General features: G+C 51.8%; 5 protein-coding genes across 10 annotated transcripts in view; 3 read left to right on the top strand and 2 right to left on the bottom strand.

Annotated features, from left to right (window-relative positions):
• BCAR1 (BCAR1, Cas family scaffolding protein) overlaps positions 1 to 8,210 on the top strand; it is a 42,139-nt gene extending 33,929 nt beyond the window's left edge. Inside the window, exons 4-7 of the mRNA XM_019535411.1 lie at positions 34 to 150; positions 1,790 to 2,983; positions 5,716 to 5,805; positions 7,043 to 8,210. Coding sequence (XP_019390956.1) covers positions 34 to 150; positions 1,790 to 2,983; positions 5,716 to 5,805; positions 7,043 to 7,558 — 1,917 coding nt within the window. The 3' untranslated portion in view covers positions 7,559 to 8,210. The remainder of the gene's footprint in view (positions 1 to 33; positions 151 to 1,789; positions 2,984 to 5,715; positions 5,806 to 7,042) is intronic.
• A 3,900-nt stretch (positions 8,211 to 12,110) lies between these two features.
• On the bottom strand, positions 12,111 to 19,767 carry LOC109310778 (chymotrypsinogen A-like). Its single transcript, XM_019536135.1, has 7 exons — positions 18,473 to 19,767; positions 17,326 to 17,429; positions 17,003 to 17,082; positions 16,220 to 16,298; positions 15,085 to 15,265; positions 13,422 to 13,555; positions 12,111 to 12,325 (listed from the first exon to the last, which is right to left on the bottom strand). The coding sequence occupies exons 1-7, from the start codon at positions 18,642 to 18,644 to the stop codon at positions 12,164 to 12,166; spliced, it is 912 nt and encodes a 303-aa protein (XP_019391680.1). The 5' UTR covers positions 18,645 to 19,767; the 3' UTR covers positions 12,111 to 12,163.
• Positions 19,768 to 31,580: 11,813 nt separating this feature from the next.
• On the top strand, positions 31,581 to 38,689 carry LOC109310777 (chymotrypsinogen 2-like). Its single transcript, XM_019536134.1, has 7 exons — positions 31,581 to 31,635; positions 34,826 to 34,929; positions 35,524 to 35,603; positions 35,988 to 36,066; positions 36,564 to 36,744; positions 37,156 to 37,289; positions 38,528 to 38,689. Exons 1-7 carry the CDS (start codon positions 31,581 to 31,583, stop codon positions 38,687 to 38,689), a joined length of 795 nt encoding a protein of 264 aa, XP_019391679.1.
• Positions 38,690 to 39,392: 703 nt separating this feature from the next.
• Positions 39,393 to 55,740, top strand: LDHD (lactate dehydrogenase D). Of its 6 annotated transcripts, none has more exons than XM_019535622.1 (11): positions 39,396 to 39,663; positions 46,187 to 46,299; positions 47,158 to 47,299; positions 49,005 to 49,146; positions 49,972 to 50,131; positions 50,217 to 50,416; positions 50,601 to 50,729; positions 51,305 to 51,398; positions 51,875 to 51,965; positions 53,460 to 53,571; positions 54,286 to 54,388. In XM_019535622.1, the coding sequence occupies exons 1-11, from the start codon at positions 39,592 to 39,594 to the stop codon at positions 54,300 to 54,302; spliced, it is 1,272 nt and encodes a 423-aa protein (XP_019391167.1). In that variant the 5' UTR covers positions 39,396 to 39,591; the 3' UTR covers positions 54,303 to 54,388. The 6 variants fall into 6 exon arrangements, with proteins under 6 accessions (XP_019391168.1, XP_019391165.1, XP_019391167.1 ...); XM_019535618.1 differs by having other exon boundaries at positions 39,400 to 39,663; positions 51,305 to 51,432; positions 54,286 to 54,545; XM_019535620.1 differs by lacking the exon at positions 53,460 to 53,571 and having other exon boundaries at positions 39,395 to 39,663; positions 54,286 to 55,740.
• A 5,859-nt stretch (positions 55,741 to 61,599) lies between these two features.
• Positions 61,600 to 68,716, bottom strand: part of ZNRF1 (zinc and ring finger 1) — a 94,783-nt gene continuing 87,666 nt past the window's right edge. The window contains exons 4-5 of the mRNA XM_019535617.1: positions 65,991 to 66,081; positions 61,600 to 62,690 (exon numbers count right to left, since the gene is read on the bottom strand). Of these exons, the coding sequence (XP_019391162.1) occupies positions 66,024 to 66,081 (58 nt within the window). The 3' untranslated portion in view covers positions 61,600 to 62,690; positions 65,991 to 66,023. The remainder of the gene's footprint in view (positions 62,691 to 65,990; positions 66,082 to 68,716) is intronic.

Here is a 68,716-nt window from a genome sequence, read left to right as displayed (position 1 = left end):
CCTGATCCAGCACCTTTCCTTGTCCTGCCCTAGGTGTATGACACACCTCCCATGGCGGTGAAGGGTCCCAACAGCAGAGAGCCAAGCCTGGAGATCTACGACATCCCACCCAGCGTGGAAAAGAGCCTGCCGTTCCAAACGCACCAAACTGTAAGTGATGCTAAGAAGCACACCCAAGCCAGGCATCACAGCAGAGAGCAGTGGTGTGGGGGGATTGCTTTGCTGCGCCGGGGCTGGGCAGGCAAGTGGGACTATGTTCATGTTCCTTTTACAGCCCAGTGACTCAGCTGCCCTGCAGCCCAGAGGGCAGCATGGGATACTAGCCAGCCTTTTCCCATGCCAGTGCTCTCAGCCTCCCCAGCATGGCAGTGCCTTTATAGCACTTCCAGAGGTACCTTGCATGGTGGCAGGGGCAGGGCAGAATTTTTATGCCAACTGTGCAGTTGATTCAATATCAGATACCACACACACAAATCCCTGCTCCTGGAATCAGGTCACAGAGCTTCTGAGTGGGGCGGTGCCACATTTGGGAGCTGGATAAGCACTACAAGGAAACAGTGGCTGGAGACTTTGTGTCATTCCCTAATATGCCCTTGACAGATGGAAATATCAGCTTTGGGAGAGGGGACAGGGAGATGCACTCAGCCCGCAGGGTCACAAGGAGATGGAGCTGTATATAGAGTGAGGGACTAGTCCACAGGGCAGGCAGCAGTAGAGCCAGCCTCAAGCCCTTTAAAAGCATGAGTCAGGCCCCCAGAATTGTGAGCTTGTGTTAGTAACCATGAGAGGTTTTTCTTCTGTTAATGAAAATCCAAGTGTGTTCTTTACTTTCTGGTGTGTGAGCCTTTGGCCTGCCCCTGACATGTCTCTCTGAGCTGGTTTCCCTAATCACTGTGGTAGAAAGTTCCTCTTTCTTCTTTTTAATTGAAGCTGAGATTTTTACCGATTCACCTGTCTCCAGGAGCTGGCGCTTTCAAAGTAGCATGTTTCAGGAGCCTGGTGAAAGCTCCAGAGAGCTGGCCACCACTGAGCGTCAGGTTAACAGCTGTGTCTCAGGTCAATCCTGGAGCATTGTGTCTTGGGCTTGCTGTTGGCTGTGGCAATGTGCCATGTGCACCTGCTACTCTGGGTGGCAATGTTGGTGCTAGCCTGTTTGTACCCAGAGCAAGAGGGATGCTTATTTCATGCCTGTTTTGTGTCCTGCCAGTCTGAACTGGCAGGGCAGCACTTAAATGCATTGCTGTGTTAGATGGGATAGTCCTGCCCCTCTTTTCTCCACCACAGCCTAGAGCAGCAGGGTTTATTTCTAGGGTGGAGGAGATCTCAGGAATCATGACCTATCATAAAGTTTCCCTGACTTGACCCTGCAGTGCTGGCTAGTGGGCACCCATATGCCAGTGGAGCGGTGTACAGCACAGTGGGAGCCCCTCCTGAGTACTTACCAGTACAGGGGACGCCTTTCACTGGCAATTTCTATAACCAGGACAGCAACAAAAGGCAGAGTGTTTGTTCTGTGACAAGCTGGCAGGGACACTCAGCTGGCTCATTAAAGGGCCATTATATGCCTTGAGGTGCTATATTCAGCACCTCCCACTATACTTGAAAGGTTGGAGAGGTGAGGCATGCACATGTGTGTACAGACACACACATCACTATGAGATCACCAATAAATTCATGATGTAGTCCCACAGTCCTGTGATTTGCTGTGGGACTGGGGGTATTATTCTGTGGTAGGAGAAGCATCAGGACGGGGAGCAGGCCTAAAAGATGCCATCTGTTCCCTCTGCAGGTGTATGACATTCCTCCATCTGTAAGCAAAGATGTCCCAGATGGCCCCATCAGAGAGGAGACCTACGATGTTCCCCCTGCTTTTGCCAAGCAGAAGGCCTTTGACCCAACCCGGCACCCCCTGATCCTGGCTCATGCATCATCGGCCTCACAGGAGCACTATCTGCCCGAGGACATCTATGATGTGCCCCCTCCAGCTGGGAAAGGGGCCCCTGAGGTGTCCCTCTCACAGGAAATCTATGATGTTCCACCTAGCCTGAAGAAGCTGGGGGGACCTGTGTTCCCAGTGCAGGACGTGTATGACGTACCCCGGGAGCTGCACACTGGGAATAAGGCCTCCATGGATGCTGAGGGCGAGTATATCTATGATGTCCCTCCCCAGGTGGACCGAGAAACCAAGGCAGGTGATGCCAAGAGGCTCTCAGCTTCCAGCACAGGCAGCACTAGGAGCAACATCTCCACATCCTCTCTTGACGTGATTCCAGTGAAGGAGTCAGCTGCCGTGCCCAAAGGCCCCAGCAAGGAGCTCAGCTTGGACTTGGATGTTGCCATGGAGATGCTGGCCAAGTTGCAGCATGGCATCAGTACCGCTGTCTCCCACCTCATGTCTTTTATCAGTGGCAGCTGGAGAAGTCCTGAGCAGATGGAGGCCAATGCACAGAGCATACAGGTGGCAGTGGAGAGCGTCAAAGTGGCACTCAGGGACTTGCTGGAGTTCGCACGTGGGGCTGTGGGCAATGCAGCCCAGGCCTCTGACCGCTCCCTCTACACCAAGCTTAGCAAACAGTTGCAGAAGATGGAGGATGTCAACCAGGCACTAGTGCGGCACAGCCAGGCACTGGACAGTTGTGGCTGGGCCCTCAGCACCCTAGTGGCCAGCAAACCAGGTTGCACTGATGACCTGGACCGCTTTATTATGTACTCACGTGGCATCCCTGATGACACCAAGCAGCTGGCCTCCTTCCTGCATGGCAATGCCTCCCTGCTCTTCAAACGGACAAAACAGCCAGCCACACTTGTGGATGGCAACAGCCACCTGCCCACTTACCAGACAGGGCCCTCTGACAAGGCTAGCAGCATCCAGTCACGGCCCCTGCCCTCCCCACCCAAATTCCTAGCACAGGAGTCGCCAGACGGACCATATGAGAACAGCGAGAGTGGCTGGATGGAGGATTATGACTATGTCCATCTACAGGTGGGTGTGGGCAGCAGTGAGGGACTTCCTTACTCCAGGGAGTGGGGCCACATCACAGCAAGATGGGGACCTGGCTCTGGGAGCTTCCAGCAGAGGTTTCCAGGGGAGCAGGGATTCCAGACAGACCAGGTCCCACCTCTGAGCCCCCAACAAAATGCAGGGCCCCAGCAGCCCCAAAAGTGGAACTGGAGAGGTATGTCCCTCCCCCTTCAGCTCCTGCTGAGTGCTCCACAAAGTGGGGACACAGCTTGTGGGAACTTCATAGTGTCCTGTGTAGAATCCCTGCTGGAGCCAGGCTGGGGGCTTAGGTCAGCTCCAGGGCATGTGAGTAGGACCACACATGAGAAGCACCTGCTTAGTATTTGTCCTAAAGGGAAATCCCACCTCTGTGACTTCCCATGTCCCAAGTACTGGGTGCCTGGATGAATTCCCAGCACCTTCTACATCTCTCACCTGATCTTCTGTTCTGCTGACCTCTGAAGCTGCTTCTACCATGCCAATCTCCACAATACAGAGCCTGCACACTTGGCTTCGCATCATGCTTCCTAGTTACTGGGGTGGGATCCTTCTCCTCACTCCCAGCCACATGCCCCATGCTGCTCACACCCTTTTCTTCCCCAGGCATTACAGGGCGCTGCTGGGTGCACAGAAGCAGCAGGCCTGGTATGTGCTGACTGAGGGTGTTACTGATCCCCTTAGACCGCCTTGCTTCAGGCACAGACTGGCAAGGGGCCTCCTGGCTGGGCCTGCCCACCCAATTCCATCTTCTCATGGCATCCATGGAAATCACATGGAGCCCTGTGCTCTGGACCAGGCCAGGCCCCGATACATGCTCCCCATATCCTCAGCCAGACCCTGCTACTGCTGCCCATGCTTCACTGAGCATCCCCACTCCCACTCCTCTGTGTGTTCTCCCCTCTCTAGCACCAACTATGGTTCTTCCCCAAGCAGCTCACTCCACAAGTGGTGGACCAGCTCTCTGTGACAAACCAGGAGCTTCTGCCCAAAAGCCTGGAGCCAGGGAGGTTCCAACAGGCCAGGGGCATTCTGCTCTGTGACCTCAGTTTCTGATGAAGAGGCCCCCATTTCACTGCACTGCAGCCCCAGCTTCAGTGCCTGCCAGGTCTAACTGGAACAGCAGCAGGAGGGGGCCCTCTGGGCTCTGAGCATTTCCCCAGTCTCACAGGACAACTGATGACCAGGCCAGCAGGGGCAGAAGTCATCTGCCACCCGCTAGCAGCACTGGTTTCTTTACCTTGAACACTGCCAGGGTCACTGCCAGAGCATATGTTAGCAGGTGCAGTTCCTAATTCTGCCATAAAAATGGTTGTACAAAATAATAATTTAGGTTTTTACTCTAAATTGTACAACTTATGGAGTATTTGTGAAATTATTTTAAATCTTTTCCTAGTAATTTATAACATTGCTCAGTTCTGGCCACTGCCAGGGCATGGCTGGGAGACGGTCTCCCAGCCATGCAACCAGCTTTCCAGGAGGGGACCCACTGGTGGAGCTGCTTAGTGGAGGTGGGACCAAGCTGAGGAGAGCCTGGGGCAAAAGAAAGGAATGCTGTAGATACTAATTCATGAGAAACCAACCTTTCAATTGCTTCATATCCCCCTTCTCCAGCACCCTTCCCTTGCTTAAGGGGGCTGCAGTGGTCAGAGGTGCAGCAGGTCTCTGAGGAGCTTCTCTCCATGTGCCCTTAATGACACCCTCCTTCAGGTGCCCAGGCACCAACTCTACTCTGTCTGTGGCAGCTCTTACCATCCATGAGGTGAGCCAGCCCACACTAATGTGGCTGCATTCCCCACCTGCAGCCAGAAAAACTGGTCGCATGGATGCACGGAATAGCTTCAGGGCAGCTTGAGGGAGGCACCCAACTCAGGTCATTAGGGGAATCTCTCCTTGACTGCCCCAGGGTGAGGAGGGGCTGAGCACTCATCACAGTGTCCCAGTATGGGGGGGCTCTCTATTTAATGCCAGCCACTGGCAGGGCTAGGTGCTCTGTTCCCCTCTGCACATGCCTGCTCATAGGTCACTATGGGGCACTGCTGATCACAGAGAGCTGATGGGACTGGCCAGCCCAGGTAGGACTCTAGCTAGCTTGTCTCCCCCAGCAGCATGCCTGCAGTGCCACCTCATTGTCAGCTGGCTCACTGTGCTGCAGACTTAGCACAAAAACCTGCCCTGGGCAACTAGCATGCTTTGGAGACCTGGTCTCCAGCTTGTGGTATCCCACACTACTTCTGGACAGAATAGACACTGCTGGATGGGCCCTGCCAGTGCTATATGGCTACCTCTCTGGTTTAGAGGTGGAGGGTGGTCACTTAGCTCTGTTGGTTTGAGCTGACTACAGCCCTTGGGGCTCACAGGAGCAGCCCTATCATAGGACAATATCATGGACATTATAATTCAGATTCAGAGCCAGAGAGCCTCAGGGGACTCTTTCAGAGACCCATCCTTGCTCTGTAGCCAGGACTCATGCTGGGGGCTTCTGATAGAGGAGACCCTCAGTGTGATGGGTCTGGATACAGCTGGGAGCTGTGTACCAGGCACTTTCTTAAAGGGCAAGGCCTTTCCTCTGCTATGCAGGGAAAGACAATGGTGCTGACCCTCCAGAGCTATATTCGCCCTGTGCCCACACACAGTCTTCCCCTGCTGCAGGCCTGTTTTGTGACAGGGTCCCCAGGGTTGTCCTCACTAACCACCTTTGTGTGCCTTCCTTCCAGGGCAAGGAGGAGTTTGAGAAAACCCAGAAGGAACTGCTAGAAAAGGGCAACATCATGTGGCAGGGCAAGGGGCAGCTGGAGCAGCAGCAGGTAAGGGTGGGATCCTGTGGACAAGGGCAGGGGGTTCTACCTGGCAGCAGGATCCTACAGGGAATTCCCTTGCTTTCCTTGGTGCAGTGGTCTGCAGTGACCTGCTCTGCAGCATACCAAGATGAATTCCAGAAGCAAGGGAAAGGCTTTAAGCCCATGGCATAAACAGACTCATGGTGTTGGGTGAGAAGCTCCAGTGGTACAATTCACTGCTGCACATAAGAATTGGCCTGTGTGTGTTTCTGCTCTGCCAAGTAATTGTAAAGGTGCTCCCTGTTGACTGCCAGAGATGAGCAGAAGGCCTGTTTCACCAGGAAATTGCCTTTCCTAGTTGCTAGCCTAGTCTACTCAGTGAAGGAGTAGACATTCACGCTGGCCTTTTTCTGTCTTGGTCACAATCACCAGGAACACAGGTTAGCCTGACTGGGTTCTAACTTCAGGAACACTCTCAGGGCCTTGGTGCACGTGCTGAGGGCAGCACTGGTACACAAGATAGTCCAGTTTAGCAGATAGAACAGCAATCCTGTTGCTGGAGCATGAGCAACTGTGGCTGACTTGGCAGGGCTCATGTTAATGTCTGGCAGCAAACACTTGCTGCTTTTAGGCTGCAGCAGTACCTCCAGTCTGCACAGGGATGGCTCTGAGCAAGGAGAAGCCATCTCTGTCAGTAGCTTTGCAAAGCGGAACATCACTTTTATCCATATTTTGCCATTCCCCTGTCCTTGTGCTTGGGTCTAGGCCCCTGCTCTTTACATGCTTCATTACTGTAAGATGGCTGCTGCTGACGGTTGGTCCACAGGGAATGGTAATTTTGACATGGCTCTATTCAATGCCCAGTCACACCACAGTCCAGCTAGGAGTTGGCATTGCCTTGCTTCACGGGTGTTATTAGATGCTTCACTACTGCCTCACTGTGGAGTCCCCTGCTATTAGGAAATTAATGCAAGCTGACCAGTTCCTTGAGATGTGCAGGTAAGCTGTACAGCAATGAGCCAATGGCTTTGGCAGCATGGCTGAATCTTTCATAGACTAAGGGTGTTAGGCACCCAATTTCCCTAGATTCCTTTGAAAATCCCAGCCCAAAGGCCAGGAGTGATTTGTGCCTCTGGCTCAGACAGAGACAGGCTGTTGTAGTTTCTGGAGACAGCCTTGAGGGGAGACATTGTCTCACACATTAAGTCAGTGCATTGTTCCCCATATTTACCTAACTTCACTGTTTTCTCCTGCCTCCCTGTAGCTGAAGCAGTTTGAGCGACTGGAGCAGGAAGTCACGCGCCCAATTGACAATGACCTCTCCAACTGGACCCCACCACAGCATTATGCCCAGGTGCGGGGTGGCAGTGCCCTCTGCCCCTCTGACCGGCAGCTGCTTCTCTTCTACTTGGAGCAATGTGAGGTCAGCATTACCACTTTGACCAATGCTGTTGACGCTTTCTTCACCGCTGTCAGCACCAATCAACCACCTAAGATCTTTGTGGCCCACAGCAAATTTGTCATTCTCAGTGCCCACAAGCTAGTGTTCATTGGAGACACCTTATCACGTCAGGCCAAAGCCCAGGACATCCGCCAAAAGATCACTCATTATAGCAACCTGCTATGTGACATGCTCAAGGAGATTGTGGTGACTACCAAGACTGCAGCACTCCAGTACCCATCTCCATCTGCAGCCAAGGACATGGTGGACCGGGTCAAAGACCTAGCCAATAGCACGCAGCAATTCAGGATGGTGTTGGGGCAGCTTGCAGCTATGTGACATCCTTAAAGTTACACATGCTTATTAAGAACTAGGGTGAGTGTCTGCTAAAGACTCCCTCCATGGAGGCAGCAGTGGTCGGCCACAGATGCATGTAAATGGACTTGTAAATATTTAAAAAGGCTCCAAGAAGAGGAGCACCGGGAAGGGCAGAAACACCATACAGGAGTGCTAGGCTGGATTTTGTTTTCCTTCTTCCCAATTTCTTGACAAAAAATAGATCATTTCTAGACTGTGCCAGCAATTAAATAAGGATGTTTTACTGTCAAACACTACAGCCAGGATGAAACCAGGGCCTCAGGAAGGGGAGGGGCCATCCTGCAATGAAGAGAAAGAAGCAAATCATTATTTTTCGTAATTGATTCTGACATCATTCAGCTAATGGGCTATATTAAAAAAAATAAATAGAAATTGAATCAGAGCAAAGCAATTAAGGTGAACTACAGAGTGATTGAAAGGAAGTCTGTTAGTGTCGCCTCACAATTAGAGGCGATTCTGTGATTTCCCTTGACTTTGGAGCCTGATCTAATTAATGAGTTCTTGCTCTCTCTGCTAATTGAACACATTTTAATTGTGCAGGATGAATCAATTCAACAGTATCTCGGTGGAGATGAAAAGGAAACTGAAAACTCCAATGGGGGAAAGGTATACACATACACATGCACACACATACCTATATATGTATGCATGTATGTATGTGTGTGTCTGTGCATGTGTATGCATGTGTGTGTGTGTGCACGCATCCACGCGCGCGTGTGTGTGTGTATGTATGTATTAAAAAAGTACAGTTAAACTGTCAGAAGGGGTGTCCATAGTCATCCATTGCCTCATCCAGTGCCACTATCTGTCACACTGGCAGCATTGGGGTGACAGTGGGCCAGGTGCAGAGAGGTTTGCCTACCCATTGCATTTCACATTTTGGTTTTGCTAATAATACCAGCTGTAGCAGAAATGCAAATTGAAATTGGTGCCTTGAAAAATTGTGGAGCTTCTGCTGGTTCCCAGAGCTACAGAGTCACAGTCTGTATTTATATTCATTTCCATGTACTGTGCTGACATGAGAACATAAAAGTTTGCCTAGAACTCTTCTGCTTTGTGATTGCTTTCATGCTGTGGTGTGCAGGGAGGCCTTTCTCCTGGGAGGAGACTTACTGGCCTCCAAGCATACCAAAATCCAGAGGAAATGGGATTCTCCATTCCCTCCACAAGTGGAGAAAGGTGCATTCCTTGTCCAACCAGAGCTCCTCAGGGATGGCTTGGGATAGCAGGGACCTCCATACATCTTAGTAGACATAGTCTCTGTATCTGTAGTATTTTGGTTCTCCATATAATGCCCCTTCCACTGTGATTCCTTGTCACTCACTGCCTAGGCAGGATAGAGAGGGAGACATGAGCAGTGTTGGTTTCCTAGGGGCTGCTCACTACATGGAGTCAGTACCTGCTGAGCCCCTTTCTCACAGGATGCTAAAGGGTTTGTGAGGGGGCATTAGCTAGCCAATAGCCAGAGTAAGAGCAGCATGGCAGGCTGCATACCTAACCATATTTCCACATAAGGAACTACATTTCTCTAGCACTGTGGTGCTTAGCCTTTTGACCCCATGGGCCAAATGAGTAGTTCAGAGCCAGTCCCTAGGCCAGACTGGGCCCCAAGATTAGGCCCATATGCCCAGACCCTGCCCATACAGCTTTGATTGGTCCCACATGCCAGGATTGGGGTCCTGGGATCCTGCACAGCTCCCACCTGGCTTGTGTGCTGGGATCAGGGTCCTGGCACTATGTGCCACCGCTGCCTCGTCCTGCATGATAGGATTGGGACCCCTGCATTGCTCCTGCTGAACCCTGCATGTCAGGTTTGGGATTTTTGTGTTGCCTCTGCTTATCCCTGTGTGCCAGGATCAGGACCTCAGGGCTCTGTACCGCTTCTGTCTAGCCACATGTGCTGGGATTGGGTCCCATGCTGTTGTGCTTGCTGGATCTAGCACATAGGGCTATGGTCAATGGGGCTTCCCATGAACTTGTGGGGAGCACTGCAGGCTGGATGACAAGGTGTTGGGGGCTGGATCTGGAGCATGGGTTGACCATCCCTGCCCTATCGCATTTCAGCCTATGAGGCCTTTTCCACATGCATTCCTAAACTGGCATGTAGCATTTCTGTACATCATTAAACAACAGCCACACTCCAGGCTCCATCTTAATAGAGGACAAAGGATTGCTGGGGACAATGTACTGAATATTTTGAGGTCCCTTGGGTGAAAGAGACTAGGTCAGTATCAGCTCTTGTCACCATGCTCCACTGCTGACATCACCCAAGCTTTGTCCACATCCTTGCCCCATGCTGCTCACTCCAAGCTGACCTGTGCACCCTCCTGCGTCCCAGCTTCTCAGCTTCTGGCCACAGTTTAGTCTGAATTAGGCTCTGTGGTTCTGACAGCAAAGCCCCTAGTGTGGACCCTTCATCCCATTCAGAGTTGTATTGATCTCAGTAGTTGGGGGCAGGGATCCCCTGTACTCAGGAGACAAATGTAAGGTGCTATATATCCAAATGCACACCGACAGAAAAGGGTGGGGGTGGCTTTCTGGGCACAGGACTGTCGCAAAGGAGCAGAGGGTTTTGGTGTATCATGGACTCAGCATGAGTCAAGAGGTCATGCTGCACAAAAAAACCCAGCTGATGCCATTTTGGGCTGTGTTAACAGGAGTTTTCTGTATAAAACACAGGGAGCAAGAGCAGCACTCAACTTATTAAGCAGTTGAATTATTGTGTCCAGCTCTGGGCTCCACATTTTAAGGAAGATGTAGAGAAATAGAGGATCCAAAGACAAGTAACTGAGATGGTAAAGGGATTGTAAAGTAAGCTATATGAGGGAAGAGTGTGAAAACTGGGTATGTTTAGTCTGGCAAAGAGATTAATAGGGGCCATGAGAGCAGTTGTCAGACATCTGAAAGGCTGCCATAAAGGAGAAGAAAAAGTGTCCTCCCCTACCACAGAATTCAGGATATGATGCAATGGGTTTAAACTGCAGCAGAGCAAATGTAGTTTGAAGCTCAGGAAAAACTTCCAAATCAAAAGAGCAGAAAGGCAATGGAACAAGGGGAAAGTTACCAGAGACTTCTGGGACACTGGGGTTTTGTGGCACACTGAGAGCTGAGTGTGCCTACAGCAACAAGCAGCCATTCCTGACACATTTAGAAAGTTGAATTTGTCAAGGTAATAGTGGCAATTAATTTAGCAACCAGCTCTGGACCAAGGAGTATCTTTTTGCTACATGTGCCAGCAATAAACTGCACTGGGTCACTGACCCTGTCTGTGTCTCCAGGCACTGCCAGTGTGAACACTCGATTGATCAGGCCCAGTCTCCCCTCTACTTGTGCCAGCTGCAGCCCCCAGGATGCAGGACGTGCCAGTGTGTGGTGTCTAGAGAGGCTGACTGGGGGGGTCATCATTCACAACATTTCTTCCCCCACAGAACAAGTCTCCCCGAAAGAATCTCGTGTTCTGAGCCTGAATGTGTCACGTGCTCACGCCCTGGCCTGAAGCACCTGTTTGGGCAGGCAGAAATCAAAAAAAGGCTGAAAACATTAGTTTTTTTCTGATAAAAACTATCACTGCATAGGATCCAGACAGACCCTGGGAGGGTGCCTGTCTCAGCAAGCCAGCCATCCTCCATAGAAAAGTGAAAGCAGCAATGGCAACAGCACCCAGGTGGGAGGGTGAGGAGGGAAATGATGCAGCAGAGCCCCCCATCCTCTTGCCTATGGAACCATCTCTCTAAGGTTGTGGCAGCAGCCTTGTCCCCTGAAACAGCCCCAAGTCAACAGGGCAGGGCCCTGAGGAGACACTTCCAGGATCAGTACATGCGGGGAGAGTGAGGAGCTGTGCGCCTGGGCCTCATGCTGACATGGGCAATACTGGTATTTCTAATGGCCCCTGTGTGGAGATGGTGCTCAGCCTCTGTTATTTATGGTGAGGAAAGGGTGAATTTGGCAGGTGGCTGGGCAGTGGCGGGGGGTAGGCCTGGGGTAAAGAAGACTTTAGAGCATCTGTCAGAACGACTGGAAGAAGAGACTGGGATGATGTGTCACTGAGACAAGTGGGTAGACCCAGCAGACAAGGGAAGAGGAATGAGGGAGTAGGTGAGGGAAGCAAAAAGTTGCTTTGAGTCTGATTTTGGGTGTAAACAGGCTACGTATGCTTAACATGGGGCAGAGAGGGTAGGAAATCACCCGCTACAGGGCTGCGTTTTTGTTACAGCCTTCATGGCCAAACAACTGGATAAGCCATGGACAGTACACAAGGATATTCTTCTACTACCACTGAAACGCAGTCACTCCTATGGTGGAGTTAAACGGCCACAGGAACACTGAACAACTTCAGGACGAGGGACAGAGCATCTTTTTTCTAAAGGGGCAAATGGGGCAGAAGGTTATATCTGAGCTGGGTGAGCCATGGAGCTTCCAGGCTGGTAATAGTGTGTGGGTCATGATGGATTTGCTCTAACAGCATCCACTGAGCAGTGCGTGATTCAGTAATGTGCAGCAAGAGAACAGGACCGAGACTTTGAGGCTAAACAGTACTTTTATTGGCTCAGACCCAGTAAAGCCAGCTCAGTTGCTTGCCATGGTCTGGACAATCCACTCATGGAACTCAGTCACGCGGGCGTAGACTGCGGGGGTGGTGGTGGAGCACTTGCTACTGCCCCAGGACACAATCCCCACCAGGTACCAGGCTCCATTCTTTGGGCATACGAGGGGGCCACCAGAGTCACCCTGCAGAGCAGACAGGAGAGCCACACTCAGAAACTGGGCCCAAGGGAGCTCTGCGCCACCCTAGCTGCTGACACGTCAACAGGAACCTAAGGAGCAGCTCACACACTGCAAAAGCCCTTGTGTAATGCAAGAGGAGCCACACTGGAGATTCCCATCCCAGGAAGCCTGAACGAAGCTGGCTTCTGTCCTGCCATCTCCACACCCACAACCCTGCTCCAGGGACAATTCCTGACATGACTTTTCTGCTCTGTGTCCTGCTCAGTACACCTTCCCAGCCTAGCTTTGCCTTGGTCACTGGGAGGCTTGCCTAGGGAGGGTCTGAGGCTCAGGGCCCTCTGAACAATTACCTCATGAGATCCAGCGAGGGCTCAGGGGGCCCTAGAGAGGAAGCCAGGCTTGGACTTGGGAAGTATCCATACCCCTGACACCTAGGATAGTGGTGCTCAATCTAGCCAGCCCTGCAGACTGAGTGAGTAGTACAGGGCTGGTCTGAGGGCCAGATCCTGCAGGCAAGGTCAGCTGCGGGCCTGATCCTGCAGGGGGTCAGCACTGCAACACTGCACACCAGTATAATCCAGCTCACAGGTGTCATGTCTGGAAATCTGGTGGCCAGTGAGCTTGGCAATTAATGCTGCCTCTGGTCCCCCACCACCAAATTTCCAGACCCATGGGGAGCTCCATGGGTTAGATGACATGGCTCTGCAGGCCAGATCTGTCTTGTGGACCACAGTTGAGCACTACCCCCTAAGAGATCTGCCGAGAGAACCTTGGCTCCCCCATCCCTTCCTCTCTCCTATGTTCCCCTGCTTGATGCCCCTCATAGCCTATGCCATAGCCCAGCAATGGAGAAGTCAGGAAGTCAGTCAGCTACAGATGTCCCTGTTAGCCTATTTAGCAGGCATGCAGGGCCCACTCCCTGTGATGGGCTCTACTCTCACCCAGGGGAGCAAGAGGCTGGAGGGGGCTAGTAGCCCTACTAGTTGTATTTGGCTAGGCCCTAGGATTAGCAGCAGCACAGGGTAGCCAACTAAGAAAGCCTGAGCTCCCCAAAGGGTCCCTGGGCACTTGAGGTGGGGACAGGTCCCAGGATACGCACCATGCAGGAAGAGGAGCCAGCTGCACCAGCACAGATCATCTGGTTTGTGATCTGGTTGCCCCAGTACTCTTCACACTGAAGGTTGCTCAGCAGGGGTAGTGCTGTCTGCTGTAGCTTGTTGGGGGTGAGGAAAGCTGCAAGGGGAACAGAATGAGCGAGGGTTCAGGACTGGGTGACACTGGTCAGGTATGGGTGTTACACTTGGGGTGAGGCCCCAGCAGATGGCATATGTGATAAATGGGATCTGGGCATGCTCCTGGAGCCCCCCCAGACATGTGCAGTGTCTGCACAGGCCATTTGAACTGTGTGAGATCCTGGCAGGCATCCCATCAAATTCTCAGCTGCAACCCCCTGATGAGAACCTTCCCCTCTGCACTGGAGACCAACCATTGATCCACTGGTCCCAAATGGATTTGGGAGTCCCATCTTCCTTTGCTGCTGGAAGCCTAGGTGGCCAACCTCAAAGCAGCTTGTGCCTTCCTCCTTTCTAGGATCACACCTCCCCATGTCAGCAGGCACGAAGCTGCAGATGTTTCACTCCACAGAGGGGCACACCTGTCTCTTAGGCTTGCTGATGCTGGAGGGCTCTGCCATAGCTTAGGGATACTGGCCTGATATGGCACCAACAGAAGACGCTGCTTTTATTAACAGTGCCCCAAGTTTCCTTGACTATGTGTCTTCCTCCCACCCCACACTCAGAGAGCCCATAATTTCCTGGGCAGCGTCTCTGTAAGACAGGAAGAGCTGTTATCACAGGGTCCATCTAACTACCTAGCCAGCCAAGGCTGCCCCAGCTCATCTCTTTGTTGGGCCCCTTCCCAAGGAAAGGATTTCTCCAGGGACCTACCCTGATCCCCTATCTGCAACCCCAATGCCCAGTACCCTCAACAGTTTAGTCTATGGACCTGCCTCACTCCCAGGGAAGGTCTCATAAGCCAACGTCTTTCACTGGTGCATGTAGGGTGCTGCCACCAGTATAACTAGAGCAGGGTGAATGGGACAATTTTGTCCTGAATTGGGGAGGACAAAAAAAAATTTGCTGCCACTAGCTACACAATTGCAATTGCAATCACAGTGGCAACTGGAAGTCGCTACTGCTGCTGTGCCCCAGGCACCCAGCCAGGTCCCTCCACAGCTGGGTGCTGTCGTATCTAGTCCAACCTCTTCACCAGAAAAGGGCCCAAGCCACAAAGCTACATGTTGATTCTGGCTTAGGGGATTTCACACTGAAGAGAAGGGCTGGCTACAGTGGCTGGTCCCAGATCCAGGCTTCTCCCAAGCCCTAGGGTGCTCAGCCCTCAGCTCATCATAAACCCACACTTGCCTGGTGCTGGGTGCTTTCCTCCTTGAGGTGGAACTGCTAGATTGACATCAATGGTTATAGACACCCAGTCCCCGAAATATGTAAGGGCACATTACTGTCCAGTTGTTAAGAGGAGGCCCAGGGAGGCTAGCTGAGCAGTAGTGGGAGGGCCACAACCAGGCCTTGCTCCCCCAGGCTCTTGGGTTGCTGTCTAACCACGCTGCCTTCCCTCTGTGTGTGCAAGGATGACTACAGAACCCTTCACTAGCCAAGCAGGCAGCATTTGGGGCTGTTTCAGCAGCACCTTCCTAGCTGGCATGGGATCTCCTCCCCTGCAAAGATCCAGCTGACAGCACATACCATTATACCGGGTCTTGCCCCATCCTGTGGTGACACAGAGCTCGCCACTATAGAAGTGATCCCTGGTTTCTCCCAGGCACACAGGGGAGACTGTCCTGCTGAGTTTAGCAGGAGTGGCCAGCTTGATGAGAGCGATGTCATAGTCAATGGTTTGGCGGTTCCACTTTGGGTGGGTGAAGACCTGAGGCACAGAAACAGGCCCGTGAAGAAAAAGTAGATGGGCACACAGATTGCTCCCGTCATCTCATCTCTCACCAGCAGGCTGCCCTCCAGCCCCTGGCACAGCCCAACAGGGGTGCACCTGTGGGGTAGCCCAGCCCTGCTGCACCTCCAGGCCTGGGACAGATCTGAGCACCCACACTGCACCCCGGAATCAGCTCTTTCAGCAGTCACTCTCAGCATGAGAGCCCCACGTTGTGGGTGGTGGCAGTGGAATCAGCTTTCAGCCCCAGGAAAGCCTGTGCAGGGCATACTCCAACTATAGGCTTTATGCAGTCCCACAGCATGCTGGGAGCTGAGTTGCATTGTCTGGCACCAAGTCCCACAGGAAATAGGGATAGGGAGCAGGCTGTCTGGGGAAGAAGCAGCTCAGTGCATAAGGGACACTAGGTGCTCCCTCGATACAACCAGTGACTGCTTGGTTAGGGCAGACTGTGGACAGCCCAGGGCCAGGGGGCACAAAGAGCATGTGAGGAGAGATGGTCCAAGCCCTGCCTCTGCCCGTACCCCTGCCCCTGCCCCTTTAACACCGTTGGCAACTGCACTGGCTGGCTGCAGAGGGGCACCCATGTGCTGCACCCTCTCAGAGCCCCCTGGGAGTACAGTACAGGTCACAGGGCCCTGCCCTTTCCCCAGCTCTTGCTGGTTCCACAGCCATCACCCCCAACATGGGGCTCTCATGCTGAGAGAGCACATCCAGGACTGAGGCTGCAGGTCAGCCGCCCAGGCCACAAGGGGCTGTCCCTAGAGTGGGCAAAAATGCAGGCTTATTCCACACCACACAGGGGCTCATTCCTCAAGGAGGTCTGAGGGGTCTCTGCCTCAGGCTGTTTGTTCTCCTGTTTGCCCTAGCCAGCCTGCCTGTAGCAACAATGCCAGAGCAGCAAGGCTGGTGCTGTAAAGCACTCTTACTCACCTTTTTGACTGCCAGTTTCTGTACCTGCTCCGTACTGGAGCCGCGATCATGTTCCCCAAGCACCACCACATTGGATGTCCTGAGGCCAGAGGAGAAGGTAGTTAATGTCTATGGGAGACTTTCCCAAAGCAGGGGGACATCTGACTGCAGGAGCCCAGGAGGTGGAGGCTCCCCTGTCCTCTTTTACATAAACAAGGATGCTCTTGTGAAGTGTTTGATTGGCATCAAATACAATCCAAACTGGATGACAGGGGAAATGGGACTGGATCCATGTGCACTCAGTGGTTTGCTGCCATGATGACCCCTTGTCTGCTAATCCCATCAGGACTTGATAACATGCCCTTGAGGTCAATGGAGCTGCCACATTTGGCAGTGCGTCAAGTGGGTCTGTATCTAGCACACTTGGGGCCACTTGCCAAGAAGCCTTCATCTGCACACAGTTGGAGCATCCCGCACAGGCTGTACATCCATGTAGAAGGGAACTCTTCTCATTGACATGTCTAGCAGAAAGCAGACCCTGCTGCCTGGCTAAGCTGTCATGTCTGGGGGCCAGAGGTAGTTTCTCACACTGGGAGAGGGAGCTGGAACAATCCCACAGAAGCTAAGGTGTGCTCTTGCTCAGGGTGGCTCTGTCCACAGCTTTCTGGTCTCCCAACCGGTTTCTCACCCCCTTGGAAGCATTCAGCAGGAGACAGCCAGGCTGCTGAGCCATGCTGCACCCAGTACACCATCCTTCCCCTTCCCCTATTGATAGCCCGTGAACGGGCAGCACTTCCTACTCACGTCACTCCACAGTGTGCAGCTGTCACCACCCAGTCCTCCCTGACCAGGGACCCTCCACAGAAGTGCCAGCCACTCTTCTCCTGCAATATAAAATAGGCAAGAGACTATAAGACCTTAGAGTTGCCCCCAGCATCCCCCCAAAGGCTTCAGTAACCTGCTCTGTCAATAAGGATGCTAAGAGAGAGCTTGGTGAATGAGGGGCAGGGGAATCACTGCAGGGGTGGAGCCCAGGAGGAAAGACATTGTGCTTTACTGGATTGGAGATTAGGGCACCAGTAACCAATGAGGATGGCATCAACACAGTGACTTCCACAGCTTCTCACCTGCAGGGAGGCCTGCCAAGGCCAGGATCCAGGAACTGCTTCCTCACCATTTACAATTCGAGTGTAGCCACTGATGATGGGCTGGATGGCTGGAATGCCACATCCTGAGGACAAATGAGTCAGCTAGTATCTCTCCCCACCAGGTATCCCATGCTACGGGGATGGGACCATTAGCCACAATAAAGAGAGAGTCCAGATGCAGATGGGGATCTGAACACGATCCCACTCAATCTGCTCATGATGAGGACAGGGTTGATGCTGAACCCATTCCTTCTCACCAATGGCCCCTCATGGACTGGTGCACACTAGTTTTTCTTAGTATCTCCATTGCCAGCCCTGTAGGTTCACCAGCGACAGCAGCACTGAATCTCGACCAGCCAGTTACATTTTCACTCCTTAGTTACTTAAGCACACTCAGGATTTTGCAGAATGACTCTGAGTACAAGGGTTTCTTTCCATCTCTCAGCTTTTTCAGCTGCAGGGCTATACAAATACAAGCTGGAATCAGTTGTTTTATCACAGGACACTTGCTTTTACACCTCACCCTCTTTATGCTTGAAATCAGTTCAGCCCCTTTCTTTCAGCCCTGGTCAGTCATAGGACATTTCAGCCCTGAATGCTGAATTTCAGGAAGTGGGATGTGACTGAGCACAGCTAGAAACCACCATGAAACTTTATCAGATCATTTCCCACTGCTCTCACTGTACTAACAAACCTTATCCTTCCCAGAGCCCACCAGTGAAATGCAGCCCTCTCTGGTGTGTGATGCAGCAGCTGTGTACTAGCACACAACAACACTGCATGTTTTAAGAAGGTATTGAATAAAATTCAAGGATTCTCAGTAACCAGTCTGACAAGTAGGCCAGTGTCAGAGCCAGGAATGGAGCCCAGGTACCCTGAGCCTCAGGTCAGTGATCTTCCTGCTAAGTCACAAAGCCTCACACACCATGCCCCTAGTGGAGAACCCTCCCTGAGATGGCTGGACACAGGGCTTTGACTGTTTCTGCCTGTCAGCCTGCCCAACATCAGCCTGTGCCATGTGTATCCACACACAGGGTTTTCCTGAATCCCAGCCTAGATTATTTAGTCCTGTAATGGCCCTCGCTTGTCTATGCAGCACAAGAAGAAGAGGCTCACTACAGCTTACCATGAGCAGCACTTGCCAGTGTCAGGCAGGAGAGCAGCCACAGGAGAGACATGCTAGTACCAAGGACAATAAGTTGACAGGGGCAAGAGAAACTCCAGTCTTTTATATCCACTGGCAACCTAGGCTGGCAGGGATGGGGTGGGAACAGGGCCACCAGGTGGGCAGCACCCATGGGAACAGCAGCTCCAGGGTACACATGCCCTGTGATAAATCTGTTGATTATGTAGGAGCTGGAGGTGCCTTTTGGCAAATTGGATTTGTTTTTAGAAGCAGTGCAGCTAAGCTGGTTTCCTGGGCAGGCTGCTCAGAGCAGCTTATCTGCTTTCACAGTGCAGGGCTGGACACCTCCTGTTTGTAAAGGAAGACAGGATTTTCCTACCCATTTGTATCAAATACCTCAAGCAAAATACAGGGCCTGGTGGTGGCTCAGGGAAAAAGCAAAGGCTACAGCTTAGTTATCTATGAATCCTTTTCCTCCATAAGCATCAAAATGCTTCACAAAGGGAGCTGGCATCAATATCACCATGGCAGAGATGGAGAAACTGAGGCCCAGGGTAGGGAAGTGACTTGCCTAAGGCCACCCAGCAAGTCAGCAGCAGAGCCAAGAATACAAGCCAAGGGTCCTGAGGGTCAGCCCGGCACCGCACCCATTAGATACCAGTGTTCTGCAACGGGGGAAACTGGGCCCTGGGCAGAGATTCCTGTCAGGTGAGAGTGGAAAAGTGAACTGAGAAAGAGATGCTCTGGAACAAGGCAGATGAGCAATGCTGTTCTCTTGAGAAAGGAGGTGCGAAGAGGGAGGTCCGTGGGGTGGGGGCTGGCACTGGGGCAGGGAAAGCTGCTCTGTACTGCAGATGAAGGCACGGTTGCCTTCTCCTAAAAGCTGCACTGTGGTTGCCCTAAGGATGTGTGACACTGCATGACAGATCTGGCAAATGTTACCCTCACACTGGCTGAGCAGCTTCCATCATTCCCAGCAGGCTGTCCAGGACTGTGCAGCAGTCTCCTGCTGCTACTCTGTGCCAGCTGGTGGCAGGGAGGAGAACAGAACAGAACAGAATATTGCACCTGGCCACAGCTCCTGACATCCAAATCTATCCTTCCCTCTACATAGCACTTGACGTCCAGAGGCCCCACTGGATGTCACAAGCAGTCATTAACATGGCTTTGCATAGCCGCCCTGCCTGGTGGAAAGAACTAGTCATGCTATTTAAAGGGGGGAAATTGAGGCCCATGTTGGAGAAGTAGGTCGCCTAAGGCAGGGGTGGGCAATTATTTGTGCCCATGGGCCACATAGGCAGTGTTGGAGGACTGTCGCAAGCTGGTCAGCACACTCCCCATGCAACAGCCCAGAACCTGTGCACCCTGCAGCTCTTCCCTACCACTGCTACCAGCAGCTGAACACACAACCCCAGCCCTGACCCGACTCAGCCCACCCCGCACTCCCTCCAGACTCACCCTTGCCAGAACGGACCAGCTCCAGACTGGCCAGGACCTATGCATTCAGCCCTGCCCTTGGCCCACCCCATGCCTGCTCTGGACCATCCACCCATGATGAGCAGTGGTGGCAGTGACAGTAGCTAAGCAGAAGCTGCTGCTGGGCATGAGGGGAAAGTGGCCACCTCCCTCTCACCGCTGCTAGGTCCTCCTTGCTGCAGCTGCCCAGAACCTGAGCCCGGGCTGCCCTGCAGCTACTCTTCGCTGCTGTCATCACTGCCACCAGTGCCACCTTTGGGCCAGCCACCCAGCAGGGGTGCAGTGGCAGCAAAGAGGAGCCTCAGGGCAGCCCAGGCACAAGCTCTGGGCAGTCACAGCAAGAAGGACCCAGCAGCAATGGGGGGGAGATGGCCACTTCCCTCCCACCCGGCAGCAGCTTCTGCCTGGTTACTGTTGCTGCTCATGGTGGGCTGTGCTCATAGGTCCTGGCTGGTCTGGAGCTGGTCCACTCCAGCCAGGGTGCATGCAGAGTGGGTGTGCAGCAGGGCAAAGCTGAGGCCAGTGCTGTGCGCACAGGTCCCTGCCAGTCTCCATGAGGCTGGGGCCAAGTGGCAGCCAAAGCTGAAAGGAGCCTCTGCCACCTGGGCTGCCTAAAAATGGAGTCCAGCCATGAAGCTGCCCCAGCCCTGCTGCACACTTGGGGACAGCAGGACTCACCATGGGCTAGACAGCGCCTGGGCCAGGTGGGACCAAGGGACCCACTGGGGGCCAGACAAAGTCCTTCCATGGCTGGATCTAGGCCACAAGCCATATTTTGCCCACCCCTGGCCTTAGTGCACATAGCCAATGGCAGAGATGGAGCAGGAACCATAGAAAAAGATGCATAATCTAGTGCTTACAGCTGGGCTCTGGAGCCAGGAGAGCTAAGTGATGGCCACGCTGTGAATCAGCTTCCTTTTGCATAATGAGGAGAATACCCATGCCCGGGGGTGGTGATTAAAGTCTGGTTAGCAACTGTTTGGAAAGCCACTGTGTTCATAGATACAGTACTTAACGCTTGGGCTTGCTCAGCTTTTGAAGAATGATCTCCTTCTTTCTAAACTAATAGAAATAAGCTGATGCCACAAAATGGAAGGTACTGGCCAAAGTTTAGTAGGATTAATGAAGAGATTATATAATTATGACTGACAAGAAAATTATATTTTATAGCTTAGAAAAGCTTGGATTGATTAAACTGCCATGTTTCAGGGCATGTCCCTTGCAATTATCTTCTATGCGACAAGAGGGATGGAAAAAATCTCTGTATCCGGGAATACTGTTTTGGTATTGGCATTTCTAGCATTGTCCTCTGAAACAAACTGGTGTTACATTGTCAGGATAATGACTGAGGTGTAACATTTACTGTCTGAGCCCCCAAGGTCTGGAATAGCCTGCCGCCGGAGGTGGTTCAAGCACCTACTTTGAACACCTTAAAGAGAAACCTGGATGTTTTTCTTGCTGGGATCCTATGACCCCAGCTGACTTCCTGCCCCATGGGGCAGAGGGCTGGACTTGAGGATCTTCCAAGGTCCCTTCCAGCCCAAATGTCTATGAAATACCCCAGGACCTTCCACTACAAAGAACAACCTGCCAGGGCTCATCTAAAAGTCAGAAGGCTCAATCTATCAGCCTCTGGTGGATCTTAACAGCACCAGCAACATTACCTGAGAGTATGGGACAGGAAGGAACATATACTTTTCCCTACTGAAAATCCAGTGAGAATCTTATGCAGGAAAACTGTAAAAACCCAAGCAGGACTTCAAGCACCACCTGAAGGTTGGCAGGCCTATTCCTGCATAAAGCACATGGGTAAGGCAGGACTTCTCCATGAAGAAGGTGATTGGCAGTCTCCTTTGTGCCACACCAGAGTGCTGGCTCATATTTAAGCCTCTGAGTGAGGAAGACCACTGACTTACTCCAACTCCACTTCCCTCAGTGCATTAAAAAGAGAGTTTGCCCTCTGACATAGTCTGGGCCAAAGTGCCTTGGTCAGTCACAGAATTATTAATGAATGGCAACAGCACAGAAGACAAGCAAAGGTGAAAGGATTCATTCAGACCTTCATCTTCTATGGCATTTCCCCACTGCATCCTGCGCAGTTTTGCCCTAAGGGTAAAAACTCTTCCCATGGAGCTCCCAAACTGCTGCCTCTCCTCCAACTTCACCCTGGGCAGATGAGGGCAGGCCAGTGTCACCACTCCTAGCCCTGGCAGGTGGATCCTAAGTGGCGCATGCTTAGAATTTTAATTGCAAAAATCTATTCAGATCTCTCCTCTGCTCCCAGTTTCCATACTCAGCCCACTGCCAGGCCTGGGTCTCTCCCCAGCAATGACCAAATGGGACCCTCTGACTGGCAGGGACCCTCCAGATGCCCTGCCCTGTTGCTGGGAATGGCTGTATCACACACTCACCTCTGAGCAACTAACAATGGAGACAACCGGTTTCTCACTGCAGCACACTGGCTGCCCTAAGCATCAACCCACTCCACAGCGAGGGGCAATAGACCCCATCCCATCTCCCCTCACTCTTTCATAGGATCCCTTGCAATTATGTTCCTTCAGGCCATGTGTTCCCATGACCACAGCAATGAGAACCAAAGGGTCAGAGATCAGCCCCAAGGACTCACTGGGGAGCACCTCCCACTCTGTACAGCAATGAGGAGGGGAAATGTGAGCCTGGACATATCCCAGCCCTGGGTAGCTTGAACTTTCATTTGGCTCAGACCTTTATCTCCATGTCCCATGACACTGTTTTAGGCCCACCCCTGATGCCAGGATGTAGATGTTTGGAGGGAGAGGCCTCATGTTTTTCATGCCAGTGTGAAGACCACCGTGAGAGCTACTCCTTGCTAAATGGCACAGCTGACAACTTTCTCACCTCAGCCCCTTCCCGTTTCCATGGCCACTGGCTCACAAAGGACAAAAAAGGACTTCCCAGAGGACCAAAAATAAATTCTTATCCCCCTGCCTCCAAGCTGCAGTCAAACCCAGCTGCTGCTTCCCAGTGTTATCAAGGAGGCATTTGCAGCAGACTCCTTTGTTTCTCAGGATGTGGGGTTGAGAAGTGCTCACACTTGTGCTTCGCAGGCATGACTACCTGCCTGCACTGAGCTTCTCATGCCCAGAGAGGTAACACAGCACCTCAACACTGGTGCAGCAGCATGTGACATCCTCAGGCAGGGTACCTACAGATGTCCTAAGGCTTGAACTGAATAGAGCGGGTTATCCAGGAAATCAGCTAAGACATCTTGGAGGGGGTTGTGGGGCACAGAGACACATGGCCCTGCAGATATGGGGTAGCTTGAGACTTAAGACACCAGTCCCATTCCTAACTCAGAGTTCTCCTACTGACTACAGCTGGTGCCTTGGGAAAGGCGCTGTACGCTGCTTTCATCAACCGACTTTCAGACACAGCAGAGATTAGAAAATGGGCAGAGAAGATGTGACAAAGATGCTTGGAAAAGTAGGTTGTGCTTGATATAAGGCTGGCAAAGTCGGGGTTGTTTAGCCTTCAGAGGAGTTGGATTAGATGGGATTTGATTGTGGTGATCAGAATTATTGTGGGGATGGCAAAAATGGAGCCCTCCTCCCTTCTCCCCCTGGTGCTGACAGCTTTATGTTAGTTGCTGTCTTTATCCCAGGCAGTTAGCCAATAATCAGGCTGTACAGCATTTCTCCTTATGAAAGAAAAGGGAGGATGTAAACCAGGGTTATTCTTTGGTGTAAATTTGTTTGCTTACAAGAAGGCATTTGACATCCTGCTCTCCTGGAAACAAGCAATAGCTGGAAGCTCGTTGCGCACAAATCCCTGAACTTGCCATTCCAGTGAGCTCTGGAAGCGTTGTACGTCTGCTTCCTCTCACTCCTGTTTTCATTGCAACTTCTCCAGGCTGTTTGATTTAACACACACTGGCCATAACATAATATGCTAGCTCCTGCAATGGTGACTAGGCAATCCTTCCAGCTACAAGGCATAGCTCTGATCTCCTGTGTGGCCTGGAGCTTTGGGCAGTACTCTCACAAGTGTTACATAAAGGGCACATCAATACATGCTTTTATGTGCGCCTAAACTAATGAGCATTAAGGCAATTTAGGTGTGCATCTACACGGGTATCAAATTTAGGTATGAATAGCATAAAATTGCCATTTTTAAGGTACGGTAAGAGTGTGCATGTGTAGACCAGTGCCCTTAACATGCCTTAAAAATGGCTAATACATCTTAAATCAGCACATGTAAATGGGCTTGGGTGCTATATCCATTGAGCCTGAACAAGGGTATTGGGCTCCACTGGAATCAATAGGATTTGATACTCTTTTGATCAAAGACTCCCCTGCTGGCAACTGTTAGTGCCTTTAATCATAATAATATTCTAACTATAGATCTGTGGTACCAACAAAGAGGTACATGGGTCATTCATCACACAGTTTAAAATCAACCTTTGGAACTCACTGCTGAAGGCAGTCACCAGTTTAAGGACTGGTCTGGATCTTCAGTGGGAGGCACACTTAGGTAACAAGGTGACTGCGGAGCAGGCAGAGTTGTTCATGATTTTGTTGTGCACCTAAGTTCCCCATCTTTGTACCTGCTGTCATATTCCGGGGTTGTGTGAGCTAGCTTGCACCTGAGCATGGGGGAAGTGGAAGTCTATACCTTGCTGCCTGGCCTGGTTAGAAGTGGACTATAAAGGACAGAACAGGGTGATTCATTGACAGAAGGAACAGCTGAGACAATATAATGAAGCTCCAGTAACTAGTGAGTAACTCACAAGGGCTGGCACCCAGGACAGAGAACAAGGAAACAAAGCAGAGACAAACTGCCTAGAAAAAGGGCCACAGCAGGAACTCCACAATCTCAGACAGCATAAGCCTCCAAAGACATGGCTACTTAGACCTGTCCATCTTGCTGACATGCACTCTGCTTAGGTTTGACTTGCCTTTTTAATCCAAGGAAGCTGCCTGGTCTATAACAGCTGAGCAATAAGTTACCATGCTTTAGAAAGGTTGCCTGTCTGCTGTATTTCACTTCTGTTTGCACTCCCTTTCTTAAAGGGGTAAAGTCCACATTTAGAGCTGAGCCATCCGGCACTCACCGGTAGGCCATGGAGACAAAGGTGGCCATGACCTAAAGGCCTGGTCTCAGAGTCAAAGGAGGCAGAGGGCTTTACCTGCACCAGAAACTCTGCCTGGGCTGGCTTCAAGGGGTGCTCACAGAGAGACTGTAGAGCCTGGCGGTCTGAAACACTGAATTAGTGACAATGATGAAGTTCTGTGCTCACAAATCAATCATATGGAATCAGAGTAGTTCCTCCTCCATGCAGACCTGCACATTTGGCCTGATGAATTGTTGGTGGTACTCATCTTCCTTTGAATCATGAGGCATTTGCTCTGGTGGAAGCAGGAGCTGAGCTTGAGGCACCCCTTACCTGGTGGGTGTGGTTGATTTGCAGGTTCCCACATGAGTTCTGCTATGTCACATGAGTATTTCTTGTGCTTTCAGCACACCCAACTCAGCCCCTGAGACTGCATGGCCCTAAACTGATCCACGCTGTAGAGAGAAGTATCAAATATTGTGAAGACAGAATAAATCTCAAGAGAGAGAGGAAAAGAAAAAGTACACAGATGGGTAGCAAAAATAAATCACATCCTTAAGGAAAAAGAAGATCGGAGATGCACTCCACACTGTTTAGATATTATTAAACTTTGGATTTCAAAGTCTTTTAGGACAGGAATTTGCTTGAGGGTATCACTGAATTCTGTTTGCCCCTCCCTACCCCTTTCTCTTCCTCCGCCATCCCTGGTATTTCTTGAGCACCCTCAGGATGTCTCAATCACAAGCTCTGTAAACCTCCCTGAAGCCTGAGATTCCCATCTCATTGGATAAACAGTAGGGCTGTGTGAAGCTTTGGGTGGTGATTCAATTCGGAGGAGATTTGGCCTGATTCAGTGGCTGAATCTTTGAATCCGAATTGAATCAGGGGACCAATTTAAAGGTCCAAATTGATTCAAACCTCTCCGAATCTTCAGAAAAGATTCGGGCAGCTTTGATGATTTGGGCAGTCCCCAGCTCCCAGCTAGTAAGTACTGGGAGGGGGAGGGGGCTGAGGGAGGGGACCATGGGGGGACCCCTGCCAGGCCCTCTGACCCCCACCCACTCCCTCAGCCCCCCCATGGCTGCCCACACCCACCCCAGCTCTGTACTTAAAAAAAAAGCCCCACTGCACACTGGGTGCTGCTGGGTGGGAGGAGGCAATCCCCACTTCCCCGTGCTTCATGGGGTGCTCTGCATGAGTCCACTGATCCCCCCCAACTTCCCCAGCCTCCCCCCATGGGTGCCCCACCCAGGCCAGCTCCGGCCCTTTAAGAAGAAAAAACCCCAAGAAAAGCCCCAGGACTCACCGCTGGGGGTTGCGGCCTCAGGGCTTCAGGAGCTCATGCAGAGCCCCCCACATGGCGGGGGGCAGCGGGGGGCAACAGGGATCACCCCCTGCTGGCAGGAGTGGTGAGTCTGGGGCAGTTTCCTTTTTTTTTTCTTCAAGGGCTGGAGCTGGCCCAGGCAGGGCACGCATGGGGGGCTGGGAGAGCAAGAGGGACAAGGGGGGCTCATGCAGAGCCCCCTATGCAGTGTGGGGCAGTTGGGGGCAGTGGAAATCGTCCCTTGCCCAGCAGCACCCGCTGAGTTCGTGCTTTTTTTTTAATGAGTGCCAGGAGCTGGGGCAGCCACTGCCGGGTTGGGAGAGGGGTGGTGGATGGGCCTGGCCTGGCTGATTCGAAGATTTGGAGATTCAGCAGCCAAATCTCTGAGTCAGATTCAGCTGAATTGAATCGGGACAGTGATTCAAATCACCGCATCAAATCACTGTCCCCTGAATCGGCCGAATCTGAAGCGAATACTAGCTGCTTCACACAGACCTAATAAACAGGCACTTTTCTCAGCACCATATGAAACTAACAGCTGCAAATTCACCCTGGTTTCACCTGCCCCTGGGATTCAATGTCAAAGGAATCAGGAACATTCCTGTGTGCTAACATTAATGTATAAAAAGAGCCCTTGAGATCTGAGGGAACTGTGGTTGCTATGGCTGTGTAAGACTATCTAGGAGGTGATGCAGAAGATTCAAGTCAGCAAAGAGGAGCAAATCAAAGGAAGTGATTCTTGCACTATTGTCGAGGCCTCACCTGGAGTACAGCGTGCAGTTTTGGACTCCACACTTCAAGAGGGATGTGGACAGTCTGGAAGCAGTCCAGCACGGAGGAACAAAAATGATTTAGGGCTTGGGAAGCAACATTTATGAGAAAAGGCTGAAAGAGCTGGGTTTATTTAGTCTGGAGAAGAAAACACTGAAGGGGGATTTGATAACAGTCTTCAAATACCTGAAAGGTGACTGATTACAAAAAGGATGGAAATGGACACTTCTTAGCCTCCTCCCCGCTCTCCCTGATCTTGTTCATCTGTGCCATCAAGCCCCTGGCCCAGCACCCGCTGCAGGGCTCAGGGGTCCGTGGAGTCCACATCCTGGGCCGCAGCAACTGAGAGGCCAAGGTCCTGGCTTACATGGATGATTTGAACAGCCTGTCCTGGAACAAGTGGTTGGCAGAGAGAGGCCTGGCGCACACTCAGGTATATGAGGCAGTGGCAGGGGCCAAGCTCAACGTGAGCACCTGCCTTGCCGTGGGCGAGCTCGGGGACCTGGAGTCCCTGGGGGTCTCTGTTCCCTGCGAGGGCATCAGGATCCTCAGGATAGATTTCGACCCTGAGCTGAGTGGCAGGACAGTGTGGAAGAAGACAGAGGCAAAGGTAAGCAGAGACAGGGGCTGTGGCACATGCGTGCCCTTTGCACTGGGGGGGGGCACGCCGTGTTTGTGAAGGCGGTGTTGTTACCAGTGCTTCTGTACATCGCACTGGTCTTCCCCACTTCTGAGCATGTCACCCACAGGATCCAGAGGGCCATGTGCGTCTTCTTCTGGGGCTCCAGATGGGAAAAGGCCGCCCAGAAGACCTTGTAAAGGACAAGGTATCTGGGGGCATGGGCATGCCAGACATCCTCCTGTTCCTGTGGGCCAAGTATACGGGCCTGATCTGCAAGCTGGTGGCAGACGCAGAAGCCACTTGCCTGGTGAGATACTTTGCAGGGCACATCCTGAGACACTGGTGGGTGTTCACCCCAACCAACCACAGACCGTGGCTCATGGGCTCACCGTGACTCTATGAGAGCCTGAACCAGTGCCACAGTTTGTACGGCCTGCAGAGCGCAGGCCCCGCGACCATGAGCAACCACAAGAAAATCCAGTGAGACAGTGAGGCTGAGGGACACCATGTCGCCCGTGGACCTGCTCCTGGGCAATGCATGCCAGGCTGTGTGGGAGTGCCTTGATCACAAGGACCTGCACAAAGATCACAAGGACCTGAACTGGCTCATAGCCCACCAAGCCCTGCCAGCGAGGGCCCAGAGACATAGAGAGGGGCAGTTGGGGAGACCCAGCTGCCCGTGGCCCAACTGCCACAGAGCCACCGAGACAATCAACCATGTCCTTTGGCTCTGCACGTGAGCCAAAGAGGTATGGACAAGGGTGAAGCAGCTCTGCGAAGCGGTGACTGGCATGAGCTGGTTAACCAGAGAAGCGGTGCTGTACGGACACCTCGCCAAACACCAGGGGAACCCGTTGCCCCGTTTCGACCAGTTTGCATCCTGGGTCAGGAGCGCACTGTGGAAGGCCACGAACCTCCTGCTGTGCAGTCACACGGACGTAGGGGTAGTAGGCTGTGTGAAAATGGCTCTGGGCGAACTCCAGACCTACTACCAGAAATCGGTAATGGAGGACGGAGAGGACGCAGCCAAAGCCACCTGGCACAGAGACATGTGGCACAGGATCATCCAACGTCCCCTGAGTGGAGAATTGGGCGGTGACAGAGAGGAAGAGGAAGAGACAAGAGGAACCAAGGACAGCAACAGCAGCAGCAGGTCTTCCAGCGGGAGCTGGAGTGACAACAACATAGACGACAGGTGAACTGAGTATGTGACCCCGCAAGTGGGGCAGGGATGGAAAGAAAGTGTTGCCTGGTCCAAGGAACCAGGATTTGCTTATTTTAGGTGTGTTGCATGGGATGTGGATATTGTAAAGGGTTCAGGTGGCCAGCAGGCCTTTGTACGGGTACGCAAGTGCAGTTTTTGTAATGGGTGAAACTTTTTTTTTTTGTGGTGTGATACTAGGAATGTAGCTATATATAACCTGATATAGCTATAGATAGATATACACACACACACACACACACATACATATACACACACACACATATTTTTACAAAAAAAAAAAAAAAATTCTCAGCCTCCTCCCTTGCTTGCTCCAAGAGCCTTACGGCTAAGGGCAAGCAAAACTCAAGGGCATTCGAACCACAAGCCTCCAGGCATGGGCGTGCAAGTAGGATGCCCACCAAAAGTTTTGGAAACATCTGAAGCCCCATATGGGGGTGGAGGACGTTTGCCGGTAGTAGGGCCACTTATGGTTCTGGACTGACTCTTGGGTTTGGAATTTGTTTTGGCTGATTTGGCTTGGAACATGAAAAATTTAAATTAAAAAAAAATCTCTGTGATAGGGGACAAGGCCTAGGAGCAATGGCCTCAAGCTGCAGCAGGGAAGATTTAGGTTGGAGATTAGGAGGAACTTTATGTGAGGGTGGTCAAACATTGGAACAGGCTGCCTGGAAAAGTTGTGGAATCTCCATGCTTGGAAGTTTTCAGGCACAGGTTAGACAAGCGCTTGGCCAGGAAGCTGACTTCAGGGGTGACACTGCCTTGAGCAGGGGTCTGGGCTAAATGACCTGTGAGTTCCCTTCCAGTCCTTCTTTCCTATGACCCTACAATCCTAAACCCTGGAGACAGACTAGAAGCCCCAGGACAGCTTGAAAAAGTTGGTAGCATGCTGTGGAGGAAAGGCCTGGAGTGGGGGCCCTGCAGGGACCTGTGCACTCCAGGCAGGGGAGCTGCCTCTAGTCGGTTTGATTCCTTCTGTCCATGGAAAAATGAGGGGTTGCCTTTGCAAGTAAATAGAACATACCACACCTTGAGCTGTTCACCCAGGCTTGATTTGCAGCCTGCCCAGCTATTTAAGAGGAGACTTGCAATGACCACAGAGATGACCAGCTCTACCAGGCAGTATGTTTGGTTTGGAAAGATGGGCAGGTGCTCACACAGCCAACCAAAGTCAGACGAAGACACCAAAGTCAGATATGGGCCTGGTTTTCTAGGGGGAAATGAAGTGGCATAAGAATGGGTGGGCATGAGTCCTAGGCACTGCCTAAGGGTACCTTCCCTTCACCAGCTCCAGCTCCAGCAGCAAGGAAGGCAGAGCAGGGCCGTGGTGCATGGTGCATGGTGCAGGAGCAGCAGCCAGGGTGTTGCAGATGATATTTTTTTTGCTGCCAAAAATCAGTGGGTTCTTTTGGCCACTCAGCACACACATCATGCCATGTCCCCCAGCAGCAGCCAACCTCCAACTACTGCCCCTGCCCCACACACCACTGCTGCCCAGGGGGCAGTACAGGCCATTTATACTCCTGGGCTAATGCCAGCATGCCAGGTCACTGGCTCTTCACTCCTGATACCAAAGACCAGCTCGGTCCTCTCTTGATGCTCCCTGCACTTCCTATCCTCCTCTGTGAAGAAATCCTGGTTCCCCTACCCCAGAGCGGATCCAACAATGGGGCAAAAGCAGATGCGGCAGTGCTCACTCCCCTCCACCCCAGACCCTGCACCGAGAGCTGATCCATGGCCCTGCCTAAAAGGGGTGTAACTGTGCTGCCACACCATCCCCCCATGCACCTTGCCCCTAACCCTGCCACAGAAAATCTGAGGGGCATAGCACAGCTCATCTCACCAACAGCAACTACTGCACTATGCAAAGAGAAAGCACTTCCCATCCGACTAATGGGAACACAAGCAACGAAGCTATGTCAGCTTCTGTCTGTGCAGGTGGTAGGCTATATCTCTCTGGGCAGTATGTGTTACCATGCCTGGTCAACACGGGTTCTGTGTCTGCTCTGATTGAGGAGCTTAGTCCTTAGGTTCAGCTGTATCCCCCCAATGACCATGAGTTAATTCCCCAAGGATACCAAAGAATATGCTGAGGTGCATGGGCTGTAGTCTACTGGTGAGACTATTATTTGAAGGAAGGGCAGGCAGATGATAAACCAAACTAGGGGGTGTGAGGAGATGCAGTCTCCTCCCTAGAGAGGTTGGCAGGACACCAAAGGGCTGGGATGAGAAGAGCTGCTCACTCAAGATAAAGGCAAGATTCAAGAGTGTCTCCCTGATGGGCCTGCTCTTCAGGCCTCAGCCCATCAGTTCTTGCTCATGGGAAGTTCCCCAGCTTTCTGATCTCCCACAGAGCAGCTGCTGATATCCCATAACCTGATGCAGCCCAGTATCCTGCCAGCCTGCCCCTGATTCTCTGCCCATGGCTTCCCCAGGCCTGGTGTGACACAGCTGCCCCATTATCTCCCAAGGTCTCCAGATAGGAGAGCAGCAAATTGGTGCCTGTTCCTTTCCCAAGCACCTCCTCACTCAGAGCTGCCTTGGTCTGGTATATAATGGGACAAGATCCATGGAGCGCTTTCTGTTACCCACACGAGAAGCAGAATGGCTTTCCTTTGGATCCTGCCCTGTCTGGCCTTCATCAGCACCGCCTGGGCAGGTAATCTTGATGCTGAGGGCAAGTGCTGTAAGTCACCTAGACCTGGATGTGGGAGAAAGAGAGACATGGGGCTGGGGCCTCCTGAAAGGGGTTTCAGGAAGGGTGGCTGACCCAGGAGGTCAGTGCTCCAAATAGTGGGACACCAGCCCCATCACTGCCCAGCCACAGCTAGAATGCACTCGGAGCCCCTGGGCCTCTGCACAGTCATTCCCTGTGATGAACCCCAAGGGGCCTGGATAACTCTATGATCTAGCAGGGATTACGGAGACCTGGTGGGACTCCTCACACAACTGGAGTGTTGCTATAGAGGGCCACACCCTGCATAGAGGGGACCAGGTGGAGAAGAAAGATGGAAGCATTGCTCTCAATGTGAAAGAGGAGTACATCTCCTTGGAGGCCGACATAGGCTCCAGAAATGGACAGCTTGAAGCTCTCTGGTTCAAGTTGCAGGGTGAGTGGGGGCACACTGAGAGAGACCTAACTGTAGGTGTATACTACAGACCACCAAACCAGGGGGAGGAACTCAGTCTGGAGTTCGCTCGAGAATTGACTGTGGCTGCACATGTAACATGGTTGTCTTGGGCAATTTTAGTTATCCAGACATCTCCCGGGAGGGACGCTCGGCCACGTTGGATCAGTTGTGATCCTTCCTGACCTGTGTCAAGGAGCTCTTCCTGACTCAGGAGGTGCGTGGGCCAACCGGAAGTGATGCTCTGCTATACTTGGTCCTGGCCAAAGGAAATGATCTGGTGACCGACTTAAATATAGAAGGAAGTCTGGGCGACAGCGATTATGAAACCGTTGTGATCACTGTCCATTGCAAGGCAAACAAATCGGATAGCAGGATTGAAGTCTTGGACTTAAAAACGCAAATTTCAACAAGCTTAGGTCACTAGTACAGCAAGTGTTGTGGGACCAGGGATGGAAGGCGAAAGGTATGCATGAAGAGTGATTGTTCCTTAAGGCCATGATCTTTGAAGCACAAAGGAAGCCCATTCCCATGTGGAGAAAAGGTAACAGAAGAGCTGGGAAACACTTTTGGCTAAACAGGGAAATCATGGTCCTCTTAAGAAAGAAGAGGCTCAGGGTGGGCCCCAAGGAAGACTGTTGCACGATGGCCCACATTTTCAGGGAACAGATAAGACAGGCTAAAGTGGCAATCTAACTTAGGTTAGCAATGGGAATCAAGGACAACAAGAAGTTCTTCTTTAGGTACATAGGGAATAGGAGGAAAACAAATGGGACTGTGGGGCCATTGCTCAACAACTCAGGAGAGCTGGTTACCAGGAGAAAGCCGAATCCCTGAATGACTGCTTCATCTCAGTCTTTCACCGGACCAAGGGGAAAACCATGCCAGATGAAGTAGAGTATGAGCACGGTAGCAATAATCGTCTTCCTACTATTGTTGTAGAATTGGGGTATGACCAATTAAAAAAATTAGACATATACAAGTCAGCAGGATCTGATGATCTTTATCTGAGAGGGCTGAAGTAGCCGGCTGATGTCATTGCAGAACACCTGGCAAAACTCCTCCACAGCTCGTGGCAATGTTGTGCCCATCCACAAGAAGGGCAGGAGGGAGGACCCAAGTGACTATAGGCCAATCAGTCTAACTTTCATCCTAGGGAAAATCCTAGGAAAGTTCATCAAGAAGTCTATCTGTGATAAGTTTGCAGAAGGTAAGATTCTGAGTGACAGCCAGCATGGCTTCATTGCAGGCAGGTCTTGCCTTACCAACCTTATCTCCTTTTATGACCAGGTAACTCGCCACCTGGACATGAGAGAGCAGGTTGATATTGTATACCTTTACTTCCAAAAGGCCTTTGATCTAGTGTCCCATGATGTCCTCATGTGAATATTGGAGGATTGTAGGCTTAACTCCAAGACAGTCAGGTGGGTGAGAACCTGGCTGCAGGATAAGACCCAGAGAGTCGTAGTGAACAGATCTGGTGAGAAGTGGGCAGTGGTGCCCTGCAGGGGCTGGTGCTCAGTTCAGTACTTTTCAACATCTTAATTAACGATTTGGATGTGGGGGTGAAGAGCTCACTGGCCAAGTTCATGGACAGCACCAAGTTACAGGGAAGTGTGGTCATGCTTGAAGGTAGGCTATAGATACAGGCAGACCTAGACAGGGTAGCAAGTTGGGCGGATCAGAATCTGATGAAGTTCAGCATTGAGAAATGTAAAGTGCTGCACCTGGGGACAAGCAACCCATAAGACACCTTCAGACTTGGCAGCACCAAACTGACCAGCAACATGAATGAAAAGGACCTGTGGGTAGTAATAGAGCACAGTATGAACATGAGCCGGCAGTGCGATGCTGTAGCCAGTAGGGCAACTAATACTCTGGCAGGCATCAATCGATGCATCTCCAGCAAAACCAAGGAGGTGATTCTTCCACTCTACTCAGTACTGGTGAGACTGCAGCTGGAGCACTGCATCCAGTTCTGGGCACCGCACTTTAACATGGACGCGGACAAGTTTGAGAGAATCCAAAGAAGAGCCACACGTATGATCAGAGTCTTACCCAGCAAGCCGTATGAGGAAAAGCTGAGGTACCTGGGACTCTTCAGCCTGAGGAAAAGAAGGCTGAGAGAGGACCTGGTAGCAGCTTCCCACTACACTAGGGGAGTACATCAAGGGCTCAGTTCACCAGGGCATCCAAGGGGAAAACCAGGGGTAATGGCCACAAATTCCTGGAAGATCAATTCAGGCTCAACATTAGGCAAAACTTCTTCACAGTCAGGCTGTCCAGAGCATGGAATAAGCTCCCTCCAGAGGTGGTGCCATTGGCAATGCATAGCAGGTGCAGGTGCACCCCCTGAGATTGGCCGTGCACCCCCTGGAAGCGCCAGTCACAAAACCGGAGGTGTCGATGGAAGTGCACTTCTGGTTTTGCCAGTTTCACTGCTGGTGGTTCTGGGCTCAGCGATCGGCCTCCGGGGGACTCACCCCCCCAGTCGGCAATCTGGTGCCTCCCCAGACTTGGGAGGCACCAGTTGCCCATGGGTGGTACAATCACCTATCCTGGAAATCTTCAAGAGGAGACTGGACAGTCACCTTGCTGTGGTCACCTGACCCCCAGTTATCTTTCCTGCTTGGTGCAGGGGGGCAGACCCAAAATGATCTTCCAAGGTCCCTTCCAGCATTACAATCTATGAATCTATGAACACCCTTGCTGTCTCTCCAGGCTGCGGCACCCCTGCCATTCAGCCAATCATCAGTGGCTATGCCCGGATTGTGAATGGTGAGGAGGCGATTCCTGGTTCCTGGCCCTGGCAAGTCTCCCTGCAGGTGAGAGCCCAACAGCCCCTTGTGCCCAGATGGGACACAAACCCAGGAGGGGCCCAACTTTGAAGGAGCAGGGCGCAGCTGAGCAGAGGGCAGGGTGTGGTGCTCCATGCAGGTGGTCCCACCCACTCAGAGCTGGCAGCTGCAGGTTCCCAGCTAAGTGCAGGTTACTGGGTCTTCCTGTGCCAAGGTAGCCAGTGGAGCTCAGGTACTTTCTGGAAGAGGAGGCCTCCTTCTGGGATCTTTGGGTAGAGTGCCCCAACTTGTGCCAGAGGGGCTGCCCAGCAGTGGAGCACTATGGGCAAAGCTGGCTGTAAGCTTGTTCCCATCAGGTGAACTACTGTGCTCACAGCTATGTGAAACTGGGGAAAAGGCTTTTGCTGAGCTCAGAGGATGCTGGCTCAGACCCCGTGACTCAATGTCTGTGCTCACTTGCAGGGCTTTTGGGACAGTGTGGGTCTTTGCAATGGGGAAAAAGACTGGAAAAGCATCTCTGTAGGAGCCAGGCTGGCAGGATTGGATCCAGAGGAAGGGGTGTCCCTGGCGCGTGCCTACCCCACGGCCGAGGTTGTTCATTGTCTCCTCTCCCCATCACAGGATAATACTGGGTTCCATTTCTGTGGCGGCTCCCTGATCAGTGAAGACTGGGTGGTGACTGCAGCCCACTGTGGGGTCAAGTAGGTGCCCTGCTTTTGCCCTCCTGCACAGTGGAGTCATTGGGGACATAGAACGAGACAGGGAGGACTGGAGATAATTTGGTTGGATTGAAACTGCATGAAAGTCTGGATCTTCTCAGGGAACTGCGCTGGGGTGGATGAGGTGCAGCAGGGCACCAGGTTCCTGCCACAGGGGCTGCTTCACAAGATCCATCTGTGGTTGATGCCTGCTGCTCCATCAATGCCCTGCCTCCATCCTTGCATAGAGGCTTCCCAGTAGCCATGCCAGAGTGTGACTGGCTAAGAACCACTCTGCAGAGCCTCTATGAAAAGCTCAGGGCAGTAGGAGGAAAGGTGCACTTCATGTCTCCTGAGTGTGACTTCCCTGTGCTTCCCCCTCTGCAGGACAACTGACCGTGTGGTGCTGGGTGCATTTGACCTGGGCTTTCTAGGAGAGGATGTACAAGTCCTGAAAATTGCCCAGGTAGGTGGCTGGCTCTGTGCTGTGCCCACCCCGAGGCTGCCCAGGATCCCACCGCTCTCCATGGGGCCAGGCTAGAGCATCATCCTCTGTCACTGAGGGGAGCCTGGGACATACCCACTTTGCCACATGCACAGAGCTTTGCATGCCCATCACACCCCATCTGAATGTGTAGTGAGTGCACAGTAAGAGCACTGTGGTTCCCGTGGGGCAAAGGACATGGTCTCCCTGGGCTCTCAGTGGTGGTAGAACTGGCCTCCATGGGTCTTGCTGTGAGAGGACCTGGTCACCCTGGGCTCCTGCTGGGGGAGCCGTGTCCTCCGCTTGAGTCCTGTGCTGGTGGAATTAGTCTCTGTGGGTCCTGGAGACATCATCCCTGGTCTCTGTGGGTCTGTTGGGGTATGACCTGGTCTGTGAGGGTCCTGTGCAGTGGTCCCTGATCAGTGTGGGGTTTCCTGGATACCACCAGGTCTCAGAGTGTTGCTCTGTTTCTCTGACAGGTTTTCAAGAACCGCAATTTCAACATGCTCACACTCAGAGATGACATCACTCTGCTGAAACTGGCCACTCCAGCCAAAATGACGGCCCGTGTGTCTCCTGTGTGCCTGCCTGAAGCCACCGAATACTTCTCTGGAGGCATAACCTGTGTCACCACAGGGTGGGGCCTGACCAACCCCAATGGTGAGGTCTCTGAGCATGCACGCTGCTCCTGCTGCTCACAACCCTCACCACCTGAGAGCATTCGGGGCCCAGCCGGGTGATACTTCCAGCCAGCTGCCCCCGCTAACTCAGCTCTTGCCCCTCTTCTCAACTCCTCCACCTCCACTCATTCTTTGGGAACACAGTGGACCAGCTAAGGGGACCAAAACTGGCACCCCGAGTCCTGTGTATGCCACAGTCCCTCCTGTTGGAGCCCCAGCCTGTTTTTCCCCCTGTGCAGACTGTGAGGACCTGAGGCTCCAAGGTAGCTCTGTCCTGTTCTGGGTCTGCTGGGGTAGAAAGTACCAGGAATGCATGCCCAAGGACCTGGGGGCCTGTGCACTGTGCACTGTTCTACTGAATGCTTTCCTTGTTCCTTGCCATGTTTTGCAGCTCAGAAGACCCCTGACAAGCTGCAGCAGGTGGCCCTTCCACTCCTGACTAATGTACAGTGCAAGTCATACTGGAGCTACAGGATCAAGGATTGCATGGTCTGCGCAGGTGCCAAGGGAGCCTCCTCCTGCATGGTACCCATCCCTCCACCCAGCCTTCCTTTACCTTACTTCCAGGCTCTCCATCTGCCCAGGAAGCCCCAGTACCCTGAGGATGCTCACCTTCTAGCCATTTCCTTGCTCCAGCTCTTCCTTCCACTGTCTCCATCACTCCATCTAGTCATTTGGATGACAGGACTGAGTGCAAACTAAGCAGATTTGCAGGTGACACCAAGATGGGTGGAGTTGCAGACACTCTGGGGGGTAGGGCTAGAATCCAGAATGACCTGGAAAGACTGGAGAAGTGATCTGCAATCAGTCAGATGAAATTCATTACATTTCTGCACTTGGGATTAAATAACTGGACCCACAAATATATATTGCCTGAGCTGCAGTACTGCAGATAAAGACTGAATAGGAGCCAACAGCGTGCTTTTGCTGAAAAAAAGCCAACACTGGATTATATTAATAGGAGTGTCACTTGTAAATCAGGAGAAGTGAGTCTTCCACTCTTTTCAGCACCAGTGAGGCCTCACCTGGAGTGTCGTGTCCAGACTTCAGAAGAGATGTGGACAGATTGGAATGAGTCTAGCAGAGTGACAAAAATGGCTAGGGGCCTGTGAAGCATGACTTATGAGGAGAGGCTAGAAGAAGTAGGGTTATTTAGCCTGAAGAAGACAAGATTGATAGCAGTTTCAAACACCTGCAGGGAAATTATAAAGAGGATGGAAATAGCCTTTGCTCTGTGACTACATGGGACAGGACTAAGAGCACTGGCTTCAAAGTGCAACAGTGGAAATTTAGGTTGGAGATTAGGAAGAATTTTCCGACTGTGAGGGTGGTCAAGCATTCGGAAAGACTACCTAGAGGAGTTGTGAACTCTCTGTTCTTGGACATTTTCAAAGCAGCTTGGACAGACAGTTTGGCCAGGAGGTTTAGGCCAGGACAATCCTGCCCCAAGCAGGAGACTGGATTAGATGCCCTGATGAGGTCCCTTCTAGTCCTACCTTTCTATAATCCCATGCCTGCATCCACTACTGCACTAGTCTCACCGCACAGTAGCTATGCTCCTCTCCATCCACCCCTCCTCATCCCTGCCTGTGGTCCCTGCACTCACTCTCTTGGATATACTGATCCATCCGTGAAAGCACATACGCACTCCCTGAAGCTTTTTTCTGTTGAAGAGCGAGGGGTGGTGGGCAGATCCTCGATGATTTGTTTCACAGGATTGAAGGCTCCCCCACCCCAACCTCCTGCTGCTGTTTCTCTTGCAGGGTGACTCTGGTGGCCCCCTGGTGTGCCAGAAGGATGGCATCTGGACCCTGGTGGGGATCGTCTCTTGGGGAAGCAACACCTGCTCCCCCTCCAGCCCCGGTGTTTATACCCGTGTCTCCAAGCTCAGGCCCTGGATCAATGAGATCATAGCAGCCAATTAATGTTGGCAGTGCAATTAATGTTGGCAGTGGCTCCCATGTGAACAGTCAATAAAGGACACCTCAGAGCCTGGCCTCAGCTGCTCTGTGCTCTTGCTTTAGGACAGTGCTGATCTGTAGGGGGCAGGATTCAGGCAGAAGCACAGACCCCCTGTGGCATCCTGCCTATGCACCAAGAGCTGGGGGAGCTTCATAACACATTCCCCAAATCCTTGGGGGTCCCCAAAGGGTGGCTGTCTTTCCCAGAAGGTACGAGCTCATGGAGGCTGGCACCAGGTACCTTGAGAGTTCAAAAGGAGATGGGATGCACACCTTGCTGGGGTTATTTGACACCAGCAGTCTTTCCTGGCCCGAGCAGGGGGACTGGACCCGACAATCTCACAAGGTCCCATCCAGCCCTAAACTTCTGTGACTCTGTGACGGCAGTGGCCTAGTGTAGCACCAGGGTGAGCACTATCACAACCTAGCTAATGCAAACCAGTGCCACAGCCACACCCCCAGAGCTCTCACCGCTGCTCAAGGGTCCCTCCTGAAATCAGTGGTATATTCCTAACCATCCAGCCCTCTCTGCCCATTGCAATGGACCCAGAAAGCGTGAAACCCCCTCTGCAGGTTGGCTTCACAATTCCACCTTAACAGTCAGTTCCACCTTAAGGAGGGGCTGGGTACTAAGGGGAGTCCCCAGCCAAGATGCTGGGCCAGTCCAGAGGCTGCTTTCACTTTGGGTAGCAGCAGCAGCTGGGAGCTGCAGGGCAGGCGCAGACCACACAGCTCTGGGCCCTGCTCCATTGCGCTGGGCCTTGCCCTTCCTCCCCTGCCTTGAGCTGTGCTCCTCTGCCCCCAGGGCTGGGTGGCTGCTGCCCCACTAAGCCAGAAGGCACCCACCATCCTGTCTGCTCTCAGCCATGCCACTGCAGAAACTGCAAGGAGCAATGAGGATTTTCAGCTGCCAGAGGAGCTACTGCCTGAAAGCACAGGTAAGGGTAGGAGCTGTGGTCAGGGGCCTTCACTGCCTCTGGAGGCCCAGATTTCCCTTCCTGACGTGGCCTTGGGATGACCTTTGGAAGGGAGCAGCTCCCACACAGACCCCTCTGTCGCTGGGGAGAATCCAGGGTGATTTGTGCAGCAGTCCTGCAGGGCCAGACTTCACCCCCTGCGCCCTAGCACCGTGCTGCAGCCTGGGGATTGCGGCTGCCCTGCAGTCCTGCTGGGTGGAGTTAGGCTGGGGACAGGTCCCACCTGCAGGGCTCCCAGCAGCCTCCCTTGCAGTGCTGGCTGAGCACCATTGCGTGCTGGGACCTGTAGTCTCCCCCGCCACATGCTGTCTGTCTACCTAGGCACGGCCTGCGCTCCCTTTCACAGACAGCTAGTCCTCTGGTGGCAAAAGGCTTCCACCTGACAGCCCCTCATCCGGCCCAAGCCAGGCACCATGCAGCTGTGGTCCGTGCTGCTGAGTTGCATCCCCCAATTCTGCCCCATCCAATCAGTCACCAGCACAAGAGATGCTTTTGCCTTGGGCAGAACAGGGACAGACAGACACGAAACACTTCAAGCTTCACCTTTTCTTAAGACGCATTTAATCTGTGATGCTTCAGGAGCACACAGACATCCAGCTGCCTCCCAGCTCAAGCAGCGTTGTGAAGCGCTTGGGAGTTATCCCCATTTCATCTGGGGGCAACTGTTATATGACTCAAGCTGGTTTGCAGTTTGGTAGCACATGTAGGATGTCTGGCCCTGCCTTGCAACGGTTTGGTTAGAGAGGCAGAAACTTTGGTAATGAACATCTGGTCTGTTTCCATGGAGGAAGGTGAAGGAAGTCAAGCCCCAAAACAAGCTGAAGCCAAACTGTGGCAGCAGCTGTCAGTAGGGATCCAAGGGAAAGTCACTGCCAAAGGCCAGCACCTGAGATGGACAGTAGGCAGAGTCAGCTCCACCAGACATTCTTCTTCCTCTTCTCGTGTCTTTTTTCATAGCCTAGATGTTTTTCCAGAGTTGTTCTCAAGTGAAGGCTCTTACTGTTGCTGCAGCAAGGTCTTCCTCCTTGTCACTAACAATTTCAAATGTATATAATGCAGACCTCTAACTCACAACAGGTTGGCCTGCTGCATCACAACCATGGGCCTTTTAGAGGGCTGGCACTGACAGTCATTTCTATAAACACTAAGGGACTCACAGGAGCCAAAAGAGACATTCTTTCCAAGATGTGTACCAGTTACAGATGTCACGCTCTGTCTCTAGGGTACACATAGAGGGCCAAACAAAAATAGGTCACTGTTCCATGGGATGAAATTAGCCAACAAAAGGCAGCATGAGAAATAAAGCCGCAGGCATTAAACGCATGCTAAAATCTTCCTCGAGGTATCTGGGGCTGATCAGTGAGTTACCAGAGTTACCAGACTCTCTGCTTTGGGAGCCTTGCTAAAGGTAGGACCTGGTGGCTCCCTGCTGGGTGTCTTTCAGTATGTCTGTGCCAGCGGGTCATGGAACCACTCGATGCATCCTGCAGAACTGAAAGGTGCCTTTGCCCATGTTGGGACCAAGCAGCAAGGAGCTGTGCTAGGGTCAGGCACCTGGGAGCTGAGTCCACATCAACACCACTCTCCTCAGCCCCTGCTCCTGGCTGCAGTGCAGGCGCAGGGTCTAGCGGATGAAGAGCTACACTGCAGCTGGGAGGTGCGGGTGGGGGGCCAGGAAGAAGCAGCAGCAGCAGCAGTGATGACTCTGCTCCCAGCTTCCCTGCCCTCCACAGCTCCCCGTCAGCTGGAAGTGGCAGAGCAGGGGGCTGGGGGCAGTGGCAGAAGCATGGGTGCAGTTCCCAGCTGTGTGGCTCCAGCATCGGCATAGGCAAGGTCCCTGCTGCTGATACACTGTCAAAGCCACCCAGCCTGCATCGGAGCACAGCCATGTTCTGACCCATGACTTGGTAAAGGTTGCTGGCCCCTGGTCTACGCCATGGCAGGTGGTGCCCTGGCTAAGCTGTTCCTGAGCTCTTCCTGCACCTCAGTCCCACTCACACGCTCCACACCCAGGAGCACTGCAGGAGGCTGTTCCAGGACTTACCTCGGTAGTTGCTCTTGAGCCCTCAGTCTCCAGCGGCTACCGGGGACATCACTGGCCTGGCTTCACTGAGCACTTCTGGGTTTGGTGCACAGGGCTGTGGTGTGCGTAGGGACAGCCTGCCAGGAGGCACCGTCACTGCAGTATAGTAAACCCTCCGCGTCTCCTGGGCAGCTGAGTTTTGCTTTCAACCCAAAGGCTGCTCGTTCCCCCTGCTTAGTCCTGGGGGTTCCCCTGAGGTTCAGAGCATCCAGCTGAGTTCTCCCCTTCTCAGATATAATCAGCAGCAACAAAGGCTCTTCTTGCCACATGTGGGACCAACAGGGAAGGAGTCTAACTCCTGTTTCCACCCTGTCACTGCTCTGGCCCTGCAGGGCCCACTTGAAAAGCAGAAATTTCATATTTTGATGAGTCAACTTGGTCTCTGTTATACAGAGGAGAGGAGGCAGCTCTTCTGGGCAAGGAGCAGCTCTTTGTAAGTGTGGACAGTTTGCAGAGTCAAACTTGGCATAAATGCGCAACAACTGCAAAGTTTTATCTTTTGACTTTAATTTGTGCTAATGAAAAGAAAAAGGCTTATTTATGCTCACTGGGTTTGTTAAACACAAGCACACGTGAATGAGGAGTGCTACACAATGAACTTTATTTGTGGAGCAGGAGGAAACCTCTGCAGATCCTCTAGCTAAATAAGTAACCTATTTAAGCGGCCATCTCCCAGTTTCCAACTTCCTCAGTCTCCTGTTAGGGAGCCTCTCTAAATTATAGGTCCTATCACTACACACACCAGGACCCAGGCAGCCAGATGTGGGGCCTAGACTGCCTGCTGATGGAGCTAGACCGGGAGGTAGGCAGCTAGACTGCCTGCTGGTGACAATGACATGTATCAGTTGTTCTCAAGCTCATTGGACTTGGGGCACCTCTCTCTGGATTCAGAGCACCCCTCCATATCTTTTGTGAATAAGAGTAGCACCCGGTTTCCAAAACTAATTTATATATTGCAGTGCTTACCTCCTTGTAGAGGGGGTCAGGAACAAGCCTGAGTCAGTGCTGTCAGATCCATGGCAGCCTTCAAAGGATATGGTAGCACCCCATGGTGCCATGACACGCTGGGTGAGAATCGCTGACCTATATGTCCAGTACATGCCTTCTGCTACAAGAGGAACCCACCTGTTCCAGGAGAGGTTGTGAGGTTAGTTTTGTCAACCTCTTGGGTTGAACCTGAACCCTAATTCTGCTCCTGCCTCATACTTTGCAGCACACCTTCAAGGTCTTGCAGCTTGTAGATATCCTGCACGTCCCAGCTCCCCAGGGGCTGGGCACTTGGTATTTACAGGGGAGTCATGGCACAGCAAAGTGATCTTCTCAGATAATTTCAAGAAGTCATGATAATCCTTTAAATTTTCTTTCCACGATCCATTGTTTGGCTGAGGAGGAAGCTGACAGCAGATGCTGACAGGAGGTAAAAGGAGTCTGAGATTCCTGGTGCCAATAACTTAAGATAAACATCAGAGAGGAGGTCTGCACAGCACACAGAGAGTGTGAGTGGAGCACATGCCAGCACACTTAGGCTAGTTTGGTCTAGGTAGCCCACGTAACCACAGCAGAGTCACAGGGTCATGGGAAAACAGGGCCACAAGTGACTTCAGGACATCAGCTAGTCCAATGTCATCCTGCCTAAACCATCTCAGCCAAGCATTTGTCTGACCTGCCCTTACAAACAGAAAATGATGAGATTCTGCAGCCTCTACTGAACCTCATTAGTTCTCAGCCAGGCCCATGATTAGAAGGTCATTTCTAATACACAACCTACATTTTCCTTGTTACAATTTAAGACCATTGCTTCTTGTTCGCTTTATAACCAACCTTTTTTTGTAGGCTATCTAATCCCCCTTCAGGCTTCTCTTCCTCAGACTAAAAGTCCTGTGGTTCTTCCAGCCTTTCCTCATGTCATGTTGCCTGGACCTCTCACTATGTATACTGCTCTCCTTTGGACTCTTTTCAGTGTGTTCATATCTTTCTTGAAGTGTGGTGCCCAAAACTGGACAGAGTATATCAGTTGCTTCCTGAATAAAGTGGAAGAATCACTTTCTGTGACTTGCATAAATATGCCTGCAAATATAGTCCAGTGTGCTGCAGGAGAATCCCATTTCTATGGCACAGTTTTTCTTTCCAACAGAATTATGCTACTTATCAAACTGTGCTAAGAAGTTCAATTGCCAAAAATGAAAAAAAAAAGACTGGAATCAGGTAGCATAATTCCAAGTAATGCAGTGCTGCACTTCAGGTTACCCTACCCCAAGTTTTTTGTTAGCTCTTAGAACTTGTTGGCAAATAAATTGAAAAATGATGGCAACTGCTGTTCATCCAGATGTTATGTCCCATTCTGTTCTTATATTTGAACAAGTGTGTGTGTGAATAATGAAAAGAAAATCCCACATGTAAAAAATAAGTTCTGTTTTTCTTAAATGTGCTGCTGAGCAAATGTTGCCAGTACGGTGGCTAACAATCTCAAAAAAGATAAATGTACTTATTAATTTGAGACAGCAAAAAGTCAGTTGACTAGCTTACAAAAATATTTAATAATCTAAAACATAATAAATTGTCACTTGCTATGAGAAATCTCTTTCCAGGTGCTGGCCAATCTTTGCATTAGCCAATTAACTTATCCTTGGCTTGCTTTGTCTGGTCCCAGTTTATGCAATAAACTGAAATATGCAAAAAGCCAACATGCAAATCAACTGGCAAAATGTAATTGAATAGATAAAAACTAAAATATGCAAATAAACAAAATATGCAAATAATTGATGTGTAATAAAGAAGAATCTACAGTAATGCCTTCTTTTTTGCACTATCACAGTGTTGACTCATAGTCAGTGTGCAGTCCTCTGCAGTCCCCAGATCCTTTTCTGCAGTACTGCAGCCTAGCCAATTGTTCCTTGCATTTTGTTTGTTTCCTTTAAGTCATTAATGCAGATATTAAACAGCACAGGACCCAGGACAGACCCCTAAAGCAGTGATCTCCAAAGTGGAGTGTACGCATCCCAGGGGGTGCTCAAGATGATCAATTGGGGTGCAGAAAGAAAATATTAGAATTTCTATTTAGATGTATAGTTATATAAATATACATATATTGGGGATGCATGCTCAAAAATTTTTTACTGATAGGGGTGCATGATCAAAAAAGTTTGGAGACCACTGCCCTAAGGAACCTCATTTGATACCTCTTCCCATTGAAAAATGGCTCATAAACATGGTGCCATTGATGACTATTCATTGAGCACAATGGTACAAACAGTTATGCACCCACCTTACAAAAGTTGAATGGCACCCACTGTTTTCCCACCGTCCAGAAAACTAATCATTTTGTCATAGAAGGAAATTAGGTTGCTTACACATGACTGTCTTGACCAGTGGTGTTCAACCTTTCGGGTCTGCAGACCAGGTCCTGTGCACGTGGTCAGTCCACAGGCTTAAATCATGCACTGACCCACACATCATATCTGGGTGTGCAAGGGCTCATCCCCATGCACCAGATCCAGCTGTGCACTGGGGTGCACTAGCATACAAGGCTACTTCATCCAGACCACAGGTCTTGCTATGGGTCCAGAAATTTGGCATCAGGGAAGTGGCAATTAACACAGCCGCCACTCCACTGCTGCCAAATTTTTGGACCTGTGGGGAGACCTGTTGGCCAGATAACACAGCTCCATGGGCTGTTCTTTATTGCCTTGTTACTTTCTAGGTGCTTTGAAGTGGATTCCTTAATGGCATATGGCAGTATTTTTTCAAGGGACAAAGACAGAGAATCATAGGAAAGCATACAGTACATAGACAAGGTCATTGGAAAACATGTATTCTCATTGCTAGCACATGATACAGCTTATGTCTTTGCTGCTATTATCAGTACTAGCCAGAAAACAGCACAAGTGTGCTAGCACATGCCTCACTGCCTCTTTCATATTGCTGTGTAGATATACCCACCCACTCGCCAGTACATAGACAAGTATATAGTGACGGAGAAAGTGCCACTAGGCAGGGGTACTTTAATGCACTTCTTCCCCGGGGACTGTTGTCCATAGGAGCGCTGTAGAGTCAAAGGGTAGATGGTATTGCTCTCCAGTGTTCCTGGGCCTGCCGGGCCTGCCATCTGTGCACAGTGCCAGCTTGGCTTGGAAGGGGCGGTTCTGGCTGATGGGTACTTACAGAAGGTGACTGAAGGACCTCTTGGCCCTGCTGTACGCTGCACACCCACCTAGTGCATCAACCAGGAGCCGTATGTGGGGGTGTTTCTGTGGAAGACTGATGAACGCTGCAGGCAGTTGGATATGGTGGGACACTTCCCCTCTCCTGCCACTTCCTCTGCCCATTGTGAAGGGTCTCTGTCCTCTTCCCTGAGGAGTGTGGCAGGCACTGTTAACACAGTGCCTTTTTACCTCTCCACAGGGGCAGCTGACAAAGGACTTCGTAGAGGCGTTGAAAGCAGTGGCAGGAAGCTCAAATGTGTCCACATCTCTGGCTGTTTGTGAGCAGCATGGGAGGGATGAATCCATGCACAGGTATCCCAGGATGCTCCATTAACAGAGCAGGCAGGCTCAGAGCTGATCACCTTACCCAGTTCCTGAGCCACCCAGGTGCCTTTAGAGTCACCTCTGCTACTTTACCAGCCCTTGCCAGCCTGGGCACCCTGACCCTGGGGGAGATGTCCTGAATCTGGGAGGGGCTCACACCCCAAACCTGATCACACCCTGAGGAGGGCTGACCTATATCCAGTGCTGAGCCTGATGGAGGGTCATGGCCTGTAGCCGCTGCTGCTGTGCACATAGGGAGGACTCATCACGGGTGAGCTCCAGTGGCAGAGGGCTGTGTGAGAATCCGTGGAAGAGGTGGGGCAGAGCTGGGTCTATGGATCCCAGCAGGAGTGTGCGGTACATAGGGAGAGCGGTCTCTTTGCTGGGGTCCCTGGATCTGGCACGAGGCTCCCAGCCTGGGGCCTCCAAGGGTCAGAACTACCCATTGTTGGGGCAGCAGTGACACCTTGTGGCCAGAGCATGAATAACAACTGGGTCATCACTGCTCCCTGGGGCTGGAGTGAATAAGGCCGGTATTACTCTCCTTTCTCCATCACCTGTGTCCTCTGTCTTAGCCAATAGTGTCAGTTCTAAAGCAGCAGCTTTTAGACCCAAAGGCCACCTATGTCCACCCCCAACCCTGGAGCCATCCAATATGCTGCTGTATCACTATCTGTCCTTTCTCCCTGCATGGGCCCAGCTAATTCACTGAAGCTCTTGTACTCATACGTAGGAGCCAGGCTGGGTAGATGTCAGTGCCCTGTGGGCTGTGCTTCAGCGCAGCCATATGGCACTTGGGAATCCCCTGGGCAGTTGGCTTTAAATAGGGCTCCTCCCTGCCTGCAGGTGCAGCCCGCCAGATGCAGTGGTCTGGCCCCAGGATGTGGAGCAGGTCAGCAAGCTGGCTGCGATGTGCTACAGCCAGGGTGTTCCCATAATCCCCTTCGGCACTGGCACAGGACTGGAGGGCGGCGTGAGCGCAGTCAGGGTACGGAGTGACCGACAGGGTTTGGGGGAGAGGGTTTGACTGAGCTTGGTGGCCAGAGGATCTTATTTGGAGCTCAGCCCTCCCTCCAGCTGAGTGGATGGCCACCTATAAGTTTCTCATGGGTGACCACCAGGATCTGGGGGAACCTTTCTTCACCACAGCGCCCCAAGGGACGACGAGGTCGAACGGTCATAAACTACCGCGAGACCGTTTCAGGCTGGACATAAGGAGGAACTTCTTTACTGTCCGAGCCCCCAAGGGCTGGAACAGCCTGCCATAGGAGGCGGTTCAAGCACCTACACTGAACACCTTCAGCAGCAAACTGCATGCTTCTCTTGCTGGGATCCCATCGCCCCAGCTGACTTCCTGCCCCATGGGCGGCGGGCTGGACTCGAGGATCTTCCCAGGTCCCTTCCAGCCCTAATGTCTATGAAATCTATGGAAGTACAGGTGGGGGAGCCAGGACTCCAGGGGTCTGCCGTTCTTTCTGGCAGTGCCACCCTCGGTAGTATTGAGTCATTTGGCCTCCGTGTCCCATCTATTGGCCATAGGTGCTAGGAGGCCAAATTCACAATGAGCTGTACAGAACTTGGTGTGCTTAGGAGGGAGCTCACCAGGGAGGTCACATCTGCCCCATCAGCTCCCATCAGATATGACGCTCATGCCTTGGAGGCTCCACATGAATAATGGAGCCAGTCTCTTCGCCTGACATGGCAGCATCTCCCCACCCAGTTGGCAAATCAAGTTCCCAGCTAGTGTAAATCAGTGTCACTGTTGAAATGGGTGTAACCAGTGTAGGTCCAGTGAGCCCTGTTTGTGCTGATTCATCCAGCTGAGTGCTGAGCCCAGAGTCTCTCTACCCAATGCCTGGTGGCCTGGATGCAGTGACCTAGTGGCTGTGGCTCCCAGCATAGGTGCTGTGCTGACTAAAGCAAACAGCTGTTCTGTGAGAAACCCCACCTCTGCTTGACTGGCACTGGACAGGCAGATTCCTCCCAGGCTGACCTGACTTGTCCTCACAGGCAAGACAGCTCCTGGTCTGCAGAAGTTCTGCTCTTCAGGGAGCCTTTCCTGGGCTGTGTCTCAGATCTGAGACCTTGTGAGAGCTGTTCTGAGGTGTCTGTGAGGCTCGCCCCCAATTCAGTTGACCCAAAGCAGACTTCAGGGCTTTTTAAGGAATTGCTGAAAACTCACAGCATCTGTTGGTGCAGGACCTGCTTCCATGCTGAGTAAGGAAGTCCATGGTGGCTGAGGGAATTTGGTAGTATGAAGCAGAACCATGTCCCTCCTTGAGAGGCTCTGCCACCTTCTTGGAGCTGATGCCCAGAGGAGCTTTGCTGCTGGCACTGATGAAGGCTCCATCCATGGGGAAACTCTTGCTGGCTGTTTCTTCCCCCACCCCCAGGTCACATGCAACTAGCTGGGTATAGCCAAAGTCCTCTCCTCCAATGGCCAAGTGAAGGCTCTCCTTTGTCATCTCTTTTACCCAGGTGGTACCTCAGGAACCAATGCTGGGTTACTCTGTCTCCCTACAATGTTAGGGCATCCTTGGCCAGTTATCCCTGGGTACAGAGCAGGGGAACTCCAGCCTGGACTCTCTTGCTGGCTTGAGCACTGCAGATTTCCACTGCCTATCTGGTCTTAGCTGACACCAGGGGCAACTCCATGAACAGATTTCTAATCTTTGGTCCATCCTCCATGCCAGGGTGGTGTGTGTTTTAACCTGACCCGGATGGATCGCATCTTGCAGCTGAACACGGAGGACTTCACTGTGGCTGTGGAGCCTGGGGTGACCCACAAAGCACTCAACAGCTACCTGCGGGGCAGCGGCCTCTGGTTCCCTGTTGGTATGGCTCAAAGTACTTGGACAACTGGGGGCATGTAAGGGGCTGCCTCTTTTCCTCCTGGATGAAGGGCCACAGTGCAACCCAGCCACATTTAACAGCAAGTGGCCAATGACCAGGCTTGGGACTGTGGCAAATCGTTAACAGCGTCAGAGCAGGAAGTCAGAGGTATGGTGTGGAAGTGACAGCAGTGCTTAGCTACAGTGAACAACACTGTGGCAGGTTGAAAGCAGGATCGAGATCAAGACCAAAGGCAGAGAGATTGGCTCTTGGAGACAGTGTCTCTGTTGAGAAACCACTGCCACCTGCCCCTTGTAGCACACAGGCTGAGGCATGAACAGACCATGGCACATGAGCAGTGCCAGACTCGTGGCTGTGCAGGGGTGAGGTGGGGAAGCCTGCTGCTCTGCTGCAGCCTGCCTGGGTGCTACAGCCTGCCTGGGCACAGCAGCCCAGTGCAGGCACATCCATTTAGTTACAGAGTGAGGTGCTGCCACCCTGGGCAGTGGCACTGCTCCTCCTTCCATTACAGCCCTAGCTTGCGTGTGTGTGGCGGGGGGTAGGCAGCTGCAGGACGGCTTGGCCCAGTACGGACCCTGAAATTTTAGGACTGCTTTGAGAATACTACATGGCTTGTGGTGTGGGAAGCTGAGGACCCGGGGGGAAACCGCTGCCCACACAGGGAAACCCCCTTCCCCTTGGATTCCTGTATTTAGAGCCCCAGATCTGGGCATGTGAGGGACTCTCCCTAGGTTGCCACATCTGAGCTGTCTGTTAGCTGTGGGCAGCTGCCACCCACTCTCACAGGGGTGTAATTTGCCTCCCTAGATCCTGGTGCCGATGCCTCTCTCTGTGGCATGGCTGCCACGAGTGCCTCAGGGACCAATGCGGTGCGCTATGGCACCATGCGCCACAATGTGCTCAACCTGCAGGTGGTGCTTCCTGATGGCCGGGTGCTGCACACGGCCGGCCAGGGGCGCCACTTCAGGTAATGGGCAGAGGGCCTGATTTAGGGGTGGTCTGGGGGCCCACTGTCCCCAAAACTAACCCTGCCTCTTCTCTCCCCACCCCAGGAAAAGCTCTGCAGGCTACAACCTGACAGGGCTGTTCATGGGCTCAGAAGGGACACTGGGACTCATCACGCAGGCAACACTAAAGCTTCATGGCACCCCGGAGGCCATGGTGTCAGCCGTGTGCTCCTTCCCCAGTGTGCAGGCAGCAGTGGACTGCACAGTGCAGGTGCTGCAAGCAAGCATCCCCATCGCCCGCATTGGTGAGTCTGGTCCCGGGAGCCCCAGCACTTAGAACTGAACGTGGCAGTGCCTGCTCCGCACTCACTCTGGGACTGAGCTCTCTGGGCAGGGGGGAAGCATCCATCCCAATTCGGCATCACCCCCCTTCCCAGCTAGGGGCCAAGATGCCTTGTAGTCTGGGCTCTGACACCCCTCTGCCCGTAGAGTTCCTGGACGATGTCATGATAAGTGCCTGTAACCAGTTCAGTGGCCTCAGCTATACAGTGTCTCCCACGCTCTTCCTGGAGTTTCACGGCACCCCCAGGAGCTTGGAGGAGCAGGTCCAGAATACAGGTACTGCAGTGGATTGGGCCCATGGTGGGTGCTGTTTGAGGGGAGGAAGCGCCTAATGGTTGAGGCTAGTAGACAGTCCTGTGTGGGGGCAGGGCAAATTCATCTGTCCTAGCAGGCCTTCCTCAGGATGCAGTGGGGGGCACTGGCAGTCCCCAGTGGGTAGACCCCGTCAGTGGCATAGGGGTTAGTGTTGCTGGTGGTGCAGGGGAGGTGGCCAAGGGAATGGGCTGAGAGCTCAAGGGCTGAACAACTGGCTGCCTGGTGTCTGGCTCAGCTCAGCTTAGCTCAACTCTGATATGGGACAGTCCATCCTGGCAGAGATAGGACACAGCCTCAGGGCCCCTTTTTTTGCAGGGAGAGGGCAGGTCTGACCTGCTTTTAGCTATACAGGTGGCCAGAGCCCGGAACATGCATCTTCTCTTTATGGAGGGTGATTTGGGTCACTTGCAGTGACACTAAAGGTAGGGCTTTTCCCTTCATCCCCAGGGCTGCCTGCTGGCTGCCCCTGACTGGCCCAGGCATGAGATTTAGCAGCCAGGGGTGTGTGACAGGGTGTGGGCTTTCTCCCTCTGTAGAGGAGATTGTGAAGCTGAACGGTGGCTCTGACTTTGCCTGGGCCCGAGAACCAGAGATGAGGAACAAACTGTGGACTGCTCGGCACAACGCCTGGTACGCGGCCCTAGCCCTGCGACCTGGGAGCAAGGTGAGGTAGTGCCTAGGCAGCAGCAAAAGGGACAGCTCTTCATTTTGATCCCCTGTTCACAGGGCACGCTTGCTGTCTGCCTGCATGCATGAACCCGAGTGACACTCCCAGTAGGCTTTGGATGGGGACACTGCCAGGCATCTTGCTGGAGGGCTACAATGGGCCTTGCTGGCTCCAAAGTCTGAAGAAGGGGAGCAGCCTGCTAGGCCAAGCCTGGTGTCTAGAACCGCACAACTAGGGGTAGAGGGGGTCTTACAAAGGGACACCCAAATCCCATACATGAGGGGCAGAGGTAGTTGGGATCCATGGAGGGGCCAAGCCAGGACCAGGGTCCACAATAGGGCTGAATGGAGAGGGGCTGTGGGGTTAACTCAAGGTTTGTGGCCAGGTAACCTCTCCCCATGCAGAGCAGGTAGCTGAGTGCTGTGCCTTGTTTCCCCAGGGCTACTCCACGGATGTGTGTGTCCCCATCTCCCAGCTCCCCAAGATTGTGGTGGAGACCAAGAGAGACCTGGAGGAATCTGGGCTCACAGGTAAGTCATCCCACGCCTGCCAACCTGGAGTGCCCCTCAGCCTGGGCATCACACCCTGCTGCTACACCCTCAGTGTGACACAAGGTTACATGGAAAAGGGGTGGGGTCCTAAGCAAGGAAGCAGGGAGCTTAGCACTGTGCTTCGGGGGCTAGGGAGAAGCCATCTCATGTGCCTGTTGCAGGGGGATAAAGAACGTGAAAGAGCCTGTCTGTGTACACCATGAGGCTGCAGAGGGGGCAGGCCTGGCTGTGCCAATTCACTCTGTGTGTGCAGCAGGGTCCCCTTTGTGCTGGGAGTTGTAGACAAGTTCTGGCCCATTGTGTAGGGCCATAGGACTAGCAACAGGCCTGAATGTGGGCTTGTATGTAAACCACCCTTCAATGGCAGGGTGCTCATAGTGCTGGCTGAAGGAGATAAGCATGCATCACTGCACAGCCCACCCCTGGTCTCTACAGCACCATGTCAGTTTTTCTGCAATGGGACATGGACTTACCTGAGAGACCCTCATCATTGTGCCTTGAGGCCAAGGGGCTTTTTTCCTGAGTGTCCAGCATGGAAGTGCAGAGTGCTCACCCATGCTGCATCTGCTTGGTCTCCTCCCTTGACAAGGCCTGGGGTCAGTTAACCCCTTGCATGCCATGCGGTACTTACTTTAGTAATTACATGTCTACAGGGCTGCTTGGGTAGGTCTGCAGGCACTCTTGTCATCTGGGCTGCAATCACATCCAGTGTCACCTGAGGAGGCAGCAGGGACATGATGGAAAATGCTGATGGCTAATTCAGTCAAGGCAACTGCATCACTCCCCCCTCACTCCCCATGGTGTGAGGGTCCATCACTTGGGAGATTTATGAGGCCGAGACCCCCCTGGCATTTGTCTGAATGGCTGGTGCTTTAGCCCCAGATTGTGATTTGTCTGGTAACCCCTCTAACAAACTAAAATGCCTCTGGCATTTGAACATGACATGGTGTTCTTCATTCCTGGAACTGCTGTAAAACAGTCATAAAATCATAGAAAATTATGGTTGGAAAGGACCTTAGAAGGTCATCTAGACCAACCACCTGCTCAAAGCAGGACCATCCCCAACTAGATCACCCCAGCAAAGCTTTGTCTAGCTGGGTCTTAAAAACCTTCAAGGATGGAGACTCCACAACCTCTCTGGGTAACCTGTTCCAGTGTTATACTATCCTAGTGAGAATGTTTTTCCTAATATCTAACCTACATTTCCCTTGCTGCAACCTGAGACCATTGCTTATTGCTCTGTCATCTGCCACCACTGAGAACTGTCTAGCTCCATCCTCTTTGTAAGCAGTTCCTACACTACTCCCCAGAGCAGGCGGCCTTTCAGCAATGGGTGACTTGATTCCCTTGTGCAGGTTTTGCAGGAGGCCAAAGGATTATCTGGGAGGGAGATGCTGCTGGTCAGGGTTCCTGGGAGCTCTTGGTCCCAGGGCTGGGGCACTGGCTGCACACAGATTGTTCGCATCCCTGCAGGCACTATTGTCGGTCACGTGGGTGATGGGAACTTCCACTGCATCCTGGTGCACAACCCAGATGACCCAGATGAGAGCCGACGTGTCAAGGACTTCACAGACCGACTGGCCAGGTGGGAAGCCTAGCGCAGCCCAGCCGCTTGGCTCCAGAGGAGCAGTGTGGTCATAAACAGAGATTAAGAGACCCCAGAAGTTGTTCTAAGCATCCTAGCCTGACAACTCCTCCTCCCTTCTGGGAGGCCAGGAGCATAGGGTTGTTCTTAGGGCCCATTCCCTGTACAAAATGGGGAGTGGATCTGGGCTACAAAGCAGTGCTCCCATAGCCGCAGAGGGCTCCTAGTGTGACCAGGGTAGAAGCAGCTTTGCCTGAGGGGCAGAAAGGCTGCGGCCTTCTGGACTGGCCTCTGAGTGTAAACCTGGCTGGAGCAGGGAGAGCAGGCAAAGGAACCACCGGGGCTTCCAAGAGAAGCCACTGTTCCCAACACAGGCACTCCCTCCCCTGCCTACGCAGGGAGGCAGCACGCCCACCTCCCATATCCAGAAGTACCTTGCAGCCTGCTCTACAAGCACAGCAGGTAAAACTGCCTGCCTGGGTGGGGTAGGCAGGCACTATACCCCTCGCAGCCCGGCCTGGCAGCTGCTGCTTCAATGGCACTGCAGTGGAAGGACACATGCCAGAGGGTAGGCCAAGCTGAGGAGGGCACACTGCTTTTTGGCCCTTCCCTTCAGCTGCTGTTCCTCAAGCTGCATCTCTGCCCTTCCCTTCCCCTCCCTCCCCCTTGCCTGTGCTCCTGCTCTCCTAAGGCATCTCTTCCCCTCTCTCCTAGGAGGGCTCTGGCCCTGAATGGCACCTGCACAGGGGAGCATGGCATTGGGCTCGGCAAACGCCAGCTGCTGCAGGAGGAGATTGGAGAGGTGGGGCTGGCCATCATGAAGCATATCAAGGCCACACTAGACCCCAAGGACCTCATGAACCCTGGGAAGGTCCTGTGAAGAGTGCTTGCTGGCCCATGCTGGAGCACTCCTGCCCACATGACAGGGAGGGGCGGGGGAAGTCTCCAAAGGCAGCTCCAGAGCCTGGAGTGGAGCCCCCTCCCCCACCCCGGGGCAGCTCTTGATTATAACTCAGGCTCTGGAAATTCAGACACTGGGTGGAAGAGAAAAGCCCCCAAGTCAGAGACTTGTAACCATGTTAAGCTAATGCAGAGTTTATGGTTTATGGCTTGTGTGTGAGTTGGGGGAGAGGGGATGGAGAACACAGGATGGAACCAGATTTAACGTGTGAACAAAAATACAACCTACATGCTTCCTTCCTTCCTCCCCCATTCTGCTGGCACGTTTCACCCATAACCCACATCTCCGGTCACCTATGCCTTGGGCTCAGTGCATACTCCTCTGCCCACACCCCTCTGTCCTAGCCCATGACTCCCATGCTGTCTCAGCCCAGGCTTCCCATCTCTACCTCTGCCACTGCCCCTCAGTACTACTGTGCATTCCCCTATCCATGTCCTTGGCTCTCCTTGCCCTAGCTCTGCCGGTGGCCCTCAGTCTGGGCTCCCCTGTATATGGAGCTTTGCTAGTACCCCTCATACCAGAGAGGGAAGCAAGCTGTGGATGACAGTAGTTTCTATGTAGTTGCCAAGCAATATTAGTTGAGGCAGTGCTGAGGTGGGGAGGTGAGCTCTGGCTACCTGACCAGCCCTACAGAAAGCTGTGCCTACAGATCTTTATGGGAAAAGTGAGCACCTGCTCTAGCTGGGGCTGGAGGCAGGGATCACTAAACTCCCCATAGGGTAGAGCAGAGCCAGCCCAGCACTGTTCTGTCTGCTGTGCTGCAGGGTGGGTAGCAGCAGTCCCAGCCAGGGCACGGTCTTAGGAGGTGCAGCAGGGGGAAGGAGAGCCCCTATGAAGCACTATGACAACTCCAGGAGCCGGTGCTGGATGCTGGAGCTCATGCGGCAGCACCCAGCCCAGAACAGCAGCCAGTGATGGCTGCCCTAAACCCTAACTCCTCACATACACCAAGGTCCTACCTGAGAAGTGCCAGGCTGTCCCACAGGGGCAGGTCTCACAGCATGTTCCACAGGCAGCAAATTGGCTTGGGGTGTGCCATAGCAGCGATGGAGTCTCCTTATCTTCAAACCCAGCAGTTCCCCAGAGATGGCCCTAGCTCTCCTTTGGTTTTCTCTGTTCCTCCCAAAGGGCTCCACTGACTATGTACATAGTAGGAGTGAGACCCTTTGAGCATACTTATGACTGCAATAAATGTAGCAAATCCATAATGACCCTCTCTGAGCTGCTTAGAAACAGGCAGAAGTCAAAGGCCCCAAGTGACACCACCCCCCACCGCACACACACACTGAGCAGATGAGTCAGACAGCAGAGCTTCCAGCAGCCTGCCAAGCAACCTCCTATGGGTCATGGAGCTGCTGTGGAACAGTGACCTAGAGCCAGGGCAGTCATGCCCCACCACGGGAAGGTGCCCTGCTACTACCTCCATGGGCAGCATCCATGCAGTGTCCAGCAATGGGAAGCCCAGGCGCATGGTTGGAGTCCAGGCTTGCAGTAGCTGACTGGGTCTTTTGCAGAACCAGCCTCTCCAAGGCCCCAACACGTGGGTCGATGCATGGGAAACAGGGCTGCCCAGGAGAGATGTGTGGTGCTCTCAGTTTCACATTTGAAGGAGGATGGGGGTAGGAAGACAGGGTCACTAACTGGAGTGGGTTGTGTTTGCCCACAAAGATACCCTGAGACCATTCACAGTCATAGGCTCCCTCTGCAACCCACTTCCAGGCTTGGACAACTGTGACCTTACTGCAAACTCCAGCTCCTGACCAGCAGAAAGCAACCTGCTCCAGCAGCAGCACACAGCCAGGCTGCCTCTGCCCAAGGCTCCCCCACTTGTGCTCTCTGCCATCAGGCTAGTGTGGGAGGGCTCTCCTGCCCACTACACTTCAGTAGGACATCATGCGGCAGGGTGGAGCTCAACCCCTGCCCTGTGCACCAGCTGCAGGAGCCTTGATTGCTCATGCTGTGTGCATCAGCTCTTTCAGGGCCTAGACCGGCCATTGCCCTCAGCAGCTGCAGGGCATGGGGCAGAAGCATCCATACTCCTGGCTCAGCCTCTCCTGCAGGCTTATTTCTAGCATGCAGCACTACCAAGGCCATGGTCTCCTTTTGGGGAGCTCCAGCTCTGTACATCACAGGCATTATGATCTGCATTAGGGGGGCCAAGAGGAATCCCCAGTACAGCTCAGGGTGACCAGTAGGGGGAGGAGCAGAGCCGATGCTCCCTTTGCCTGGGGCTAGGACCTTGATGCAGCACCCCAAACAGCAGGGGGGAAATGAGGCAGCAAGGTCCCTTTGGTATTGTCACAACACACCCTGCTGGGCGCTCACCAAGATACTGTGCTTAGGCCACACATGCTGTCCCAGGGGTGATCAGCTTTCTCAGCAGGCTCTTACAACCAGCTCTTGATCCACCCACAATACCACAGATCTCTGGTACTCCTTCATGGAAGTGGGACCCCAATGTCTAGCTGGCTTAGGCCCCCAGGACCAGTGCTGACCCCCAAAGTACCCTGTTCCCAAAGCTCCAGCCTTGTGAGTGTTCTTCAGGTGTGCGGAGTTGGTGACATGGGGTGTCCCCCAGGGGAGCACTGGTTTTGACCCTATGACCACACGGGCACACCCTGTTTTCTCTTGTGCTGTCCCCCGTAATTTATTGGTGTTTTTATGGCGCTGGTTGCCCTGCCCAGTGGCAGCCCCATGGTGGTTTTAGGCTTTTAGCTTTTTACACTTTTAAGCTTTTAGCCTTTTAGACAACCGCCAACAACACGTTACCCGATCCAGACTGTTTTAATCGATGTCTTCTGGTGCTGGTCATCCCTCGCTCCAGTGGCAAACGCAACAGCGATGACGGCGACCAGCGGGACCTCCCCCTTCGGGGGTGTTTTAAACATCGGACATGGGGAAGCAGAGCCACCAGCTTTGCAACGATTCCAAATACCAAGCACTCTACTTCAGCCAGCACACAAATGCCACACAGCTCAACAAGCCCCGTTGGACACTTCCTTGCCTCAGCTGCCCGTCCTCTCAAGTATTTCTTGGCCTTAAGTTAGTCTCGTGAAGTCCATAGCTTCATTTCCAGTCACTCCCCCAGCACAGCCAGTTTCCTTCTTTTGACACACTCATTTTCACTGAAATAGCTAGTGAAACACTGTTGTAGAGCTTCCTGCCCTATTGGTTCAGTACCCTAACCTTAGACTCTCACAAGGTGGTTCTCAACCTTTTAGGACTCAAGGCACCCCTTGGAAAGTGTAAGCTCTTAGTTTGCACTCAATTTTGACTATGCAAAAATAATAGTCATTTTTCTATTGTAAAGAACTCAGAAAGTCCACAACAGGCCAGAAAGCTTTTAACACTATGGATTCCTATTTGAAATCTCTGGGTTTATCTTGTGAATCATGTTTGCATCACCCTGGTTGAGGACCACTGCAATCTAACATTTTTCTGTTTCACAAATTGCCCCCTGGCTACCTTTGGAGACTTCCCCAGGCGTCTATGAACCACTGAAGAAGTACTGCTAAGGTGGCAGAGAGAAAGCAGCCAAGCTCCCAGCTACATTCACTCACAAACTCTTAGCACACCCCCACTCTTGCTCCTGCCCTGCTCTTTCCCTGAAAGGGCCCCATTGCTCCAAGTATTGTCTCCTATTCTACAAGAGCCCACACAGTGCTGTAAGACTGACATCTTCCCACCCCCAGGATCAAAAGCCTAGCAAGCCCCTCAAAGGGTTGTAGCTAGAAGAGCTCTGCCCCAGCAGTTGTCAGACCCCCAGCCGGGGGCAAATAGTGAGGACTTGGGCATGGCAGGCTGCAGAACCATGTCCATGTGAGCATGAGCTCTGCTGTACTTAGCTCTGGGAGGGCTTCACTGGCTGAGAGGTTGCTCCACATTTAAGGGAAGTGTGGGAAAGGGCAGCCTAACATGAAGGGGACCAAGAGGCTGCTGTCACAGAGCAGTGGTTGCGGGGAAGGGGGAAAGGGGAAGGAGTGCAGAAGTTGAATGATGCCAAGCCTTTGCCCCATGCATTGCACTCAACATCCCATGGGAGCCATGGTAGCAGGCCTCAGGCAGGCAGTGCCCACATCTCCCAACCTGTGCCGGTGCTGCTCTGCTTGGTGAGTCTCAGGGTCATGATGCCAACCATGGGCTAACTCTGCCAGTGGGGCCCTGCTCCAGCACAGCAAGGCTGATGCCTTCCACCCATGTAGTGCCCTGGCTCTGCCTTGGCCCATGGCTCTATTTGTACAGGGACAGATCTGCCTTGCATGGCTTCACTATGCACGTAGGGGCTGGACAGCTCAGGGCCTTCACCTCCAGAATGCTCCCATGTCAGGCCAGGAAGGAGGTCAAAGGAAGAAAGCAAAAGCTCCTCCAAGCAAAGGATTGAGGCTGAGTTAAGTGTGGGGAGGTAGAAGCAGCTCAGCATAAGGAGCTCAGCATAAGGAGCTCAGCCAAGAGGTGTTCATCCAGCACAGATTACTCTGCAGCATCCAGAGTGCCAGTCTCTAAAGGTGCATTTCCTCCCCTCTCCCAGCCCCAACAGCTGCAGCCTGGGACTGGTGGCTCCTTTCCAGGAGCCAAAGCTGCTCTGTGGGAAGGAGAAAGTTGTGGGCCAGGGATGTGTATACTTAGACTCGGCCTTCTGCCTAGCCCCCAAAGAGCTAACAATCTGCCTTAGCAACAGACAGACCATGACTTGCTGGGGATCTCCCCTGCAGCAGCAAAGGTGCCCTGCTCAGTCAGTAAACAGAGGAAGATGCTAGGCAGAGCTGGAGCCAGCTTTGCCATGTACCAGCCATTTGGCTGGGCCCTGCATACAGCTCACTGTGCACATGCTTGTGGGTCGCTGCTCCCAGCACCATGGGCAGTACCAGGCATGAGCAGCACCCACATCACAATCACAGCATCTGTCACCACCCCCCAGGATAGCACCCATTCCTCCCCCAGCTCTGCCCCAACAGAACCAGGACAAGGAGTGCTGAGCTCCTATCCTGACAGCCCTCCAGAGGTGTGAGCAGTTAAACCACAGCACAGTACAGGTGCCAGCAAACTGCTGCCAGTGTGCCTCCCACTGCCAGTGGGACACAGAGCACTCCAGCCCAAGAGGAGGAGGGGCTGAGCATGCCTTCTCCCAGCTCCAGTCATCTGGCAAGACTGCGGCACCTGTGACCCCAAGACCCACCAAACAGAGCAATGCTAGCAAGGATGGGTTGCCAGTATAGGGTCAGCTGTTGAGCCATTGTCATCACAGGAGCATCATACAGTCCCTTTCTAAGGCAGGAGGGCCCCAGCCCTGAGCTGTACCAGGATTTTCACCCCTGGAGTCTGCCTCTAGAGACAGGGCTGAAAAATAACTGCAGCTCACAGGATAGGTGTCATTTAGACACAGTCTCTGTACCCACTTCTCCACAGTGAGAGCCAGGGGCAGGACAGGAGGGACTGAACAAGAGCACATGGAGGGGTCGAAAGAAGACATGCATGGCCAGTAAAAGAAAAGGACCCACATGGTTAACATGACTCCATTCATGCTAGGTGCCAGGACAGGCACTCAGTTGAGACTGCTCAGAGTAGGAGGAAGGCAATTATGTAGAATTTGGGGCTCTAGCAATGATTGCAAACAGATCCCTGCCAGCAAGAGCAGAACAGGCTCTGTAGGATATTGCTCTGGAGCAGCCAGGTTGAAGTGGAGCCTCTTACTCTTCCCCTGGTTTCCCTGCAGGCTGGGCTGGCTATTTAACAGAAATCAACAGGCATTGGCTCAGGGTCAAAGCTGCCCCTTGGGTCAAGAAGAACAGCAGTGCACCTAAGGGGGACCTACTAGGTTCAACAAATGCCAGATGATGGGGCCGAGGCAGCTCTATCAAGTGCTGTGGGACTGACGGGCAGAGAAGGCTCTACAATGTGCAAGTAGGCATCAATAAGAGTCTAGAGCTGCACCCTATGGAGCCCTGGCTGATGATGATGGTTAGGCCTGCATGCACAGGACACGATTTCAGCTGTGTCCCAGAAGCCAGTGGCTGTAGCACTCACCTGGATCAGTCTGTCGTCCTTCTTGAGAAAGATCTGGGAGAGGATCTGTGTAGGCACAATCACTCAGCCTCCCCCACCCTCCTTGACCAGTGGGAATCTAGAGGGGGACACCCACCAAGTGGTCATTGGAAAGTGGTGGCTCTAACAGTGATGCACAGGTACCATATCTTCATGGAGATTCGTCTTCCTCTAGTCTCCATTCTGCAGGGGGGCACAGTCTGGCTAAAGCAGCTGGAGATCCAGTGTGGGATGGGGCAGAATGGAAGGGAGAACCAAAAATAGCTGGAAGCTCTGCGCAGCTAGGGAAGAACTTGGGTTTCTCTGAATCCAAGCTAGAGCATACATTGATTTCTGTCACTTTCCAGATGGCTAGGCAGCAGGTCTTTTCCTTTTGGCCTTAGCTCTAGCCCAAGGAACAAAGCCAGACAGGCCCAACAGGAGGAATAAGGGCAGAGTCAGTAGTTGGAAACAAGGTACAATTGGTTTCCCACTGCTTGGCCATAGGCCCAGTGGGCTCCTGCTTGGGTACACTACGTATGACAGGAGAGATCTGGCAACAGGTTTGGGGTGTGGGCAGCTCAGGTCTAAGCCTATCCTAAGAGTTGCAAGGAAAGAACAGGAGGAAGTGCTTGGAGCAAAGAGCATGACATGGACCCTACAGCCAGCCCTGCAAGGCTGAGGAGAAGAACCCCCTGCTGGAGACCTGGTTCCAAACTCTGAGAAGGGAGTAAATCCTGCCGGCCAAGTCCTGTCTGGCCTCCATGTTTGCTACCAAGGTCACCACAGAAGAGGTAGTGGGTTGTGTGGGCAATGGGAAGATACAGTCCTCTTCCACATCCACTGCACTGTACTACACCCTTGAAAACATTCAACCTAGTTCCTCAGCAAGGGCAGTGCACCTCGTGTGACTCGGCAGCTCAAGTTAGCTTGGCCCATCCCCATGCAAGATCATCCATCCCTCTAGACTCACTTACCTGGCCACAGAGCAAAGGTTGCCTCCAGCACACACTCTGCAGTACTTCACTAAGAAGGTGCCATTGAAATAAAATAACAGTGAATATTTTATTGAACATTATTTTAATACCATATCAAAACACCTTGACTAATGAAGAAACCTTTTCCCCCCAAGCTTTGAACTTTTTTTTAAAAGTTTTAATTTTAATATATAAATACAGAAACCCTTCCTGCAGGGGACGCAATGGCTAAAACATTCCCCCCACCTCTGCGCTCCTCCACAGCGCATGTGTGTGGGGGGTGTTGCTTTAATAAAAATTTTTTTCCTGGAAAAAAAATCCACATGGGTCTAATAAAAAGGATAGGCGTCTTTGCAGGACACTTGTGATCTTAGAGCTTTCAAACTGTAATGCAACTTCCCCCCTTATACACACACACAAAATAGGAGAGGAAGGTTAAGTGGAGACTGATCAAAAGAAACAAGGGCAGTGGACAATGGTGTCTTTTGGCAACTAGGAGTCATGACAGCAGAAGGGAAACAGGAAGAAAGTTGTGTGGTATCTGGCTACCTTCAGTCACTGAGTGGTTGTAGCCGAGTCGGAGCAGTCAGTCTGTAAACATCACTGGGGAAGAAAAAAGCCAAAAACCCCCAAAACAAAAAAAGGAAATACACACCAGTCAACACTATTTTTTTTGTAAACACTTTAAAGACAGACCTACAATGCCTCTTGAACGTGAGAACCAGCCCCATTCCTCTGTGGGGATCCTTTCCTTCTTGTCAGACTCTGCCAGTTACAGTTTGGTGTCCTCAAAGGGAAAAATTCCTTAGTCAGTGCAAAAGTGAGAGGGGCTCCCGGCTGCAGCACTCGCTCGTCCTGCCCCTCCTTGGAGGTGCTCTCTTGGGATACAGGCATTTGTCTAGGTTTTCATAGTAATAAATAAATCGTGCTCCGTTTGGCCAGTCGTCCCTCAACAGCTCTGCTGTGGGTCAGCTTTCCTTTTGCCCTAGAGCCAAACATCATGACAACCTCATTTCAGAGTTGCAAGTCAGCATTTGTTTCCACTTTCTCTTCCTTGCTTTTTAAGTTCTTCTCTCCCTGTGTCATTGGCTGTGGAGGTGAATGTACAGAGAGCAGGCAGCTCTGTTTTTACGATATTGTCTCTCCTGTATATATTTTTCCTTTAAGTTAAAAAAAACAAAAATAAAATGAAACAAAAAACCCCCAAATAAAACAAAAATGATGTTCAAGTGGATTCAAGTTTCTGATTTTTGAGGAATTAAAGAAAGTCAGCCCAAAATTCTGGATGGGGTAGGTGGGAAGGGGACAGGATGGATGGCAGGTATAGCAAGGTGCCCTGTGAAGAGAAAGATAACCCAGTGTTACAATCCCAGCACAGCCTTAAGGGACTGATGTGTCTAAATGCACCCACACAGCCCACAATGGCTGTTCATCAAGTGTAGATGCAGGGATAGTTACAGATAAAAAAAATACACCTGGGGTCCTTACCATCTTGTCTACACATTTAGTTTCCACCCACCATTCCACAGATACAACCTTTCTGATGAAAATGCACCACTGAACTAAAAGGGACCATAAAAGTTCAAGTTTAACCTGGGAGAGTTGTAAACTACTGATGTCATAGATAAGGTTTAAGGTTTAAAAAAAGAAGTGGGAGTTTTAAATCAGTCTAGAGCTGTGGTTCTCAAACTTTCTAAACTCTATGCACCCCTCCATAGGCTTGAGGCACCCCTTGGAAAATGCCATCTCTTCATTCTTTTTTGACTACAGAAAAGTAACAGCATTCTTCTGTTGCAAAGATCTCAAAGCCCACAACAGGTCAGACTGTTTTTAGCCATAGATTCCTATTTGAAATCTCTGAGTTTATGTTGTGAATTGTGACTGCACACCTCACAGCACTAACATTGCACCCCTTGAAAGTATCTCAAGGCACCCCAAGTCATGGCACCCCAGCTGAGAATCACTGGCCTAGAAGATCTCAGTCCCAATACCTCAGCTGGTTTGATTCAGCTCAACAAGGGGATTTGCTCATGTATACTGTAAATTTCTGAATAATCATAAAATCATAGAAAATTAGGGTTGGAAGGGACCTCAGAAGGTCACCTAGTCCAATCCCCTGCTCAAAGCAGGACCACCCCCAAGTATATCATTCCAGCCAGGGCTTTGTCAAACAGGGCCACATGAGCGCTGAGCAAAATGCCTCTGTGTGTCAACCCCTAGCACAGGTGTTTCTGACCTTGCTTATGTTGCTGTCACTGATTTCATAGCTAGGTTTTCTGAACTTCTTTCAACCTGGCTCATGTGAAACTATGTATGGTCCTTGTTCTAATCTGACAGAGTTGCTGTGATCCTAAATGACCCCAGAGAATTGTCCATGTGCCGCTTTGCTCTGTAAGAATGGGAGGAGGGGCAGGGGCGCCCTGGCTCTGCCTTCTTGAACACCCCATAGAGAACTGTCACATTCTACAAATGAAAAGCAAAATTTTATCTCGCCAGCCCAGGGAGGGGAGCAGAGTCATGCTGGAATCTTCCCTTCTGGGACATCAGCAGAAAGAGATTCTGCATTCATGACACTTGTGCAGTCATTAGGCAGTAGTAGATTTGTACAGGTGCAACTGACTGAAACTTGTGGGTCAATTCTGTTGCTGACAGAACAAAGAAGAACAGAATCCAGCTTCTTTGGGGGCTACACAGAACCAGACAAGCTATAGGAGAGGAACAAATAAACATGTACCAAAGTCAGCAGCTCTGACAGATATACCCAGGGAGAGCTATAAGCAGCAGCTATTTTTATGCTGTCATTTTAACCAGTACAAGCGCACTTTAAAACCACCAATTTTTTAAAGAATTGATAGAAAACAATGATCCTATTTGCTTTTCATACTGAGGCTGGGAGATTTTAAATCTAGCCAGAGAGACTGAAACTCAGCTCAGGAAAACAGACCTTATGATGACAGGCTGAGAGCTATGGGACTCTTTAGCCTGGAAAAGCACAGGCTCGGGGCGATCTGATGGTCACCTATAAATTTATCAGGGGCGTTCACCAGAACACCTCAAGGGATGATGAGGTTGAATGGTTATAAACTCCTGCAAGACCGTTTCAGGCTGGACATAAGGAAGAGTTTCTTTACTGTCCGAGCCCCCGAGGTCTGAAATTGTCCGAGCCCCCACGGTCTGAAATAGCTTCCCATCGGAGGTGGTTCAAGCACCCACATTGAACGCCTTCAAGAGAAATTTGGATGCTTATCTTGCTGGGATCCTGTGACCCCAGCTGACTTCCTGCCAAATGGGACAGGGGCTGGACTTGATGATCATCCCAGATCCCTTTCAGCCCCAACGTCTATGAAATGTATGAAACCTTTTAACACTACTCCTACCCTGGCAGCAGAGATGGGGGGAATAGAGATTCTTGGTCGACCCAACACATTTGTTTTGTTGTTCATTATGATCTCTTTTGTTCCATTCACCAACACTTTGAATTTTTTTTTTTTTTTTTTTAAATGAGTTAACATGCTCCTGCCTTTTTTGTGAGGGTGCAAGACCTTCCAGACGTCTCCAAGGCCCCTGTTATCAAAAGGCAAAAGCAGGAAGGGAAGGGACCTCAAAAGAGCATTTAAATTTTCCCCCTGCTCCAATGCAGGATCAACTACATCTAAAACCATTCCTGATATAGCCAACCTGCTCTTGAAAGCCTCTAACGATGGAGATTAGGGGCGGGGTCGCAATATGGCATGATTGACTCATTCAGTTTGAGATCTAGTATTACCCTCTGATACTTCTCTACCAAACTGCTGCCTGGCCAGCCATTCCTCCTCTTGTATTTGTGCACAAGCACTCTGCACTTCTCCTGATGGAATTTAATTTAATTTCAGACTATTTTTGAAGGTCAAATATCAAAGTTATCTGGAATTCTAGCCTGTTCTCCAGAGTGCACACAGCCCCTCCCAGTTCAGTACCACCTGCAAAGTGACTAAACATAAATCACCAGTGCATCACTTGGGTCACTAATAAAAATATGGACTAGTACAAGGTCCAAGACCAGTTCCCCTGGAACCCTATTTGCTATATCTTTCCAGGTTAAGAGTTAGCCTTTGGTAACTAGAGTATTTTTTTTCCCCCAATCCATTGTGGTTAGAATAGTTTCCTCTAGATCACACCTCTACTTTGTATAAGAAAGTGTCGCTCAGGACAGCATGCATTGTATTGTCTATTTTTCCTTATCCATAAGGCTCATTATTCTGTCCTAAAGGGAGTTAGCTTGGTTTAATATGACTTGTTCTTGACAAACCCATTTTGTCAGTTACTTGTTTTCTAAGTACTTAGCAAATGGAGTTTTGTTCCTGTATCTTTATAGGCACTTACAGGTAGACTAGTTGGTCTAACTTCCTTAAAATCCCCTTATATGTCCCCTTCAACACAGAAGGGAGCTGAGGATCCTCATATTATAAAGGAAGACTTACCTTAGAGAGAAGTCAGCAAGCATGCCTGGCAGGTCAATCAGAAGGATGCTCTGGGCAAGATCTGTTCACTTCAAACCAGGAATCTATACAGCTGAGAGAAAGAAGACAGGGAGAAAGAAGAGAGGAGAGACTTAATTTTAGATACAGGAATGTAAAATCAGCTCTTTTGGCTCAGACCCTGCCTCCCAAACACACACACACACGCACACACTTTCACCAAATAAGATTTCCAGAGTTGTATTCTAATTCCAGAACTATCCATTCAGAGCGAGAGAGCAAGAGCAATAACTTCCAGACACGAAGAGTGGACATCTGGACAAAGGCTTCTTCTGCAAGGTCTGGTGTACATCTGCCTGTCCAGCAGGCCTCACTATGACCAGGCTTGTCCCAACATAAGGAAGAGGTACAGTTGGCTTTTTATTTTCCCCAAACGGAGTGCCTAATACTATCTATTTGAATCTGGAAGGCAGCATTCCTACAGCCACAATGCCATACCAGGCTGCTGATTCACCCCTCCAAGGAAGGCAAGAGGAAGTTGTACTGATTGCTGAAAACTCTGCATGTACAAAGAGAAAACTTATTGGCAATTCCAAGCCACCGAGTAGTTTCACGACTATCAGTTTTGGACAGCTCTGGTCTTCAGTTTAAAGATGCACAATATCATATTCCCTCCCTCCCAGCCCCAGGACAAAAACAAGAGAGAATGCTAAGCAAGCCACATAGGAGAGAGCTCCCACCCTCACAGGGAGACTAGCTTGTTTCTAGCCTTGGAAGAGCCAGACAGATGGGACGAGAAAGTCATAACATTTTAGGGGCCTGTGAGGTAGGTCAAAAACAAGGTCTTTGGGGTAGGGACATTTTGTTCTGTGTGCACAAAGCATCTGGCTCAGGTGAGTTCCGGTTTGTAACGGGGGATCCCAGGGCTTTTAGAACAGAAGCAATTAACAGTAGATGTATATCATAATTTTCCTGAGGGCATTTTGCTGCTTCGTCTAAACCTCATTCAGGTGGAAGAACAGGAGAGTAGCCCCAGATGCTCTGAACCATGTACACTGTCTTTCTCTGACACTTGTGGCTTATGCAGGGCACATAAGGAGAGAGGGTTGTGAGCAGCACACGGGAAAGGGCTGTCAAAGGCCAGAACATCTTGCTGAAAGCAAGAGAGATCAGTAGAGGTATTGGGGGATACTGCCACCCAGGGAGTGCTGGGGATGGTGAAGGGATCCGAGGTGCAACAGACCAAGCTAGGCAATAAGAGGTCACATTATGACAACAGCCATGGAAGCAGGGGGAGAGGAAGAGAGGATGTCCTGCAGAGACAGGAGCAGCTTGCACTGCGGAGAGAAGCTCTCCCTGGCCATAACAGGCACTTGCGGGCTGCTAAGCCACCAGAAGGATTCACTGGGCTGTGAAATATAAACCCCGCTCCCACCCCGCCAAGGCTACTGGGCTTATGTAGAGGCACATGCCTTCTGCACAGCTTGGACACCTGATCCATGCAGCATAAGTCAGCAGCTAGGTTGAAAGAAGGACCCAGTATGAAACCAGAAACAGAAAGGAATCACCTTATTATTCTCAGGCACAGAATTATTATTCCTACTGCGCACAGAAAAGGGCTATATGCCATATGCTTGAAGATGGGAATGGGGAATGTACCCTTAGCATGCCAGTGCCACACTAAGTACCCATGATCCTGATGGAAGCTTTCCAGTCACTCTGACACTCCTGATGGCTTTAATGAGTGCCAGGAGCAGCTGGAGAAGCAGCCATGGACAGACAGTGGAGACAGGGCACCAGTAGGCTGAGATTCAACTTCCTGCTCTACCAACAACTGCATGACCTTAGGAAAGTCATTTAGTTCATCCATGCCTCAATTTCTTCAGCTGTACAGCAAAGATAATACCTTACTTGCAGAAGGGCTCGGAAGATAAATCCATCAGGTTTGGAATGAGCTCTGACGCTGTGGTATATAACTAACAGAAAAGATAGTACCAAAGAGTACTTCCCTAAGGGCACTGAGTTTTCTTAGATCTTTACTCGCCCTCAGAGAGCTCTCATGTACTGCTGCTTTGTTCTCGGTAAGTAAGCAATATATTCACCACACTTGGCAGAGTGCCTTCCATTCACCAAGAAATGCAAGTCCCTGAAGCACACTTCTGCTAGTGGTCAGCTACTTACCAGGGCCTGCCCAATGTGGGTTAGGTGCCCTGTCCTCTTCCACTTTGAGAGAAGCAAACAAGATCCTTATAGGTGGTCTTCCAGCCACACTAACCAGTGCTGGAGGCCCACCAGATCTCATAAGCCACAGGCTCTCAAACTGTGGTCCATGGACCACCATTGGTCCGCAAGCTCCATTCAAGTGGCCCTCAGAAAGGTTGCGGAACAAATCGAGAAGATCTGTACTTGTAACGTAAGACTACTAATATTAAAAGATGAGTTGTGTACTTTGATTTGTAGAACAAAAAAAGTTTAAGTGGTCTGCCGAGACCCTCAGCAATTTTCAAGTGGTCTGAGAAAAAAAAATTCAAGAACAACTGTCATAAGCTATGCAGGGCCTGTCACTACTTTTACTGGAAGCTTGCAAAGAAGACCTACAGTGCTGCTTGTTCAATGGATAGGTTTCCACTGAGATCAGTGCCATACCAGCACAATGGCAGTAGAGACACTGTCATTCAAGAGGTAAAGCTGAGGTGCTGTACCCTTGCTGTCCAGATCCCTTGATGCCT

Source organism: Crocodylus porosus, unplaced genomic scaffold (assembly GCF_001723895.1).
Source record: "Crocodylus porosus isolate Cpor-Errol unplaced genomic scaffold, CroPor_comp1, whole genome shotgun sequence".
NCBI lineage: Eukaryota > Metazoa > Chordata > Crocodylia > Crocodylidae > Crocodylus > Crocodylus porosus.
The sequence above is the reverse complement of the archived record's forward strand: the minus strand, read 5'-3'. Positions and strand labels throughout refer to the sequence as shown.

Excerpts from the sequence above, each read along its gene's own strand:
- LDHD (XM_019535618.1), top strand. The coding sequence starts at position 39,592 with ATGCCACTGCAGAAACTGCAAGGAGCAATGAGGATTTTCAGCTGCCAG. Across the intron at positions 49,147-49,971 it reads CGGCCTCTGGTTCCCTGTTG|ATCCTGGTGCCGATGCCTCT; the intron begins GTATGGCTCAAA and ends TTGCCTCCCTAG. Across the intron at positions 50,132-50,216 it reads GGCCAGGGGCGCCACTTCAG|GAAAAGCTCTGCAGGCTACA; the intron begins GTAATGGGCAGA and ends TCCCCACCCCAG.
- LOC109310778 (XM_019536135.1), bottom strand. The coding sequence starts at position 18,644 with ATGGGTGCTGCCCACCTGGTGGCCCTGTTCCCACCCCATCCCTGCCAG. Across the intron at positions 17,430-18,472 it reads ACTGGCAAGTGCTGCTCATG|GATGTGGCATTCCAGCCATC; the intron begins GTAAGCTGTAGT and ends ATTTGTCCTCAG. Across the intron at positions 17,083-17,325 it reads CTTGGCAGGCCTCCCTGCAG|GAGAAGAGTGGCTGGCACTT; the intron begins GTGAGAAGCTGT and ends TTTATATTGCAG.
- LOC109310777 (XM_019536134.1), top strand. The coding sequence starts at position 31,581 with ATGGCTTTCCTTTGGATCCTGCCCTGTCTGGCCTTCATCAGCACCGCC. Across the intron at positions 34,930-35,523 it reads CCTGGCAAGTCTCCCTGCAG|GATAATACTGGGTTCCATTT; the intron begins GTGAGAGCCCAA and ends TCCCCATCACAG. Across the intron at positions 37,290-38,527 it reads AGGGAGCCTCCTCCTGCATG|GGTGACTCTGGTGGCCCCCT; the intron begins GTACCCATCCCT and ends TTTCTCTTGCAG.